The 72,089-nt window shown below is 42.0% G+C and overlaps 1 protein-coding gene across 1 annotated transcript; it reads right to left on the reverse strand.

Annotated features, from left to right (window-relative positions):
- Positions 1-28,024: 28,024 nt before the first annotated feature.
- LOC119505462 (phosphoserine aminotransferase) lies at positions 28,025-50,457 on the reverse strand. Its single transcript, XM_037798255.1, has 9 exons — positions 50,308-50,457; positions 46,064-46,124; positions 45,067-45,136; positions 42,427-42,632; positions 41,484-41,656; positions 39,708-39,877; positions 32,383-32,511; positions 29,171-29,308; positions 28,025-28,483 (listed from the first exon to the last, which is right to left on the reverse strand). The coding sequence occupies exons 1-9, from the start codon at positions 50,365-50,367 to the stop codon at positions 28,378-28,380; spliced, it is 1,113 nt and encodes a 370-aa protein (XP_037654183.1). The 5' UTR covers positions 50,368-50,457; the 3' UTR covers positions 28,025-28,377.
- Between the last annotated feature and the right edge of the window lie 21,632 nt (positions 50,458-72,089).

A 72,089-nucleotide genomic window follows, 5' to 3' on the forward strand; every position in this document is an offset into this window, starting at 1 on the left:
TCTCCTCTCCCCACCTTATGACAACCAAAAATGTCTCCAGACATTGCCAAACACCCCTGCAGGACAAAATAGCCCGTCAGGAAACACTACTCTGTAAGAGAAATTGAAAAAAAAATAAACTTCCTTAAGACACTTATTTCCATCTGTTAGAAAGTTGTCATAATAATAGGTGGAAATGTTCTAATTCTATGATGTGAATTGGGCTACCTTAGAGGAGGCCTCCTTGTACACTGCACAACCCACCCAACTGCACATGACAGTCCTTTTCCCCCTTCTCTCCCCTTCAAGCCTGACAGGAGAATGAGGCTAATCTTCCCTAATGCTGACCATTCCTTTTTACTTCCCAAACTTCTAAGATGCTATAAGGATCCCGTGAGCTGACACCACCATCAAAATTCAATCTTTCTGACCTAAACTTGGGGTTGGGTTTGGAGTTGGCCTTTCTTCACCCTGAGCTGAAGATTAAGAAACTGAAATCCACGCTGATCCCTCTGATTTTCTAATCCAGCTGTTTAATGTGTGACAGGCATGAGGACTAATAACTTTCTCCTTCATGGCTGAAGCAATAGATAAAACCAGCTTTATAGCTGTGTTCCCTGTCCCTAAAGCAAGCATTATTAGGAAGTAAAGCAGTGTCAGGGTGCGTGTTAATGGGCTATTAATGCCTGCCCTGGCTTCCCGGCATGATCCGAAGCCAAAGGCCAAGCGTTTCCACCGCCTGGGAAGTGCACTAATAGCCAATTACAGCCCATCCTGAATTGACTCCTTTCTCTTGGTCAGGATTTTTCCAATTTATAAAAAATCATGAAGTTTCCAAGTAAGCATAGGTTTGTTTTTAAAGCATGTTCCTTCTCTCTTTTTGCAATAAAAACCAAATCCACCCATGGAGAATAAGGGGGTGAAATCAAAGGAAAAGGCTGGAATGACAGGGACTGAAACACTGACCCTCACAGCAGTCCTCTGACCCTGTTTGCCAGAGGCAAGAGGCCCCTACGTGTGGCATTAATTTCTCCACCCATTTCTTTCCTCTTGTGTTGCCTTGTACATGCTGTAGAAGGTAAGGAGGCTGACATTTTGCATGAGAGTTCATTTTTTTTTCACTTCCTTTTTTTTGTTGTTGTTGATGAGTTAAGGGTTTGTGACTTTATTTTTTTTTTTAATCTTCATTTTATTGAGATATAGTCACATACCACGCAGTCATACAAATCGTACATTCGATTGTTCACAGTACCATTACACAGCTGTACATTCATCACCCAAATCAATCCCTGACACCTTCATTAGCACACACACAAAAATAACAAGAATAACAAAGTGAAAAAGAGGAATTGAAGTAAAAAAGAACACTGGGTACCTTTGTCTGTTTGTTTCCTTCCCCTATTTTTCTACTCATCCATCCATAAACTAGACAAAGTGGAGTGTGGTCCCTATGGCTTTCCCAATCCCATTGTCACCCCTCATAAGCTACATTTTTATACAATCGTCCCCGAGATTCATGGGTTCTGGGCCGTAGTCCAACAGTCTCAGGTATCCACCACCAGCTACCCCAATTCCTTAGAACCTAAAAAGGGTTGTCTAAATTGTGCGTAAGAGTGCCCACCACAGTGACCTCTCGGCTCCTTTTGGAATCTCTCTGCCACTGAAGCTTATTTCATTTCTTTTGGTCAAGAAGATGTTCTCCGTCCCACGATGCCAGGTCTACATTCCTCCCCGGGAGTCATAGTCCACGTTGCCAGGGAGATTCACTCCCCTGGGTGACTGATCCCACGTAGGGGGGAGGGCAGTGATTTCACCTTTCAAGTTGGCTTAGCTAGAGAGAGAGGGCCACATCTGAGCAACAAAGAGGCATTCGGGAGGAGGCTCTTAGGCACAATTACAGGGAGGCCTAGCCTCTCCTTTGCAGCAACCGTCTTCCCAAAGGTAAAACCTATGGTAGAGGGCTCAACCCTTCAAACCACCAGTCCCCTATGTCTGTGGTCATGTTAGCAACCATGGAGGTGGGGTAGGCCAATACCCCTGCGTTCTTCACAGGCTCCTCAAGGGGGCACTACATATTTTTTTTCCTTGTTTTTTTTTTTTTTTTTTTAACTTTTTTTTCTTTTTTAAATCAACTGTATGGAAAAAAAAAATTTAAAAAAAAAAAAACCTTCAATAAAAGAACATTTCAAAGAGACCATAACAAGGGAGTAAGAAAAAGACAACTAACCTAAGATAACTGCTTTACTTCCAACCTGTTCCTACTTTACCCCAAGAAAGTGGCATAATATAGCAACATTTCTGTGAACTTCCTCCTACTATATCCATCAGAAATTAACAGACCATAGTCATTCCTGGGCATCCCCAGAACGTTAAATCGCTTATCTGTTCTTCTTGGATTATTGTTCCCCCTTCCTTAATTGCTCTCTACTGCTAGTTCCCCTACATTCTACATTATAAACCATTTGTTTTACATTTTTCAAAGTTCACATTAGTGGTAGCATATAATATTTCTCTTTTTGTGCCTGACTTATTTCACTCAGCATTATGTCTTCAAGGTTCATCCATGTTCTCATATGTTTCACGACATCGTTCCTTCTTACTGCCGTGTAGTATTCCATCATGTGTATATACCACATTTTATTTATCCACTCATCTGCTGAAGGACATTTGGGTTGTTTCCATCTCTTGGCAATTGTAAATAATGCTGCTATGAACATTGGCGTGCAGATATCTGTTCGTGTCACTGCTTTCCGATCTTCCGGGTATATACAGAGAAGTGGAATCACTGGATCGAAGGGTAACTCTGTATCTAGTTTTCTAAGGAACTGCCAGACTGACTTCCAGAGTGGCTGAACCATTGTACAGTCCACCAACAATGAATAAGAGTTCCAATTTCTCCACATCCCCTCCAGCATTTGTAGTTTCCTGTTTGTTTAATGGCAGCCACTCTAATCGGTGTTAGATGGAATCTCATTGTGGTCTTAATTTGCATCTCTCTAATAGCTAGTGAAGCTGAACATTTTTTCATGTGTTTCTTGGCCATCTGTATTTCCTCTTCAGAGAACTGTCTTTTCATATCTTTTGCCCATTTTATAATTGGGCTGTCTGTACTATTGTCATTGAGTTGTAGGATTTCTTTATATATGCAAGATATCAGTCTTTTGTCAGATGCATGGTTTCCAAAAATTTTTGCCCATTGCGTTGGCTGCCTCTTTACCTTTTTGAGAAATTCCTTTGAGGTGCAGAAACTTCTAAGCTTGAGGAGTTCCCATTTATCTATTTTTTCTTTTGTTGCTTGTGCTTTGGGTGTAAAGTCTAGGAAGTGGCCGCCTAATACAAGGTCTTGAAGATGTTTTCCTACATTATCTTCTAGGAGTTTTATGGTACTTTCTTTTATATTGAGATCTTTGGTCCATTTTGAGTTAATTTTTATGTAGGGTGTGAGGAAGGGTCCTCTTTCATTCTTTTGGATATGGATATCCAACTCTCCCAGCCCCATTTGTTGAAAAGACCATTATGACTCAGTTCAGTGACTTTGGGGGCCTTATCAAAGATCAGTCGGCCATAGATCTGAGGGTCTATCTCTGAATTCTCAGTTCGATTCCATTGATCTATATGTCTATCTTTGTGCCAGTACCACAGCTGTTTTGACAACTGTGGCTTTATAATAAGCTTCAAAGTCAGGGAGTGTAAGTCCTCCCACTTCGTTTTTCTTTTTTAGAGTGTCTTTAGCAATTCGAGGCATCTTCCCTTTCCAAATAAATTTGATAACTAGCTTTTCCAAGTCTGCAAAGTAGGTTGTTGGAAATTTTATTGGGATTGCATTGAATCTGTAGATGAGTTTGGGTAGAATTGACATCTTTATGACATCTAGCCTTCCTATCCATGAACATGGAATATTTTTCCATCTTTTAAGTTCCCCTTCTATTTCTTTTAGTAGAGTTATGTAGTTTTCTTTGTATAGGTCTTTTACATCTTTGGTTAAGTTTATTCCTAGGTACTTGATTTTTTTAGTTGCTATTGAAAACGGTATCTTTTTCTTGAGTGTCTCTTCAGTTTGTTCATTTCTAGCATACAGAAACATTACTGACTTATGTGCATTAATCTTGTATCCCGCTACTTTGCTAAATTTGTTGATTAGCTCTAGTAGCTGTATCGTCGATTTCTCAGGGTTTTCCAGATATAAGATCATATCATCTGCAAACAATGACAGTTTTACTTCTTCTTTTCCAATTTGGATGCCTTTTATTTCTTTGTCTTCCCGGATTGCCCTGGCTAGCACTTCCAGCACAATGTTGAATAACAGTGGTGACAGCGGGCATCCTTGTCTTGTTCCTGATCTTAGAGGGAAGGCTTTCAGTCTCTCACCATTGAGTAGTATGCTGGCTGTGGGTTTTTCATATATACTCTTTATCATATTGAGGAAGTTTCCTTCAATTCCTACCTTTTGAAGTGTTTTTATCAAAAACATCCATGTTGGATTTTGTCAAATGCTTTTTCAGCATCTATTGAGATGATCAATTGATTTTCCCCTTTTGAATTTTTAATGTATTGTAATACATTGATTGATTTTCTTATGTTGAACCATCCTTGCATGCCTGGAATGAACCCCACTTGGTCATGGTGTATGATTTTTTTAATGTCTCTTTGGATTCGATTTGCAAGTATTTTGCTGATGATTTTTGCATCTATATTCATTAGGGAGATTGGCTGGTAGTTTTCCTTTTTTTGTAGCATCTTTGCCTGGTTTTGGTATTAGATTGATGTTAGCTTCATAAAATGAGTTAGGTAGTGTTCCATTTTCTTCCATGTTTTGAAAGAATTTGAGTAAGATTGGTGTCAGTTCTTTCTGGAAAGTTTGGTAGAATTCCCCTGTGAAGCCATCTGGCCCTGGGCATTTATTTGTGGGAAGATTTTTGATGACTGATTGGATCTCTTTGCTTGTGATGGGTTGATTGAGGTCTTCTATTTCTTCTCTGGTCAGTCTAGGTTGTTCATATGTTTTCAGGAAATTGTCCATTTCCTCTCCATTATCTAGTTTGTTGCCATAGAGTTGTTCATAGTATCCTCTTATAATTTTTTTAATTTCTTCAGGATCTGCAGTTATGTCAACTTTTTCATTCATTATTTTGTTTATATGGGTCTTTTCTCTTTTTGATTTTGTCAGTCTAGCTAGGGGCTTGTCAATCTTGCTGATCTTCTCAAAGAACCAACTTTTGGTGATATTTATCCTCTCTATTGTTTTTTTGTTCTCTATGTCATTTATTTCTGCTTTAATCCTTGTTATTTCTTATCTTCTACTTGGTTTAGGATTGGTTTGCTGTTCATTTTCTAGCTTCTTCAGTTGATCCATGAGTTCTTTGATTTTGGCTCTTTGTTCCTTTTTAATATATGCGTTTAGTGCTATAAATTTCCCCCTCAGCACTGCTTTTGCTGCATCCCATAGGTTTTGGTACGTTGTGTTCTTATTTGCATTCGTCTCTATATATTTAGCAATTTCTCTTGCTATTTCTTCTTTAACCCACTGATTGTTTAGGAGTGTGTTGCTTAACCTCCAGGTATTTGTGAATTTTCTAAGTCTCTGATGGTTATTGACTTCTAATTGTATTCCATTGTGGTCAGAGAATGTCCTTTGAATAATTTCAATCTTTTTAAATTTATTGAGGCTTGTTTTATGTCCCAGCATATGATCTATTCTGGAGAAAGTTCCGTGAGCACTAGAAAAGTATGTGTATCCTGGTGATTTGGGATGTAATGTTCTGTATATGTCTGTTAAATCTAATTCATTTATCAGATTGTTTAGGTTTTCGATTTCCTTATTGGTCTTCTGTCTGGTTGATCTATCTATAGGAGAGAGTGATGTGTTGAAGTCTCCCACAATTATTGTGGAAACATCAATTGCTTCCTTTAGTTTTGCCAGTGTTTCTCTCATGTATTTTGTGGCACCTTGATTGGGTGCATAGACATTTATGATTGTTATTTCTTCTTGTTGAATTGCCCCTTTTATTAATATGTAGTGGCCTTCTTTGTCTCTCAAAACATCCCTGCATTTAAAGACTATTTTATCTGAGATTAAGATTGCTACACCTGCTTTCTTTCGGCTGTAGCTTGCATGAAATATTTTTTTCCATCCTTTCACTTTCAGTTTCTTTGTGTCCCTGTGTCTAAGATGAGTCTCTTGTATGCAACATATTGATGGTTCATTTTTTTTGATCCATTCTGCGAATCTATATCTTTTAATTGGTGAGTTTAATCCATTTACATTCAACGTTAAAACCGTGAAGGCATTTCTTGAATCAGCCATCTTATCATTTGGTTTATGTTTGTCATATTTTTCCCCTCTCTCTATTAATATCCTTTATTGTACCCATACCGAATCTCTTTAGTACTGAACCTTTCTCCAAGTCTCTCTGTCCTTTTTTGTTTCTCTGTCTGTAGGGCTGCCTTTAGTATCTCCAGTAGGGCAGGTCTCTTGTTACCAAATTCTCTCAGCATTTGTTTGTCTGTGAAAATTTTAAGCTCTCCCTCAAATTTGAAGGAGAGCTTTGCTGGATAAAGTATTCTTGGTTGGAAATTTTTCTCACTCAGAATTTTAAATATATCATGCCACTGCCCTCTTGCCTCCATGGTGGCTGCTGAGCAGTCACTAGTCTTATGCTGTTTCCTTTGTATGTGGTGAATTGCTTTTCTCTTGCTGCTTTCAGAACTTGCTCCTTCTCTTCCGTGTTTGACACTGTGATCAGAATATGTCTCAGAGTGGGTTTATTTGGATTTATTCTATTTGGAGTTCGCTGAGCATTTATGATTTGTGTATTTATGTTGTTTAGAAGATTTGGGAAGTTTTCCCCAACAATTTCTTTGAATACTCTTCCTAGACCTTTACCCTTTTCTTCCCCTTCTGGAACACCAGTGAGTCTTATATTCGGACGTTTTATATTATCTTTCATATCCCTGAGGTCCGTTTCGATTTTTTCAATTTTTTTCCCCATTCTTTCTTTTATGCTTTCATTTTCCATTCTGTCGTCTTCCAGGTCACTGATTCATTGTTCAACTTCCTCTAGTCTTGTACTATGAGTGTCCAGAATCTTTTTAATTTGGTCAACAGTTTCTTTAATTTCCATAAGATCATCTATTTTTGTATTTGGTCTTGCAATGTCTTCTTTATGCTCTTCTAGGGTCTTCTTGATATCCTTTGTATCCTGTTCTATGGTCTCACTGTTCATCTTTAGTTCTTTGAGTAGCTGCTCTAGGTGCTGTGTCTCTTCTCATCTTTTGATTTGGGTGCTTGGGCTTGGGTTATTCATATCGTCTGGTTTTTTCATATGATTTATAATTTTCTGTTGTTTTTGGCCTCCTGGCATTTGCTGAACTTGATAGGGTTCTTTTAGGATTTGTAGACCAATTGAAGTCCTTATCTCTAATTTATCAGATCTACAGCTTCGTGGAGTACACTTTCTCTAACTAACCAGCAGGTGGCATCCACGAGCCACCTGTTCTCCACAAGCCAGTTCTCCCCTGCTTTGCCTTTGTGGTGAGTGGGGGAGTGAGTCTTGTGGGGTCCAATTGGTGTACCAAGCTTGCGTGTGTAGTTCGTGTTGCCCGCCTTATATAGGGGGCGTGTTTCTGGGCAGTCAGTGGGGGGGGTGGCTCTAACAATCAGATCTCCCTGGTGATCCTGGAGTTTTAAAGCTGCTGCAATAGTCTAATGCTTCAGTTCAGTCCTGCCACAGTCTGTCTCTGCCAGTGACCCACAAGTCCTTGGTATTGACGTATGGCTCCTGAGACTTGCAAGTGTGTCCCTCTTCCAGGCCATGCACCCCCTGGTCCTCTTTTGAGGGATGACTGTGCTATGTCAGAGGTGAGTGCCATCCCCCCAGGGTGGTTCTGGGCTGCTGGGCTGTGTAGGGAGGCTCCCAGTCTGCTGAAATGATGGCTGAATGGGGCTTTGTTAATTCACACTGCTGCACCTTCCCAACTCTGTGACAATCAGCTGAGGTTGCAGGGAAGGCTAATGTCCACGCCCAGTTTTGTGGTGTGTGCCTGTAATTTGGAGCACTTTCATCACACTGGGTTGTCTGGGGCAGCTCTGGGCTATGGGGCTGGCGATGGGCAGGAGTGTGTCCTGTCCACCAGGATGATGGCTGTGAGCGGACACCCCCCTTTTCTTGGGAAGTTGTGGTGTTTAGTGAATTTTCTCAGCCACTGGATTATTGCCTTTTGTCTCAGAGCTCTCTTACTTCTTTTCTTGTCTTGACCTGCCCAAATTGCAAGTCTTTGAAGCTTTCTGTATTGGGCTTGTTAGAGTAATTGTTTTAGAAAAAGGAAAAAGGATTAAAAAAAAAAAAAAAAAGGGCCCTCCTCACAGATCTAATGGGTTATTGAAATGCTAAGAGACAAAGCAAATAAGGCCATTAAGGAAAGGTTCACAGGGCAGAGAGATCAGCTTTTCTTCGGGGTTTGCATATGAGCCTCAGGGCCTGAGCTCTGCCCTTCCCCTTTCTATGTTCACCAGAACTCCAAAAATCCTCCACTTTTATTTTGGAGTTTTTCGTGCTGTTTTTTTCTATGCCTGTCTCCTCTCTGCTGGGCTGGCTGCTCTCAGATTCTCTGGTGTCTGGTCTCAGTCTATCTATGGTTGGAGTTTGGATCAGTAGAATGAGTTTCCGATAAGGGCTGCCACTGCAGTTCTCCCTTCTCCTTCCCGGCGCTGACAGCCCCTCCTCTCACGGGACTGAGCCTGGCAGGGAGGGGTGTGGGTCCCCTGGCCACAAAAACTTACAGATTTCGCTGATCTCAGCAGTTCCACATTTTCATGAGTGCGGTATGAAGTATGCCCAAAGACAGATTGCTCTGTCGTGTCCAGTCCACGCAGTTCCTGGCTTTCTACCTACTTTCCTGGAGGAGTAACTAAAACATACAGCTCACCAGTCCGCCATCTTGCCCCCGAGATTTCATTTTAGAGTGTATTTACTCCAGTCTAGACCTTAACTTTTTTTTTAATTAAATTCAGTTTTATTCAAATATATTCACATACCATACAATCATCCAAATTGTACAATCAGTTGTTCATGGTACCATCATTTGGTTGTGCATTCATCACCCCAAACTATTTTTTGAACATCTTCCTTGTACCAGAAAAAGTGAAAATAAGAATAAAAAATAAAAGTAAAGAACACCCAAATCATACCCCCCAACCCTATTTTTCATTTAGCTTTTTGTCCCCATTTTTCTACTTATCCATCCACACACTGCATAAAGGGAGTGTGATCCACCAGATTTTCACAGTCATACTGTCCCCTCTTGTAAGCTACATTGTTATACAATCGTCTTCAAGAGTCTAGGTTACTGGGTTGGAGTTTGATAGTTTCAGATCAGGTGTTTACTTCTAGCTATTCCAATACACTAAAACTTAAAAAGTGTTATCTATATAGTGCATAAGAATGTCCACCAGAGTGACCTCTCGACTCCATTTGAAATTGCTCAGCCACTGAAGCTTTATCTCGTTTCATTTTGCATCCCCCTTTTGGTCAAGATGTTCTCAATCCCATGATGTCAGGTCCAGATTCATCCCCAGGAGTCATATCCTGCGCTGCCATGGAGATTTACTAGACCTTAACTTCTAACAATGCCTTTCTTCCAACAATAAAAGCTAAGGTAACACATGCTGAGTACTTGTTATGTTCTGGCCCTGTTAGGAGCGTGCATCTGTTATCTTAATTAATCCCATCTTGGCCTCTGAAGTAAGGGCTATTATCCCTATGCTGCTGATGGAGGAACAGGCACAGAGGGGTTAAACAATTTGCCCAAGATGACACAGCTGGGAGACGGGAGAGTCAGTTTTTAAACCCTGATCGTGTGCCTCTAATTCCAGCAGTCTGGGCTGAGGTGTCTCTTGTGCTCACCTCCATTTGATGGGTCAGCTCCACTGGGAGCCTTGCCCCAGAACTACTCAGAACCTGTATTTTGAGAAGCGCTGAGCTACAGTCCAAATAGCCCATCCCTTGGGTCATGCTCTTTCCTGCAATTAATTAAAATGAAGCAAAGATTCCTTCAACACCTGTTCTCCCTCAGTCACTTTGATATCACACTATCTCATTTAACCTCACCAGAGCCTGAAAATGATACCGAGGTTCAGAGTGGTCAAGCACCCAAGGTCCCACAAAAGAACATGACCATATGTAAACTCATAGACATAAAATCTAGAATATAGGTTACCAGGAGATAGAATGAGGCTAGAGATTGGAGAGCAGTTACTTAACATGTGCAGAATGTTCAACCAGGACAAACTTAAAAGTTTGGAAATAGATAGAGGTGATGGTAGCACATTATTGTGAGTATAAATAACAGTGCTGAATTGTGGGTGAATGTGGTGGAAAGGGGAAGTCTAAAGTCACGTACGTCACCAGAAGGAAAACTGGAGGTTAAAATGTGGGAATGTATAACAGTGAATCTTGCGGGGAATATGACTGTGATTAACTGCACAAATATAAAAAAAATATTTAAAAGTTCTTTCATGAACTAGAACAAATGTATGATACTATTACAAGGAGTTAATAAGAGAGGGGTATATGGGGAAAATGTGCCCATTGCAAACAATGGACTACAATTAACAGTAATATCTTAATATTCTTTCACCAACAGTAACAAAGGTACTACACCAATGCTAGGCATCAATAATTGGGGGGGAAAAAGGGTATAGGATGTTTTGGGTTTTATTTTTTTAATTTCTTTTTTTGAAGTAATGAAAATGCTCTAAAATTGATAATGGTGATGAACACACAACTATGTGATGATACTGTGAGCCACTGATTACATACTTTGGATGGATTGTGTGGTATGACTATATCTCAATAAAATCACATTTAAAAAAAAACAAACAAAAAATAAAACATGGCCAAGGCTGCAACTGAGCCCAGAGCCCCTATGGGAAGGCTTTGGCATGCTGTCACGCCCCATTACTCCACACAGGTCAGGGCCTCCAAGCAGTGTCCACGTGTCTCTCCAGATACCCACGGGGGTCACAACATCAAAGGTAAGAGGTGATTTCTTATTGTGAAGTCTCTGAATTTGGAGATTTAAAGAAAAAAAAAAATCTGTTTTTCTGGGCTGGTTAACCGTAGTACTGCATGGAGTAGAAGGAGTGAACAGAAGATATCTCAAGGTCCCTTCTCGACTTAGGATTTAATGCCTGATGATTGAGAACCTCTTGGTGCATTTGCTGAGTACTATATCAGGATGGAGTTGTTCCATGTGCCCTAAAAGCTTATGATCGAAAAAGGCCAGACAAACGGGTGAGACATAAAAAATGCCAGAACAATGCAACAGCCTTAATCAGACTTCCTTGCTTTTCTTTGCTTATAAGTCACCGGCTTTAAATTTAATATAGTGTAATGTCTTTATTTTTCTTGAAGTTTTCTTAAAAGATCATACAAAGATTTTCTTCCATGGTAAGACTTTTATATTGTATTTTTCTTAAAATGGAGCATGGTACATTTACCTTTCATCAGACAATTGCTTATAACTTGTCTTGCTTTATTAAGAACACTGTTCGCAGCTTCTATGCCCCTAGTAATAAAAATGTATTTTCAGGCCCATTCAAAGCAATGAAAATCTGAGTTTTCAGAATGCAAGGTAATGAAAAGTCTCTAGATTGGTGTCTTTTACTATTTTTAATCTGTTAACAGACCCCGAGTGTCTCAGATGAAAGGTACTCTAGCATGAATTGCTATGGTTAATAGCATTCCATATAGGTAAATCTTGATTATTCCAATTTCTCACAATTTGGACACTTACTGCCTCTATAACATCCCTTGGGGGTGCAAAAAAAGAAAGAGACCAGTACAAATTTATTTCTCAAAATGTACACAGTAATATAATTGCACAGCCATAGGGGAAACCTTTATAAATAATGTATGAGGAACAATACAATGTCAGTAATAGACTTGCCCATTTGGAAAGACCACACTCATTGCAAAAACTGATCGAGAGTTACTGGGACCTCAAACCAGATACAGAGTTTTAGAGAAATATGTGGCATTTGATACATGAAAGTTCCCAATGACCTTTTTGACTAGGGTGGCAACTGTCTCCCGAAATTGTAAAAGTAGCTTCAAATGAGTCTCCTTGTCCATGCCAATTGCCCTGTGACTTTGCACCTCCTCTCACCAAGAGGTGGATCTATTTCCCCAGTCCTTGAATCTTGGCTGACTTGGTGATTTGCTTTGGTCAACGAACACTTACTTTGGCAGGAATGATGTGCCAGTTCTGAGCCTAGTCCTTGACACACTGTAGCTCATACACATACATACACACACACATATACACACATGGAGCCCTGCCTCTGACAAGTGTACCAGCCCCGGCTAGCCTGCTGGGGATCATGTGGCCCAGTCATCCCCATCATCCCTGCAGACACCCAGCCCCAGCCAATCCACCAGTTGACAGGTTGATGATGTGGGGCTGAATTCTGAAGAGCTAAGGGGACAGGTGCAACAAAAGATAAAGGAAGTAGGGTCATGAGGATACAATTGAACACCATTATATGAATATTTACATTTATATAAATTCAATTAATTTTTTTTCTGAGTAAAAAAGAGAAAAAACAGTAAGTCATGCCAGTGATTTTTACCTATCATTCCACTCACTGAGCTGACAGCCCAAAGTAAGAGGGAAAAGGATAGTCTAAATCTACCATTTTCTCAGGAGGTCTCCATCAGGGATGACTCTCATAGGGGAAGCATCTCATCTTTTACATTTTTTCAAGCAACTTTATCCCTACGTGCAAGCTGGCCCCTTCATCTGATTCTCAGCCAAAGAAACAGTGCTCTGCCCCAGTGCTAGAAGAAGAACTAGTTAGTTCCAGCTTAGTGAGTGAAAGAATGTAGGTCTCCAGTCACATGGTACCTGCCTGCTTTGGTTTGCTAAAGCTGCAGGAATGCAATACACCAGAAATGGGTTGGCTTTTACAATAGGGATTTATTGGTTTACAAATTTACAGTTCTAAGGCCATGAAAATGTCCAAATTCAGGCATCAACTGCACAATACCTTCTCTGGGACATCTCTGTCACATTCGAAGGCACATGGCTGGCATCTGCTGGTCCTTCTCTCCTGGGTTTCTTTGCCTGCAGCTTCCGGCTTCAGTGGCTTCCTCTTTCAGCTTCGGTGGGTGTGTCCTTGTCTCCCAGCTTCTCTGGAGCTTCTCTGTGCTCTCTGGCCTTTTTCTGTGTGTCCTTTCATAAAGGACTCCAGTAAAAGGATTAAGACCCACCTTGAATGAGGTGGGTCAAATCTCAACTGAAATAACCTAATAGGCCCCACCCACAACAGGTCTGCACCCACAGGAATGGATTAAAAGAATATGGCCTTTTCTGGGGTACATAATAGCTTCAAACTACCACACTGACTAAGGGATTATTCAAGAAAATTAACCTTGTTAATTTGTGCCTTAAGTACTGTTTCAAGAACCCAATCTTCACATAGCATATGAACCAGATGTACTGAGAGATATGAGGGAGACAAGCTAATGAATCAAGGGCAACTGATCCAGAGAGTCTATGAGGAAAGCTAGAGAAAGGGAATGTCCAGTAGTGAAAACATGTTCCTCCTTCCATGTAAGCTCAGTCTTCCTTTCACTCAGGATGCCATCTTCTCTCCGTACATCTTCACACTCTCCTTCTCTATGGGAGGAAAATGCCCTCCCCTTAGTCTTGATGTCCCTTGATCTACCTCTCTCATTTCCCTTCCTGATCAGATTTCTTGACCTGCCTGCAATTCCTCACCTCCCATTGATCCCCCACTCCTCTAATGAAAATGCTCTCCCCAAAACTTGTTGACAAATCTGAAGAAATACTTCTCAATCATTATCTTATGTGACCTCTGACAATGTTGAATTTTACCTGAACCCTGTGATTCTGGAAAACGCAAAGGTTAGGAACCCACCCCCATCCCACCCCTTGTTTTTGGAAAACAGCTTACTGCAAAAACCACCTTTCCCCACGTGACTTAGATGAGATTCAAAGATGCCCCCTTGTTTACCTAAGGCAAGGACACACAGGGACCATCCAAATTCCCAATCTTTACCTCATCAATGATTAGCTGAACTGCTGCCCTACTGATCAATGGGAACAAATTGCTCATTAACCAAACTTGGGTTAAGTTCTCTCCTTCCTCCAGGTCTCTCAACTTTAGCCTGCCCTCAGCCTGAGCCAGCATCCAGCCCCTCCCTATGAGCCCTTCCTGGAGAATAAGCTGGCTTCAGAGTAAAACATTTTCTAACCTAATCTATGATCATGCCACCCTTTCATCCCACTGCCCCACACATGATTCTTTACTCTTTTCTATTAAAGAAAAGCCCCTTTTATCTAATCCTTGAGAAGCTTGCAGACTTTATGGTCAGAATGTTCTCTCCACTGCAACAGTCCCCCTGCCCCATTGCAGCAGCCCTCTCCCTTGCAATAATCCTTTCGAATAAAGTCTCTCCTTACCAAGTCTGGATTTGTTTTTTACTTGACACCTCTGAGCAGAGTTCATTTCATGGAAACACTGCCTCTAGTGGGAACAGATCTCTTTCCCTGGAGGATCTCATCTGCGACTCCCCAAGCTTCAATTATTATCCAAATCGGTCTCCATCCAAGATCACTCTCTGCAGCTTTAAACCTACATACACACACACACACACACACACACACACACACACACACACACATATATACATACATACATATATGGTTTCCATTTCAATATCTCATAGGGCACCTCAATGCCATTTCAATGTATTAGTCAATGCTCAGTCAGAAAAACAGCCCATGACATGTGGTTCAATAAAGGGAATTTAATAAGGTGATGAAAAAGCTAACAGGCCAAATGGCATGGACAGTCCACGAGCAGCAAAAGCTGGAAGCCACAGCCACCCCATGGCAGGAGGGGCAAAGAAGGAGGGGGTTTCACCTCAGCCAGAGCCCAGCTGCGAGGCAGGAGCTGGAACCACAGAGGAAGTGGCTGTCTGGTGAGGGCAGGGACTCCAGAGGCAAGGCAGCCCCTCCCCTGCTGCAGCCAGCTACCCAAGCAGAGAGCAACACCCTGGCTTCTCCCTTCCTCCTGCCCTCTGAACTCTTGCTGAGGCTTTCCATGGGCTGACCCTCCCTGGAAGATAATCAGCAGGGAAACCTGGGAATGGGGTTGCAGGGTCAGCCCCCTGAGACACAGCACTGAGCAGTGGCAAGGCCAGGGTTGGCTTGTAAGCAAACGCAAGTGGCCAGCATGACGCCCACTTCTTCCTGTGTCTCCTGCCTCACCGAGTGGAGCCATCATCCACTGTTACCTAAATCATACCCTTCCCTTTCCCTCATCTCCCACATCTAATCATCCACCCTCTATATGGCTCTTGAAGACATCATTTCCACCTCTTCCTCACCACCATCATCATTGCTCACCATTATTACTCCAATAGGCTTCGTTCTCCCATCTCCAGGCTCCTCACTTCTAATCCAGCAACTAGGCTACACCAGAAGGATCTTCCTCAAATGCACGTCTTCCATCACTCTGCTGCTTAAAACGTGACAGCGGTTCCCACTGTGTGTAGGATCAAGTCCAGGGCCTGTGGCATGACTTAGGCACCTCCTCACTGCCTGCCTCCCCTCACCTCTCCGGCCTCCCCTTCTCACCACATACCTCTTCACCCTCTCTACCCCAACCATACCAAACTTCATTGCCTTGAATTCCCTACACTGGCTTTTGAGTCTGAGCCTTCACATATGCTCTTCACCCTTGTTTCACGGAACACACTCCTATCCTCCTCCCTCGTCGGTCTTACTCAGTCCATCTAGGAAATTGCCAGTCCTCCCTGTATGTCTTACCCTTTTCACCAGACACTTCCCCCAATGGAAGAGTTGTCGGATGAACCAATGAAACAGAAATGAAGAACACCTGCTAGTTAAATTTGATGTTCAGATAAACAATGAATACTTTTCTAGCATAAGTATGTCCCATTGCAAATTGAACTGAGTATCCTGTATTTATCAGAAAGCCCTACCTGGTGGGCACTTGTCCCATCTTACAAGTAACTGTTTACATTTGTTTCCCCACTAAGCTTTGAATCCCTTGAAGATCAAGATCTTGTCTATACTGTTCCCTATTTTGCTAAATGAAAAGTAAATGTGTGGATGGATGGATGGATGAGTGACTTGATGGGAGGCTTTACTTGAAATTCTGTAGTACTTTAACAGGAGCAAAATTTTGAAGGCTAAAAGAAAGATAAAGATAATTACTCATCCAAGCTAGAGGGGGTTAGTTCTGGAGTAGGCTTTCAGGCTATAAGGGAGGAATTTAGTGGAAGAAACTATAGACTAAAAGGAAATGACAAGAGGGTGTAACTGGAAATGATTGCTTTAAGCCTACACATAGCTAATGGACTAAAGTTAGCTGCATTTGTGGACTCGCTCACTGGCTCATGGTTTTATTGAAAAGTTCTTCACACAGTTGTAAAGTTCGTTTGTGCTCCTGCTGCAGAGGTTTAAATGGAGGAAAAGCTCAGCAGGGTGGTGCCAGGGATGGTAAAATGTCTTACCCTTTTTTACCTTGCGATGGTTTTTTAATAGAAAGTTTAGATCTTGCTATTTGCAGACCGAGAACCCAAGAGCAGGTTAACAATATGGGGGAAGACAAGATGGAAGAAAGGCTTTTTGGAGCATGCCCAGCTTAAAGACATTACCACAACTGACTCCAGACAATTGTCACTGCACTGGTACACAAGCCCAAATCATCCACGATTTTTTAACATGGTCGTTAATTTAGTAGTAATAAAAAATACTGGATGGTTCAAGCAAAACATAAATATGAGTTCATTATCCCATGTTAGACTTCCTAAATGCTACACTATAACCAACATGCATCCCCATGTTGGACTCTCTCCACTCTGTAAATCTTCCCAAGCAGATATTGATTCAAATTCCAGAAGCTTCTAGTAGAGAACCAAAGACCAAGAGAAGACACTTTGGTGGATCCAGGGAAGCATTTGCTAATTTGCTCTGGGGCAAAATCTTATCAATATCCATCAGGCATGAAGGTAGATCATTTTTCCATGGCTATCAATAATTCATCTAAATGTTTAGTTAACATCTATTGAGTTTCACGTACGCAAGGAAGAGGCCAAGAAGAATGCAGTGTAGTCAGGGCTAAACCCACGAGGTACACACACCAGCAGGTGCTACCATACTAGTCATCAAATATATATCTACTTTAATATTAATTGGTTAATAGTAATTATCTGAGCTCCAACAATGCTGGCCTCAGACCTCAGCAGGAAAAACAGTGCCCCAGTGTTATATCTACCAAAAAATTTTTGTGTGTTGCCTTGGCATCCATCTTACTTTGGCCAAGCCACTTTCCTTAACACTTGTTAATGCTGTGTGCCCATCCCACCCCCCATGAGGAAGGCTGTGGCCACCTGGGGTCCACTGGTACTTGTCCATCGCCCCCTGTGGCTGCTTGTAGGAACTGCAGCCTCTGCGGGGCCCCATACTGTTGTTCAATATTTCCAGCTCTCTAAGTAATAATAAATGTCCTCCAAAGATGCCCCAAATGCTCTTGTCTCTCCCTAATCTCTTTTCTTAATTAACTCCTGCTCTACCCTTCAAATCCCAGCTCAAATGCCACCTCCCAACTCCCAATCTGGAATGTGTCTGTCCCCATGACACAGTCTCACAACTGTGTTCCTTTATTTCATGTATTTTATTCATTTGTTTAGTCTGCCTCCCTGATAGGCTGTAAGTTCCATGAGAGCAGAGTTGGTGGTTGTACCTCTGCTCTACGTTGCCCAGTATCCTCTGTCCTGGCAACAGAAACAGAAGTTATTTGACAAATAGTGTAGGTGGGACCCCACATCCAGCTCCAAGGGTGGGCTCTGATTTACTCAAACCAATCAGCATATCCCTCCCCTGGGCCAGAGCAACTGGTTCAGGGACAAGGACCTGACCTAAGCCAGCCCAACCAGTGGGCCTCGGGACTCTGGTTGGGAATATTAGACCTGATTTAACGTTGTATGAAGAGGGATGTCAAGAACTGCCACTGCCCTTGTGCTTGTCATGAAGACATGAAGGAAGGCAAAGCCGCCGGGGTCCTAGAAAGGTGGACCCAAATGCTTTATGGAATCAGAAGCCTCTGGAACAAACCATACGCCAGGCTGGCCCTGCATTTGGGTCCACCCGTCTATCAGCCAATAAGTCCCTTTTTGCTTTATCCAGTTTGGATCCAGTTTTCTATCTCTTTTGACCAACAAAATCCTAACTGATAGAATATCTTGATTGTTTGGCTTGAACCTTTCTCATAGAAGGTGCTGAATAAATATCTGTTGAATAATGTTCTGGGTAAAAGAACATGCTGCTGTGCATCAAAGAACATGATCAAGAAAGTAAAAAGACAACTGTAGAATGGGAGAAAATATTTGGAAACTGGTAAGGGTTAATATCCAGAATATATAAAGAACTCCTACAACTCAACAATAAAAAAGGCAAACAACCCAATTTTCTAAAAAGGGCAAAGGACTTGGATACACATTTCTCCAAAGAAGATACACAAATAGCCAAAAAGCACATGAAAAGATGTTCACCTTCACTAGCTATTAGGGAAATGCAAATCAAAACCACAATGAGATATCATCTCACACCTTCTCGAGCGGCCAATACCAAAAAAACAGAAAACTACAAGTGTTGGTGAGGATATGGCAAATAAGAACATGTATTCACTGCTGGTGGGTATGAAGAATGGTGCAGCCACTGTGGAAAACAGTTGGGTGGTTCCTCAGGAAGGTAAGTACAGAACTGCCACGGGATCCAGCAATCCCACTACTATGTATATACTCAGAACTTAAAGCAGGAACGTGAACAGACATTTGCATGCTGATGTTTATAGCGACATTATTCACAATTGCCAAAAGACGGAAAAAACCTAAGTATCCATCAACAGATGAATCGATAAACAAAATATGTACATACATACAATGGAATATTAATCAGCTGTAGGATGCATGTGATAACACAGATGAAATCTGAGGACATGTTGAGTTAAATAAGCCAGACACAAAAGGACAAATATTGTATGGTCTCACTAATATGAACTAATTCTAATGAGCAAACTCGTGGAGTTAAAATCTAGAGTATAGGTTACCAGGAGATAGAATGAGGGTAGAGAAAGGGAAGCTGATGCTTAACTTAATCCGTACAGAGTTTTTAATAGAGTGCAGTTAACAGCACTGTTTATAGGTGTGATTATGGTTGAAAGGGGAAGTTTAGAGTCATGTATGTTACTAGAAGGAAAGCTAGACAATACAACATGGGACTGTATAACATAGTGAACCCTGTTATGGATAATGACTGTGGTTAAGTGCACAAATACAAGAATTTTCTTACATGAACTACAACAAATGTATCCCCACTATTACAAGGTGTTAATAATAGAGTGGTATATGGGGAAAATACAATTAATGCAAACTACAGACTACAGTTAGTAATATGATAATAGTCTTTCATAAATTGTCACAAAGGGACTATACACCAATGCTAAGTGTCAATAATGGGGAAGGAAGAATAAGGTGCATGGGCTTTTCTGGAGCAATGAGAATGTTCTCAAAATTGATTGTGGTGATGAATGCACCTTTGCGATAATATTGAGACCCACGGATTGTACACTTTGGATGGAGTATGCTGTGTGAATAAAACTATTTTTGTTTTTGTTTTGTTTTATTTTTTAAAAAAGATGCTCAACATCATTAGCCATTTGGGAAATGCAAATCAAAACCACAATAAGATAAAACGTCGCACCCAGTAGAATGGCTCTTATTTAAAAAACAGAAAACAACAAGTGCTGGTGAGGATGAGGATGTACAGAAGTAGGAACCCTCATATATGGTTCTTGGAAATGTAAAATGGTGCAGTCACCGTGGAAAACAGTTCAGCGGTTCCTCAGAAAGTTTAAATGTAGAACCATCGTACGACCCAGAAATCCCACTTCTAGGTATATACCCCAAAGAATAAAAAAGCAGGTCTCAAACAAATACTTGTACACCAATGTTCATAGCAGCATTATTCACAATTGCCAAAAGGTGGAAGCAACACAAATATCCATCAGTAGAAGAATGGATAAACAAAATGTGATCTATACATACAGTGCAATATTATGCAGCCATAAAAAAGAATGATGTTCTGATACATGTGACATCCATGAACCTTGAAGATACCGCGTTGAGTGACAGAAACCAGACAAAAAAGGATGAAATTTATACAATTTCGCTTATATGAAATAACTAAAATATACAAATTCATAAAGACAGAAAGTAGAGGTCAGGTTACCACAGGTGGGGCAGCTGGGGGAAGGGTAATGGGGAGTTGATCAATAATGGGTACAGAGTTGCTGTTTGTGATGATGGAAAAGTTCTGGTAATAGAAGCTGGTAATGGTAGCACAACATTGTGAATGTGTTTAACACCTCTGAACTGTGTATTCGAATGTGATCAAAATGAGAAACTTTATGTTATATATACGTTACCACAATATAATTTTTAAAAAAAAAAACTTTTTATTTTTTTTTAAGTGCTTCCAGGAGAATTAGAGATGGCCATCAACCACAGCCTTTATTTGAACACATTGCCTTAGAAAATGGGTAATACTGCCCTAGATTTAACTGCATCAGAAATTCAGAAGTATTTCTCCCAGCATACTTTGTAGCAGAATCTTTGCTACCTGAGGTTATTAACCTGCTTAGCTGTCATTTCCCACTAACTCCTGAAGATTTCTGCTTTAGCCCCTGGACTGTCAACCTAAAGAAACTGTGGTTTTAAATGCGGGAAGCGAGCAGGAAGGAACGTGTAGGCCCTAGCTGACTTTCACTCCGCTGGATAAGATAATCTTTCTTCCCCCAGAATGACCTGAAATTTCTTACAATTCAACCTCAGTTTCATTTCTCAGGTATTTAAGATGCCTTTGGCTTTTTACCAAGCTAGATCTCAGCTACAATTTTATTTTTCTCTTGAGGGCTACTCTGCTAAGCTAGAGTAAAGAGAGGCAACTTCAACTTTAGGCTATAATGTGACATTTTTCAAAGTATTATCAGGCTGTGGTTCCTGACCTGGCTATAGGATTAAAGATCTGTGTTACCACAGGGCTACACTTCTAAAAGTACTGAAAGATAAACAAATGTGACTGGACAGGAAAGGAAGATTACACAGGTTGGTCCCTACACTTTGCTCAGGAAGTTCCTTTCCTCCTCTCCCAGTTCACCAAAAAAGCACACTTGCCTAAATTATCCACATTATCAGAACATGTTTTTACTCTCAGCGCTCCTGAAATATATATCCTCTAATGTTGGTTTCTGACTTCCTGGTGCACATTTTTGAACATCTTTACTTATAGTTTAGGGCTGGGGGTGGTGGTAAAATATGGGTAGAAAATAGGCAATAAATCACTTCACTTCAATTATGTTACTTCTCAGTTACAACAATCCCTCACATGAAAAACTGTCCCATGGGAAAAATGCCTCCGCAGTCTCCTTAGGAATCACTGTGATGAGATTCCCTGAGAAAGTACTAGTCTAACAATGGCTATGTCTGAAGGAAGGAACTGGAGGTAGCAGAAGAAACAGCTTTCACTGTATTCCTGTTCATGTTATTTGAATTTATTCATATGCAAACATGTTTAATTTTAACGTTCAAATAAAATAAACTAATCTTTCAAAGTAAAAAAAAAAAAAGCACTAAGTGTAAGTTGTAATTTATGGAAGTTCAACTGGAGATGACCAAAGTAGAGGGCCTGGGAAATCAAACAGAATAGGGGTCAGCTAAGAATAACTATGATGGATGACTAAGAAGGGAAGAGTTTACCAGGAAGATGAGAGGGGTGGGCAAATTTTAGGTATTGAGTTCAGCATATTTGAGGACACGGCGTATCATAAAGTAGGAGAGGGTAGAGGGATTCTGAGGTAACGGTAGAGAGGTAGGTGATGACCTGATTTAATAATAACCCTTATGGCATGTCACCATTAAGTTGTAGGTTGTAGACTAGAAATATTTCTTTAAAAATACAAAGTTGGAGGAATCTAGACCCAGCATCGTGGGATTGAGAACATCTTCTAGACCAAAAGGGGGATGTGAAAGGAAATGAAATAAGCTTCAGTGGCAGAGAGATTCCAAAAGGAGCCGAAAGGTCACTCTGGTGGGCACTCTTACGCACAATATAGACAACCCTTTTCAGGTTCTAATGAATTAGAATAGCTGGCAGTAAATACCTGAAACTATCAAACTACAACCCAGAACCCATGAATCTTAAAGATGATTGTATAAAAATGTAGCTTATGAGGGGTGACAATGTGATTGGGAAAGCCATATGGACCACACTCCCCTTTGTCCAGTGTATGGATGGATGAGTAGAAAAATGGGGGCAAAAAAAGAAAAAAAAAAAAGGCACCCAGTGTTCTTTTTTACTTTAATTGTTCTTTTTCACTTTAATTTTTATTCTTATTATTTTTGTGTATGTGGTAATGAAAATGTTCAAAAATTAATTTTGGTGATGAACACACAAGTATGTGATGGTACTGTGAACAATTGAATGTATGCTTTGTATGACTGCATAATGTCTGAATGTATCTCAATAAAAATGAATTTAAAAAAATATGAAGTACTTTTCTATTCCTATTGTTTCAAAAACATTTTAAAAGTTGGAAAACATGGTCAATTCTGAGAACTGATTGTTTTGATGCCTATTGAATGGTCTTCTGTTGGTTGGTTGTTGAATTCTGTTGAACTTAGAGCTTATACTTCCCAATGGGAATTTTTCTTTTTACCATTTCTTGTGCCATACAGGTCAGGTGTTGATATCACAGTCATGTTTGCTTTGGAATAGTTTATGATAATTATCTGTTACATAAATATTTGAAAGAAATCACCTGGGCCCGTAGTTCATCTACTTTTGTAATTAAAAATTGTCTTTTAAATTAAAAAAAAGAAATCACTTCACCTCCATCAAATATTTCCACCTGTATTATCCTCTTTATGGCACCTATATGCAACTCAAAATTTTGATGAATAATAGGATATTTACACAATCTCAAAAATATCTCCCCACAAATAACTTATCAACTGCAAAAGGATTAATAATATCTTTTCTGTAAAGAAACTTCATGGATACCACCCTAGCTCAGACACTAGCGACAACACCACCACTGAGACAAATGGATATCACGGGCCTCCTGACAGGATGCCCTGGGGACGCAAGTATCATTTCTGTGACATCCCTGCAAAAACATATAACCTGAATTGATAATAAGCAAACAGCAGACAAACACATACTAAGGGACATGCTATACAACAGTTGGTCCATACTCTCACAAACTGCCAATAAATGAATAACAAAGGGACTGAAGAACTGTTTTATAGTTAAACTAAAGAGACCCAACAGCTAAAACAATGCATAATTGTGGACTGGATCCTCCTCCAGGGAAAAACATCTATGAAAGATGTTACGGAATAATTGGCAAAATTTTCTGAATATGGACTGTTGATTAGTTAAACGAATTGTATTAATGTTAAATTTCTGATTTAGATCATTGTACTGTGGTTATGTCTGAGAATGTCCTTGTTCTTAGGAAACAAACTACAATTTAATGGTAAAGGGGTACAATATGTCCAACTTACCCCTAAATGTTTCAGGAAAAAAAGTGTATATATAAGGAGAGAGTGAATGGCAAAGCAAATGAAGCTAAATGTCAGAAATTCGTGAATCTGGGTAAAGTATATACAGAATTCTTTGCAACTTTTCAGTAAGTTTGAAATATACCCCCAAATTACACAAATATATAAAATAAACACACAATTCAAAATAAATTCATAATCCAGTGCATCACCCTAAAATCTAGTCTATTCCTCAGCTATTCTATGGCAGAAGTTACAGAAATAAACACTAATGTATCAACAGAAACAATCAGTGGATTCATTAATTTAGGCCCCTGTCAGCATTTCTATTAACTTAAACTATTTTTTCATCTGAATAAAACTCTTTAGACTCCCTTAAGTGTCCTGCCTATAACTTACATGTTTAAACTCTCAAAGTACAAATTCCATACTTTCCCCTAGACGAGACCATCATTCTTCTCGTGTGCTAATGAGTAGGCAAGGCTAATTTCTATAATCTAACTATAGAACTTTCTGTGTGTATAAATTTTTTTCTAATATATACAGTTCCCTATCCTCTTAAAAATCCAATTTACATCTCTGGGATTTCAAATACCACAAGCTCTTGTTTTTGTCACATCAAATGAACTATTTTATTCCTTAGCTTCTTTAAAAAAAATTCAATAAATCTTTGCTCACTGCTAGCTTTACTATCTTTCTCCCAATATTTCTTTGATCAAGCTTTTCTAACCGCTCTGGAATAATCCACAGGTAATTAGAATTTCTTACCTTCTTTAGCCTAAAAGGAGCCAATTTATCACAAACTGTCATGGATTCTGATTTTAAATTACCAAGAGCCCAATTACTAACAGAGGCAAGGAATCGTCTTTCCAATTAAAGTGACTGATTTCTTAGCAAACCCAGTAGCACTTCATTTTTTAATTATGCTCATTCCGATCAAATGTGAGCAAATTCTTCCTCATTTTACCTTCCTTCCAAAGAATAGGATACAACAAACATTAATCATAGTGTGCTCGTTTTCGTTCTGCCTTAGCAGCTACCACAAATACCACACAATGGGTTAGCTTAAACAATGGGAATTTACTGGCTTACTGTTTCACAAGCCAGGAGTCCAAATCGCAGCATTGGCCAGAAGGCTCACTTGCTCCTGGGTCAGTAGCAAGTAGTTCTTGTTAGTAGTCATCTGTGAGGTTCCCTGGTTTTCCCTACACAAGGTAACGTCCTCTTTTTTCTCTTCCGGGCTCCGTTGACTTCCGGGTTTCTTGACTTCCGGCTTCTGGCTCCATCCAGTGGCTTTCTGTCCTACGTGGGTATTTCTTCTGCTTATAACGGCCTCCAGTGATTCTGATAAAGGCCCACCCTCATTCAGTTAAGTCACACCTTAACTAAAAATAACATCTTCATGAGGTCTTATTTAGAATGGTTCATCCCCCAGATTCGCAGATTAAGACATGACTAAACTGGGGTACATAATTCAACTACCACAGTGATGCAAGACCAAACCTGGTTATGCCTTTGGCAGATTGGATGATACTTAATCTGTCAATGGATCGTGCACATTTTTGCGGGGTCCTAGCTGTTCCTTCATCTCTAAAGGGGAGAGGAGGAAATAATTGTTATATCACAGAGTTTACCTAAAAGTATGCCAAACTTTCCAGCATCCGGTATGAAGTGATGAGATGGAATTAGGTACTTAGAATTAGGATTGCATGGGGAATGAAGAGTTTTAAGGGATGGAAGGCAATTTAGCTTATGTGAAGACCAAGAACAGAATTGCCATATTGGAAACAGAGCAGTGTATGGAGGTGAATGTGTAGAACATAGTAACAAATTTTTTCTCACTTGATGCCATTAAAGTGAAGATATATGTTGTCAAGAATCTTGAAAGAGAAAATAACAATCTTTAAGTTCAGCTTGGAGGAAGGGGCCCAACTTAGTATCCCAAGGAACAGGGGACCACCCTTTTACACAGCCTCCACTAGGCCCCACACAGACATTTGTTTGTCTACTTTGCTTTCACACTGCCCAGGGAAAGATTCTGGCTCCTGCAGCCTGCTGACCTGGGGCCTGCATCCTTATCTCCTTTTCCACCTCATCCACGTGATCAGCAGATGGGCATCACCACATTCACTTGAGACAAAGTTCAAGTCCTTCACTCTGATCAACAATTTCCAGCAATCTGTGCACCAGAACCTCCCGGCTTGGCCAGACAACAGAGATTGCCCCTTGTACATTTGCAGTTGACCATTGTGTTGACTATTTTCCAAAAGCATTCACAGACGTATAGGATGATGTTGCGGGCCCTCCGAGATCCTAAATTTTCCCATGCAACCACTGAATTATATCTGGTCATTTTAGTGGGAAGTGAAATTGTACTTTATACTGATTTTTTTAAAAATAAAAAACCCATGTCTGAGAGATTCTCCAAACTCTGTTTGGAATACTCAGGAAGACCAACACATACTATGGACAAGTTTTCATTCCCTAGACAATTATTGGGGACCTCCTAAGGCTAAGGTGGGATGACAGATGCTTTCCATACTGCTCTACTGGGAAAGGTAGATAAGCAGAGAATAAATAATAGAATGAAGATGCTCTGATAGGATAAGAGGGTCACCCTCCTGAGAACAAAGAAAGAGAGTAGTGTTCCAATGGAGGAGATACAAATAAGGTTAAGAGGTTAGCAGGAGCCTTGAAAGCAGGCTGGCCTCGTTGATTGGGGGTAGGAACTCCAGGCTTCTGTCAAAGCTCGGGCAACTGCATTCTACATTTGAAGAACCTAAAACTCAGGAAAGAGAGGGAAGAGGGCAGGCCAGAGGCTCTAAAGCTATGACCTTCAGGCTTCTGCCTGGGCTTTTTTAAGTATCAGTGAGGAGCAGGAGGAGTAAATATTTCAATTGGTGGTGGTATGAGGGATGGATGGGATGCAGAGATGAGGCAGCTGGCCTCCACACCAGTCAGGAAGCTAGTGAAATGATCTGTGGGCATAGCAGAACTGGCCATGGCAATGGGAATGGAAATTCGAGAACCATGACTGTGGTGGCAACAAGGACTTGCAAACCTATGAAAGCACAGGAAGGAGGACGAACATCTGAGTACGACTATAATACGTGAACACTTTGTTGGAGACCATGATCTGGTTGCCTTTTGCCATTTAAAATTATTTGTGATTATTGTTCGTATCTTTCATTGAACCCTTAAGTTGTTTTAAACTCTTAGACATCCCTGACCTGGGTGGGGAAGTTATTTCAATCCTCTTTTGATATAACAGAGAACTAAGACTGGGAGGCTTGACTTCACCAGGGCACGACAACAAGCTGATGTAAAGCTGGGATGAGAAATCTGTACAATACTCATTACACAATCAAACGAAACATAAAGATAGCACAAAACTGTTTTATGGGCATGTTTCTGGTGTAAGTGGGACAGGGCTGATAGAACTTTATACCATGAGCTGCATTGGAAGCTGGTTTGCTGATAACGTCCATCCCAAAAGCAACTGGAAATCTACCACACTGTACTGACATTTAAAAATGGATGCACAGGACTGAAGTCTTACCCTTATTAGGTGCTATTTTTAAAGTCAAGTTTTCCCATCATAAAGTTTAGAAAAGAACCATATGGATGGGTTGTACAGTGTGTGAATATATCTCAAAAATAAAAAAAAGAACCATCTATTTAAAAAGCACACAGAAATTCAGTGATAAGTGTTTAGATGTTTTAGTATTTTAATGTTCTTCACATATTCAACATAAAATACTGGTAACGGATAAACAAGAGGGGAAAAGACTCTTCAGCAAAATCTTCTGAAAGTCAAATTATCACTCTGATCAAACATAATAAAGAGAACAGCCAAGTGAACCAAGGAAAAGGGACTTAAACAGAGAATTTTAGTTTGAAGGCATAATTAGAAAACAAACAACAAACCAACCAACTTCTCTTCTAGCTACTGAAGAGAGTTAAGAGTGAAGCAGGGAACTTCTCAATCTCATTTCTGTGAAGCAGCTTATAAATGACAGGCACAACTGTTGTGAATGTAATGTGACAATGCTCAAGGTCAAGGATTCTAAGAAATTCTAGAAGTCTACATATATCACTAAGAACCATATTATTAAAAATATAAATGCAAAGAGATATAAACTACATGGTATTAAAAACAGACCTTGGTATAGAAACATATAGTATATGTCACTTTTACCTGTTTATGATAACAGTATAAAGAAAGATCTACAAAACACTTTTGCCTGGAACTCCTGAACAGTCACCATATGGTCAATGTTTACCTTAATCAATGGCTATGAGCCCAGAAGACCCCACTGCTGCTACTTGGGAAGGATCTGGGCTCAGCACATAACAGGTCCCACCCACCCCCCCATGCTGTGCGCTTGCTTCTGCAGAACTAATAAAAATTTGCATAATATTAAGTCCACAGGCTATTTGCATATAGAGATCTAGCTAGAAGTAGCAGCAAAGACAAAATAAGCTGGAACTCATTAGAAAAGCAATAGAAGATTTTTTAAATGCTTCCAGTTTAAATAAGAGTTAAAAAGGGCATTAGGTCCACCAGCTTTGCAGAACTGTTGAAGTTTTGCTGTTGTTATTTGAATATAAAAAAAAAAAGAAATCTACAATAAGTGCATTCATCTAAGAAAAATACCGTATTGCTTAAGTTTGTGTAGCCCTTCCAAGTTACTTTGCTCCATGTACAAAGGTTAGGATGTATTCACAGTTGATGCATCTCCAAAAAGTTTTTCATGAAGGCCGCCAGTTTCTGGACATCATCGATTGTGACGGCATTATACAGAGAGACCCGGATGCCTCCTACAGACCTAGAACAACCAAAGAAAGCATATTTGCCACCATCAAGAGCAAAATCATCTCGTTCAGCATCAAGACGACTCTCCAGTCACCCGCTCCAGAGAGCCACCACACCTGAGGGTGTCGCATCCAACCTCCCACCTGAAATCCACCATGAGTGGTCAGGAGTCAGACATCTCAGTCATTAGAAAATTCTCCCATATGCAGAGAAGGCCCATCATGCTCACACTTAAATTAATTCAACAATTCATTCATGGCCAAGGAAAAAACAAGATGGGGGGAAGAAACGGTAAGATGAATAAAGTGGGTGATCCAGCTCACCTCTCCACTCCTGGTGGGAGCAAAATGGGAGCAGGGAGCCTGGGAGTTATTCTCCGGTGTGAGGACATATATTTTTCAGAGAGCATGTGAGATTAACTACTTTACCTGATACTCAGCTAAAGTAACAGTGATCCCTCCAACTGTGGAATGGAGGAGAGATGGCAAACTCTTGTCTAAGAGATTTTCAATGGTAATTTTGACAGTCTCCAGGCAAGATGTGGCTTCAAGGACACTGTCAGTCAGGGAATCCTGCTACCTCTGGGACAACTGATTTTTCCCAAGAAGTTATATAACTGCTCTTCCAAGCCAGGCAGGCTCCTAGATAGTTCATTCCACATTTGAAAAACTAACCCAGACCAGACTGGATGTGTACTCACCTATGCCCTTTCAAGGAAATCATATTGAGTTCAAGAGCTTTATCAAGAAATCTTTTTTCTAAAGCCTCGTCTCCTTTAGAGTTGCCAATGCGGAATGGAACATTCATCTTGCTTCTACTCTGGGGCTCCACTGGACATCTGAAAAACATGTTTTTTATTCCAGCTACTTTTCTGAAATGTGTGACTGTCATTAACAAATCAACCTGATGGGTTTTTTTTTTTTTCCTCTTTTAAACACTTTCCAGATGGAGGCAGATTACAAAAGTAGAATCTTCCTCCAGGATGTTTATAATTTACTTGGGGAGACCAGACATATGCATATGAAACACTAACTTACTTGTATGTTCTATACTTAATTTCTAGGAGCCAGAGTACCCTCATCTAAAAATTAGAAATAATAATTATACCACCATTTCAGACTAATGAGAAATAAATAATAAGCTGGTCCAAATAGTAGCTGTAAGACTCAAAAAATAATTAGCAGCAACTTTCAAAGTACTTATCACAGTGTACTGTCCCAAGCTGTGTGGCCTTAAGTAAGTTACTTAACCTCTCTGCTGTGCCTAGCTTTCCTTATCTGTAGAGTGAAAATAATGGAACCTACTTCACAGGGTTGGTGTAAGAATTAAATGAGTCAGTATTTATAAAGAATTTTTGCATAAATTTTTAAATGGCCACAAATTCTCTGCAGCCCCTCCCAGTAAAAGTTGGGGTCTAGTTCTCCATCTTTTGAATCTGGGCAGCCTTGTGACTTCCTTTGACTGAGAAAATGCAACAGAAATGCCACTATGCAACCTCAGAGTCCAGCATTCAGTGGGCCTTGCAGCTTCTCCTTTTGCCCTCTGCGGTAAACTGAATCACATCTCCCACCGACACATCCAAGTTCCAGATGTGAACACCAAGGGCAGAGGGAGCTAAACCCGCATCAAGGTGCCACACGGTCACCCAGAGCCCTGGGTGACATTTTCTGGGCAAGCAGCCGAGGTGGCGGGATGGAAACAAGCAACTCCCGGAAGGAGGTTTATTCTAAAGAGGAGGAAAGTCCTGGTTTAAGGCTGTTCACAAGTGGGGGTGATGCTACGGGTGTGAGGGTGATGAGGAAGAACAGGCTGTTGGCTCCTGGGAAATGCCCAGGCTAGGTGCTCAAGGGAAAAGAACCTCCAGCAAGAGATTTCAGGGGATTCCCAGCGGTCCTTCTATGCTCTCTTTTGTTTCTAATTCCCTGAATTCTTTCCAGAGGTATCACCATTCTTTCTGCCTACCTATGTCCAGAGGAATATATGCAGCCAAAAGGTAATAGAAATATCAGTCTCCCCTCCACAACAGCCCCCAGTACTTTCATTCGCATTCAGGTTCTGAGCTCTCCTAGGGAGCAAGGGAGGGTAACTCATTCTTCTGTGTATCCCCAGAACCTAGGACAAGGCTAATCAGAGTGGGTGCACAGGGGTCCCTCATTGAATGAATGGATGGGTGGGTGGAATATGAATGAATGAACAAATGATGAATCAATGGATGAGGTGAGGGATGCATGAATGAAGAGGTAGGCTAAACACATCCTCAGACCTTTCTGCAGACTTTCCTTCTAATCCCAGCATAAGCTACCCCCACTCCGGACAGCCACTCTCTGCTCCCCATACACACGGTGCCTGCTTCCCTCTATGTTCCTAAAAGCACTTCTACCCTCTTCTCTACCTAATTCTACTCATACCCAAGGCCCGGCTCATGCAATAGCCTTCCCTCTCCTCCAACCAGAACAGTATCTCCCAGCTCCAAGCATGCGTGACATTCTTTAGCCGTTGGCTCTGAACGCCTTGGGTTGTCTGCTGTTATTGCGCATGGTAAACCAGCTGCAGTAAGCACTGATGGGTACCCTGGCCTCCCCACTCTCATTCAGGGCCTAGGGTGCAAGCTTCTCCAGGACTGAGCCCCTCCACCTGCACAACTCAGAGGGCAGGCATGTACAATGTGCACCCCCTGTCCCCAGATGGTACACGGGCCCCCTGATGCTGCACATGGAGAGGAGCCCAAAAGCCAAGACATCCAGTCAAGCCCAACTCCCCGGGGCCCGTGGCTGGAGGGTTACCGCATACCAAGAACTCTCAAGAGTATGTAACAAGCATTTTAAAGGCAGAGTAGCCACAGAGTACCAATCTATCCTAGATGTACAAAGAGTACACCCCTCTACATGAGGGGCTTTGTGATGGGTTAGGAGTCTTAATTAAAACATACCAATCTAAGTTAAGATGGAGGCATCATTTTATCTGTCCCCCATGTGGCCCACTAATTGTCAAAAGGAGTACAAATTCTTCTATTACTGTCAGCCAGATTTTTTTGTCTGTTACAAAACAAAACCAAATCCCAAAGCGTCACAACCACTAAGAAGGGGGTCCTGGCTTTGATAACTGAGCATAGGTGTTTATGTATATACGTGTGTATGTGTGCAAAAATGTACATGCACGCACACAAAAACAATGTAGATGTTTGGCCTTTGTACGCCTGCACTCACCTTAATGGAAAAGGGAAAGCCAATGAAGATGTCATTTGTTAAGCTTTTGTGTGTGCCAGGCACTATGCTAGGTGCTTCCCAGCTGGCGATTTGTCGAGAGGCCTGTACATTTTTGTACCCCTCCCAGGTACTAGCCCAGAGGTCAAGACTGATTCATGAATTATTCGGTTACAAAAATAGTTAAGAATCAACCCATCCCATAGCCAATTCCCTTCAAAGATTACAGGCCTGGGATAAGAGTGTTGACCTGTCTTAAGTGAAGCAGTGAAGCTTCTTAAGAGGGTGCACAACCCAGAGGAGGGAGCTGAGAGTGGATATTTACACCCAGGGTCTCCAAGAGGAGCCCTCAAGCCAAGGTGAGAGCTTCCCGCAAGTAGACATGTTTTCTCCAAGGGGACCCACAGAGGATGCAGGAGTGCAGGAGGGAGCTGGTCCAGCTATAAGACCAAGGTTCTTTCTGAAGCCATGTCTGGTGTCAGACATCGCCATCCACTGTAAGACAGGTCCCAGTGGGGTGGCCGGGGTGGGGATGCAGGGATGAAGAGTGCCCCCTCGTGCTCCCGGAGCCCTAGGACCCCCAACGCTTACCAGCACCTCACTGTCTCAGAGGACAGGGAAGGCATCCCTTTCTCAAAGATATGCAGCAACGATACCACGTTTTACAATTCACAAGAGGCAAAATGTGAGATAAGATCCATCCACTTACACGTAGAATCCTTGAGAATGGTCAATAATATCATAGATCATCTTCGATTTGATGCAGCTGAGCTTCTCCATGGCCACCGCACCGCCATTGTTCTTAATCCACTCCAGGACCAAGCCCATGACGTAGATGCTAAAATAAAGATTTCCCAAAGAAAAAGTCCATTTAGTTCGGCTTTGGAAAAGGGGAAACACATTCAATCAAATTTCTGTTTGTTCCATCCTGAAATAGACCCTCCATCCCCACACCCCTACCCAGAGCTAATTCTTCACCTCCTGCCTTTTGCTTTTACTTCTCTTGTGGCTTTTATCATTTGCTCCTTTGTTTTATTCATCTACATGCACAGGCTTTGGGCGCTGTACTCTTGGAAGGCTAGAAGCCCACATCATTCACCTTTTCTACCCCACAGCCCTGACACAGGACCTCCCACCTGGCTGGGGGGCAGAGTGGAGAAGAGAATGGGCTGGTGTCAGTCCTGAATCTCAGTGCTGTTTACTAACATATTATCCAGGTGAAGTCATGAACCTAAGCCTCAGCTTCCCATCCGAGAACAGGGAAACCTACCTACCTACCTACCTACCTACCTACTGTGGATATCTGGTACTCTGTCTGCTCTTTTGCAGCTCTACCTCCCACCCAACGGGCAGACACCGCTGAACGTACCAACCCCTCTCCCTTGCTGCCCTGGGCTCAGAATTGGGCATGGGATCCATGTCTGGCCAATCAGACCCTTCCCTGCGATTTTCTGAATTGAAAGTAAGGAGGGAAGGGCAAAATTGTGTGCTGGTGAAACTGTAAGGGCATCATTGTTTCTAGGGAACATCTGAAGGTGGCACATCTGAAAAAAATAAGCCACCAATGCAGAGAGAAGCAGAGATCAGAAATGCTGGCACCTCTGTCCTTCCTTCAGCTTGGGATGATCCCTTTCTAAGCCAAATATTTCAAATTTCTGTTACCTACAAGACCTCTGGGGCTCTGTGGGGATTCCAAGAGCTGAGTTGGGTGACATGCCGAGCCCAGGGCCTGGCAATGGAAGAGGGGACACGTGAATAGTAATTACTAGAACCTTTACTATTAGTGTGCTCCATACTAGGCTGAAAACAACCAACGCTGGAGAGCAGCAGACGATGTTTCCCCAGGGATCTTCTGAAGGCTCCTCTCTTAAGAAAGGTGCTGAGCTCTCCAGGGAAAGAGACACAGCCATCCATGAGCTGGGAGTTTGGAGGTCAGCTGCCAGCCACACTCTCTATGGAATGTCCCTTCTGGGGATTGGGGCAAATTAAGTTTCTGGGAGTCAAAGCTCAGCAAAGATCTGGGTTAGGAACACCCAAGCCCAGCTGCCTGCTTATTACAATCCTGACGGGTGATGAGGGGAGACAGCTGGAGCTGGTCACAGGAAGCCCTCGGTAACTGCTGTCTGCCTCACTCACTGTCTCAACTGGGTGGACCAAGGACCAGGGGTTTCCACTTCCAGAATGTAGCAGAGGCCAGGATGCCCAAAGGGGCACTGGACAGAGAGCAGCCAAAACCATGGCAAACATCCCTCCTGGAGCTCCCTCAGCCCAGCTTCTCAGTCCCAGGAGGAAAGCACAACAGCAGTTAGTGGCAGAAGGGGAAGAGTGGAAGGGGCAGAAAACAGTGCCCGAGTAACAGACCACCTCAGCGGTAGCTCTCTGGATGAAGACCAAGAATCCAGGGGGACAAAGAAGGGAGAATGAGAGAAGGGAATGACTGCTTACTGAAGCATAAGTACTGTGAGCCAAGCACACGGCTAGCTACTCTCCCTTTCATTCATGATGATAGTTCTGAGGTCAGAGCCACCCTTAACCCATTTTACAGATGAGGAAACTGAGGCTCAGAGAGTTTAACTTGCCTGAAGTTACCCAGCACATGGCTGATGAAACCAGGATTCCCCCAGACTGACTGACTCCAAAGCCCAAGTTCTTTCCACTAGCAACAAGGCCCTCTGGTGTGGCAGAGGCTGCAGGGTCCTCAACCATTGCCTCACCTACCCAGTGGGGTAGCAGTGCTGTGCCCCCGGTGTTAGACACAGCTGCTAAGGGAGCATCACAGCACACACGCAGACGTGTGTGAGATATCATGCTGTTCCAACCCTCTGCTCTGTAGACCCTCTAGGACGCCCATCTAACCCCAAACTGCTCCTTCCCATCTGCACCCTGCTCACTCCTCCACAGACCAAAGAAACACAGCCCTGCCACAGGATCAGAGCCAAGCATAACCAAGCCCACAATCCTTTTGCCTGCAGCTGTTGCCCCTGGGTTTCAAAGCTGCTATTTCTCTATAAACAAAGTGAAAGCTGGAGCAGGGCCAGGACAACCCCCGAGCACCCCACCCAACCTCTCTGCTGCCTGTGCTCTCCCATGTTCCCAATGGTATCTGAGCAGGCAGTCAGCAGAAAGACCACCCACTTTTTCACACCCTGCCCAGGACCAGCCCTCTTAGTCCAGGTATGGGCACTATGAAACCTCAACAAGAGGCAGACAGCTAGGAAGGAAGCTGTGCCGGTTTCAATGTAGTGTGTCCCCCAAACGCCATTATCTTTGATGTAGTCTTGTGGGGCAGACGTTTTGGTGCTGATTAGATTTGCTTGGACTGTGCCCCACCCAGCTGTGGGTGATGACTCTGATGAGATATTCCCATGGAGGCATGGCCCCACCCATTCAGGGTGGGCCTTGATCAGTGGAGCCATATAAATGAGCTGACTCAAAGAGAAGGAACTCAGTGCAGCTGTGAGTGACGTTTTGAAGAGGAGCAAGCTTGCTAGAGAGGAACGTCCTGGGAGAAAGCCATTTTGAAACCAGAACTTTGGAGCAGATGCCAGCCATGTGCCTTCCCAGCTAGCAGAGGTTTTCTGGACGCCATTGGCCTTCCTCCAGTGAAGGCAGCTGACTGCTGATATGTTACCTTGGACACTTTATGGCCTTAAGACTGTGTGTAGCCAAATAAACCCCCTTTTTATAAAAGCCAATCCATCTCTGGTGTTTCGCATTCCGCAGCATTAGCAAACTAGAACAGAAGCCCACTGCCCTGGAGAACAAAGACATCCCTGGAGGGGGAGATCTTGCCCTCTCCACCACCACCACCCCCAGCCCTCTACTCAGCAGAACCATGTCTCATCCAAGTACACTGGTTTCCAAATTCACTATTAGCTGACACTTCTATCCCCCTAAAATTCAGAATCTTGAAAATACCAGGGCCCTAAAATGCTTTTGCAGCTTTGCAACTTGGTCTGAATTCTCCCCAGCACCAGTTTAAGAATTTTAACTGATTCATGCAAGCCCTTGCTTCTAAAATGCCATAAGCAAACACATAGCACAAGTTTACCTGCCTAAGCTCAGCTATTAAATGATTATGTAAATCACAGTCCATCCATTCTATGGAATATCATGCAGCTATTTAAAAAAAAAAAAAAAGGTAAGCATTTGAGCTGACTAAGAAGAATGTCCACTGGTATACTGTTGGGTAGAAAAGAGCAAGTTCCAGTATGTTTGTATGGTAAAGTTCAAGTCCCTTTGCATAATTAAATATACGGCTTTGTATATTTGCAGATGGCCGGCTAAAGGTCTGTTAGGACACACAGCAAGCAGTTAACAGTGGTTACCCTGACAACTTGACACATTTAAGACATCTTTGGTACAAGCATGTGTTACTTTATAACCTTTCTTAAACCTACAAAAATATTCGGTTGACTAGCACTTCGAAAAGCAGAGTCCCCAAGAAAGCTCTCCCTGGCTATTCTGAAATTCTGCCTCTGCAGGCAAGTTTCTGGAGCTGATGACGTTGTGGCACAATTTTACCAAGAACTGGGGAAAGTAACCAAGCCAACCACTTTTCCAAGAGAGCTGCCCAAGCCAGTTGACTTCCTACACCTCTACAGACCCCAGGCAGTGAAGCCCCCTGTGCACAGGTTCCCGTTCTAATGAGAAAGCTGGCCTGGGCTAATGGCTTTCTGTGTTATATTTTTAATAGTTATTCTGTTACTTGACCTCAGGCTGTAGTTTAAACCTATTTGTGGGTTCAGTTCAAGCTAAGTAACAAGTGTTTTGTGGGGTTGGAAGGAAAATTCAGGCATCTTTTTCTTTCCCTACTGATTAGTGTGCTCTGCTGCAGAGTTAAACCTAAGGACAATGTGGTCTTTATTCCACTCCAGTTGATTGCTCAGGGCGACAGAACAACTATTTGAAGGCAGGTTTATCCCACACAGTCAAAACAAACTTCCCAGGGCTACTGCGCTTAGGCTTTGATGAAAAAAAAAAAAACAAAAACAACAACAAAAACACTACTTCTTTTCAAACTTGAGAGCTTTTCAGGGACTTCTACTTTGTGATCAAGTTCTCTGGTGTACTGGGTGCCTTATCAGCCTAAATTCAATGACTGGAGGGGGCGTCTTGCACAAATCTCCATGTCTCCTTTAGGAAATCACTCTCTCTGAGTGAGCTACAATTCTCTAACCTTGAAGCTTTAAGTACTGCAAATGACCTCTTAAGTATTTCAAGTAATACATTCATGGTAATTTCTCAATTATAGAGAACTTTCTTCCTTTTCTTTCCGGGTTAAAGACAGAAGCAACTGCCCGGGGGCATCCTGAGGGCAGAATACATTTGATCCAGTTCCCTTCATCTCCTACATGTACATGATTCTAATGAAATAATATTAAATATCTTAATCAGAATGGAAAAGAAACTTCACCTGATCCAACTGGTGGTCAAGGTCAAGTCGAAGATGGAGGCGAAGGCTGCACAGGGGCTAGCTGGGGATTGACCCTATAAAAAGTCCCTCTTCTTTGATTTCTCTGTGCCTTGAGGTGTGATTCCAGACACGTTAGGCTCATATTAGACAGACTGACCCACTTTCTCACTGTTTCCACTGAAAATTTTTCCCGCTAATATTAATAAACAGATTAACATATTCATTTCATTTTTAAAATTCTGCTTAGAAGTACCTCTTGGAGAAGGTGCCCACATGCTAACTGCTCACCCTGCTCCTCCTCTGTGATCAGAACTTGTTCTCCTTGGGGCCGCATTTCACAGACAATGCTCTCTGCCTCCTGTGGCTTTCTCACCCCCCCCTGCCTCTCCCTGGAAGACTCACCTGCCTGCCAGGCGAGCCCCAGCCCCACCTTCCAACAGGTGAGCACAGCCACCTGTCTCCTACCACCTGCAGCCTCACTTCCCAAAGCCCCATTTCCCAGGAAACCTGCATTTGAGAGTCTTCACTGCCTTCACTGTTTAATATGACCAGTTCTTGTTTCCCAGCTAGACAGCAATTACTGGTGTTTCTCCAGTGCCCAGAGTCCTAGAGGTAAGACGGGTGAATGAGGACTAGGATTTGGGCCCCCGAATCTCTAGCATGCATTTTAGAAACATCTTCAACCGGGCCTGAAGCACAGTGGGGTTTACGGGCATGCAAGAGAGTTAAAGCACACAGTTTCAAGGAAAGTGGGGGACACAAAATGACAAGGGGCTCTGTATCATGAGAGCTGTGAGGGAAATTTCTGTCTGAATTCCCAGTTTGGAAACAGAAGCCTTTCTTTCCTATGGTAAATTATGTGGGAGAGATTTTCTAGAGGCAGCATGGGGAAAAAGAGCTCTCAAGTCCTGACCCCAATAGAATCACTGCATAAGCCCCTGGACTCTCTTTTGCCCATCATGGAAAATTCCTGTTGTGTGGAAGAGATGGATTCCAGTAGCAATCTACTGTCCTAAGACAGAATCCTTCACAAACAAACAAATCCATGCTGGTCATTTTGCTTGTGAACAGCAGTGAGGTATACAAAGCATACATACCCAGGCTCTGGTGCCAGGTGGCCTCAGTTCAAATCCCAGCTATGCCATTTACTAAAAATATGACCTGTTTCTTCATTTGCAAAATGGGAGTAATAAAAATACCTACCTCTTAGGGGTGCTGGGAGGATTAAAGGGGTCATACCTATAAAGTACCACTGTTTAATTATTAGCTCATAGCTGCCCTTCACAAGATAAGTCATCAACTCTGCCTCTTCCCTTGTGCTCTCCCCTGCTGAGGCTTTGAACTAACAACGATAATAACAGAGCAACTAAAATTTATATATCACCAAGTGCCGGACACTAACTGCATTAAATATATCAACTCAATTAATTCTCAAAACAACCCAATGAAGGGGGTACTATTATAATTCCTGGAGGACACAGATGCACAGAGAGGTTAAGCAACATGCCCAAGGTCACACAGCTAGTAAATATTAGACTCTCTCGGGCAATTGGGAAACCCTAGGTGTCATGAAGATCTTCACAAAATACCTGAGTCAAAGGGTTAAAGACCGTGGGACAGGACATGCGTACTTTTCCTGAAAGTGCTGCAATGTAGCCTCCCATTCAGCTATTGGGAAGCCAGGCTAACAAGGACCACTGTAAATTGTGTTAAAGAGCAGAAAAGTGTTCCAAGCCTGCATGTTCACTGTCCAGTAGCCAGCTTCATGCAGGCCTAACAGGGGCAAAAAAGAGAACAAGGAATGCTCAGCTTTTAAACATTCTTCTCCAAAGCAGAACCGGTCATTCAAGAGGCAGGCCACAGGACTTCATCTTCAGAGGGCTTTTGGGTTAATGGTAATACACCAGGGCCTGGACTACCAAGAGCAAACAGAAACACCAACTTAAAAAAGAAAAAAAAAACGCAATGTGATAATGCACAGAAGGTAAAGAAGAGGCAGAAGAACTGGGCAGAGAATCCCGATAAGGTATTTGGGGCTATTGGGTCACCAGTTCATGGAAATATGTTCTACTTCAAAAAAGTTACCTCTGCTTGGACAGTGTGGTACACTGAATTATATACTCCAATAAGCAGCATGTTGTTAATCTCAATCTGCATTTCTGTGGTTGTGAAACTATTTGTGTAAGTAGGACTTTTTGAAGATGTTATTGTTAGTTAAAGCGTGACCTAACTGAATCAGGGTGGGTCTTAATTCAAGTTACTGGAGGCCTTATAAAGAGAAAGCAGAAGCCAGGCATTAGAGGAGCCTGCACAGGGAGAAAATGGCAGTCAGTGGAAATCAAAAGAGCAGACAAGAAGCGAGAGGTCACCATGTGTTGAAGGCAGAGATACAAGCCAAGGAACCCCAAGGATTACGGCAAGCCAACACCAGAACACTCCAGCCTTTGTGGACAAAGCAAGGTCTTGTCGATGCCTGATTTTGGACTTCTGTCCCCCCAAACCGTCGACTCATAAACACTTGTTGTTTAAGCCATCAACGGTGCAGTGTTTGTCACAGCAGCTCTGGCAAACTGAGACAGACGGGAAGCTGTGGGACCCCCACCTCCTGGGCTGGTCACCTGAAGGATGGAGGCGTGTTGTACAAGGACTTGTTGCTGACTTGCACTTTGTACTCCAAGATGGAGGGGCACTCTTGGAGAGCAAAGCCCAGCAGGTCATCGCGGACGACTACCACCGTGACCCCCGCGGCACCAACGTTCTTCTGAGCACCAGCAAAAAGGACACCAAACTGAAAAAAAGACAAAGGCACTGTTTGGGGAGCATTTGATCACTGTACACAAACTTACGCAAACTTCCCAATGACTTTCTGAAGCACAATTTCTGCAAGGAAGTGACTCTATTTGTGTTTATGATGCATTCCATTCCCTAAAGGAATCTCGATCTGGAATAGCAAATCAATATGCTGTGTTCAGAAGCTGAAGAGGCTTTGTCTGCCTGGCCCCACTCACCAGGAAGGTGCTAAGCCAAGCCCATAATTTTAAAGACATTATCCATTTTCATATCACTCTGTATACCTCCTCTCTACATTCAAACTTGTCTTTAAAATGGATGCTCTACCGGTCCTGGGTAACCAAAAGAGGAGCTCCACATTAGCAGCCCCTTATAAAGAAATACTTTTTAATGTATTAGCATTCGTATAAATGGACCATCAGAAGATGTTGAGAAGGAGATGACTTTGAAAAAGGAGGGACGGGACAAGCTGCCTGAGGGAGAAGAAATTTTAGAAAACAAGGGATGTTTAAAGATGCTTTAGGAAATGTTGTTCTGCACAATATCTCCCCATGAAATCTGTAGTAAAATCAAGTGACACCCCAAGTGAGGGGAGGGCAAACAGCCTGCCCCACCAGGGAGTATTTTATAGTTGAGGGTTGCTTAGAATTGCGGGGGCATGGTGATGATAACAAGCAGAGGCTGCCTTGTAGTTGGTTTAATAGTTGTTTCTGGTTTACTTCTTTACAGATATTGCACCCCCTTATTGCATACCCGTGGGTATACTGCTCCCACAGCCCCACCCTAGTGTACCACTCATAAAATATGCATCGTGCCGATGCTTCTGAAGTTGAAGGGGTACCAGGCACAGTGGGGCTCCTTCACGAAGGTCCCCTGAGCTTGGATAAAATGTGTCTTTCCTTGAGGACAGAAAGCCACTCCCAATGTGTTGGCCAAAAAGTTTCTCTAAGGGCCTGCGGCAGACTGAATCATGCCCCCCAACAAAGTCATCCTTCAAGTCCTAACCCCGCATCCTATGGGTGTGAACTCGTTTGCAAATAGGATCTTCAAAGATCCTATGGAGATGATGGAAAACTGAATCAGCCTGGGCCTTAATCCAAAACAACTTGAGTCCTTATAAGCAAAGGAAATTCAGACTGGGAGGAGTACGTATGAGACAGGAGACAGATGACCATGTAATGGAGGCAGTCACCACCAGAACACCACAGACTTCAGAGAAAGCCTGGCCTGATGATACCTTGATTTTGGACTTCTAGCCTCTAAAAGGGTGAGACAATAAATTCCTGTTGCTTATGCCAATCAGTCTGTGGTACTTATTAAAGCAGATCTGGCAAACTAAAACAGGACCACTTTCTAAGGCTGGTAAAATCACCAAGGACCTGAGAGCGACCCTGGGAGGCCATCACGTCCTTGGGCTGGGGATGCCGATCTTTAAAAATTCCTACAAGCAATAAGAAACAAGCAACCACACGCCTGCTCATCAAGAAGTGCCGCAGCTTTGGGACTCTGCTAGCCCAAGACTCTCATGGTCTTTCCTATCTTAATATTTCCCCAAAGAAATTGAGATACTGGATTCCCCCAACCCAGCCTCTTTTATACTCTACCTTGGAAACATCCACTGGCTTGGACAGGAAGTTTGAAGACATGTCACAAACTAACACTGCTCCTTTGACATCAGGTACAAAATCAAACTCCACTCCGTGCACAGTCTCATTTGCACAGTAATACACGTAGGAGGCGTCTGGGTTGAGGTTCCAGGTGCTTGGATCTGGAATTTCTATCAGAAGACAGGTATGAGACATTCCATTTTTACTCCTCTCTTCCCTTACATAAGATGGGAGTCACCCGATGGATATACCTCCCCTAGCAGTTAAAGAAAAATTGCTTCCAAAGCATTTCAAAAGTAAAACCCCTTATAATCTTGCATTATAATCACCACCAACATCCTAAAGGGAAGATCTATCTCACTCTTTTGACCATTATATTTGGGGCAAAGAAAAAATCTTCAATGTGGTGTGGTGGATATATGTTTTTTTCTTGTCACCCAGCATCCATCCATTCTTCTTCCTTTGGGAGCCCCAGCCATCCCTCACTCTCAGCCCTTGTGGTTCCAGTGGAGCCAATTCTACCCCGGGCCCAGACATAGACACAATGACTGATTCAGAATCGGGTACATGAGATATCAGACTGTCACTGGGAACGTTTGGACAAATGCATTGAAACTGGTAGCGGCTGCTGCCAAACAAGAAGCACATCTTCCCTGACTGCGGCACCACCATGAAGGCCACGGGGAGAAACACCAGAACCTGGAGACATTGTTGGGGCCCTTGATCGAGCCATACCTAAAGCTTTTCAGCTAGAGAGCATATAAATCCTCTTATTAACTAGTATAGCCAATTGCCCTATCTAAATGTGTCAAAGAAACTGACAAGGAGAGGAAAGAATTAAAAGCAACTGCAGATTGCTCTGGGTAGGGGCCACCTGACAACCGAGGAGGGACCTGACCACCCAGTGTTTTCACCTACCAGCTCAGGTCCCACGACTTACTCGTATAACTCCCAAGTTTGGGATAGACAGTATTCACAGTTCCAAACTTCTTGGCTTCTTCTGCAGCCTTAGCCGACCAAGCTCCTGTCACCACGTAGTCTGCACACCTTGCTGCTTTCAGGCCAATCAGGTTTAAGGGGACAGCACTGAACTGGCCACACCCACCTCCTTGCACAAAAATCACCTTGTAGTTGTCTGGAATGGCTCTGCGCAGAAACAGAAGTGACAGTTACTACACAGACTCAAACGGCCAAGAACTGAGAATGAGTGATTCTCTACTGGCCCTTACCCTCAGGCAAGAAATATGATAAAATCCCATTATTACTAACTTTGCCTTCCCCAGTCCAGTCACGTATCTATTCAGTCCTTTCAGCACTGTGGTGGATGCCTATGAGCCCAAGGATACTGTCTGGAATGAATTCATTCCTCCTTTTCCTAAAACATCTTGACCATCCACCACTCAGTCCCTACGGTTCAACCACTGCAAAGCCCAGCTCCGGGGAGGAACACACATGACCCAAGGTAGCCAATGGGATTTGGTTCTGCGACCTTGGACAGAACTTATGAGAAAGAGCTCTTTTGATTCATGGGAAGAAGAAACTTACAGGAAGGAATCCTACGACCACTGGTAACCACCTTGGTCACCAAGTAGGAAAATCATGCCCCAGAGTGAAGTTAACACATAAGAAAGCAGAGCATGGAGGAAAAGATCTTCCTGATATCATCTGAGCTCCTAAACCACTCCTAAATTGTTCTCTTATGTCAGGTAATAATGCCCTTTTTTTGCTTAAGCTAGCATGAGTTGGGCTTCCATCACTTGCAACCTAAGTCCTCACAAGTATCTATGTGCTGTGGCACCATGCTATGCATGAAGTGGACCATGGGGACATTTAGGCCTCAATACATAACCACACACCTGATATACACCAAAATTAAGAGTGAAATTCTTTGACTCTAGCAAGAGAACATTAAGATGATCATTAGAATGACCACAGGCAGTAACATAAGGCCAGTTCCAGGAGGACTATGTCATGGAAACTGGTCCTAAGACCGTGAGTACAGTCGGAGCTCGGGAAAAGCACAGGGAAGGCAGATGGCCAAGGGAACAGAGCTCCAGCACAGAGGATTAAGTGAAATAATAAAAGGCAGGGCAACCCGATAGGGTCTTAGGGAGCAGATGGCATGCATATATCTTTTTCTGAACCGTGCTTGGCCTACAGTCAGCGTGCAGTAGCATAATGAAGCACGCAGGCAGGTCTTAGGAAGTTAGAGCACAGGATTCCAAAAGTTGAGAGGACTCCTCTACCGCCCAAGCCAGGGTTCCAGGTTTATAACATTCAGCTGCAGGGCAGTGAACACAGCCAGGAACTGGGTGCGAGGAAACCAGCCAGAGATCTAGTTCCAGGGGCATAAGGGAGGGGTTTGGTCTGAGAAAGAAAGCACAGATGTGTAAATGGAACTGTGACCCCAGTCAGAACAACTGGGGGCTCAGCTATGTGGGCCAAATGTGGTACCTCCTGGGTTAGGATTCCCCAAAAGCCCTCTCCACAAAAGTCGGGCCTATTCTCTGAATGCAACATAGGACCAAGCAGGTAGACATGGGAAGCAAATGATTATCAGTTCTGAAAATTCCCAGTGCAGTGGCCTTCTGCTCTTCACAAAAATACCACCCAGCAAGCATGTCAACTGAATCATTTTAACATAGCAACTTAAAAGCAAAGTTATGTAATAATCGGTACAATTGCAATTTTTGTAATCAAATAATGTAAGGATGGAGCCTAGAATGTTAATTATACTTATCTCTAACTTGGTGGGGCTATAGAAAGATTCCAATTTTCTTGGTGAAAAGAAGAGCCAGGATATGGAGAAAAAGACCTTCCTAACATCATCTGAGCCCCTGAGTCGCTTCTGCACTTTTCTGTGAGTTTATACAATCTCCTTTTGGCTTTGTTTTTTCTAAACTTTCAACAAAGAAATGTGCATTGTTTTTGTGAGCTGGAAAAAAAAAGCGTTCTGTTTTCAAGGCCAACATATTCATAAGTATATGTGAATATATATTTACATACCATATAAAACCTTTCCTTTACACAGCATTCTATTTAAGAATAAGGTTTTCTATGGGTAGGAAAGGCAGTGCAGATAACCTAGGAGGGGTCACTCAAGTAGTGAGTCCCCGAGTTCAGAATTCTTAAAATTATCAAACAGCCTGTTAAACATGAAGTTTCCACAGAGCCTCTGATTCAAGAGGTCTGGGCAGGGCCCAGCACTTGAAATTTTAATACCCCACCCTGGGGATTCTGACACAGGTAGTAGGTAACATACTTTTAAGAATCACTGTACTAAAATATAGCTAATTATGCTGAGAATGATCGTTTTGTCATTTAAGTTCCTTTTAAGCCAGACTAACTTCCACAGTCCTGAAATCTTTAGAAATTCCACACAAAATAAAAACAAAACAAACACACAGATGCAGGATGGGCAACAAGTAAAAAGCATTGTGTACTAACACTGAATTTGGGAGACTCTTAAAAATATTTCTTTTAATTATGAAATATTCTAAACAGAGGCATAAAGAAAATACTGGAACAGACACAGGGTATAAGGAGTATCAAACAAGAGTAATACAAGTTTTAAACTTACAACAATTCACGCACAAGATTCTCTGTGGTGTTAATAATCTTAGCAAAATCTGATGACCTGTGGCTCATTTCTGTGGAGGGAAAGATAAGGAACAACAAAAGAAGTTTCAGTTTAAAACCAAAATTATCATAGTAACTTTAGAAATAACTACAAAATTTGCAAGTAAAATACAGGGAAATTGCAGTTATTCTGTATTCAAATTTTGTTTGAACCCCAAGACTGACTCAGGTTAGGGGAAGATCCAAATTAATTTTCAAATTGCAAATATCTTATAGTCACAGCAGAATAAATCCCAAGTGGCATCACTGAATGATCCATTTACTAACTATCATTAGCTCTCCATGACTCTTCATAGGAATCTGCATGCAAGGGTTGCCCTTTAACAGTATGGCATTCCATGCTGAAATCTCATGTCACAGAAACCTAAGTATATGTCCCAAACCCACAGCATACATACAGTAACTTATGGTCTCTTACTACTATGCAGCCTTTTTTTAAAAAAATTAAACAAAAGAAAGTAAGTTTGAGAAACTCAAAAGGTCTCTCTACTCCAATAATACAGGGGAGAGAAACCTAACAATGAAATTATTAATGTGCATTGTCTTTGCAAAAAGCTTGTGCATTCTTAAAACTTTGATAAGTTAGTATTTAAGTATAATAAAAACTATACATTGAACTATGAAGCAATATTACAAATGTTTAGGGCACTATCATGCAAATGCATAGTATCTTCTGATTTCAGATCTTGGGATTAGCAAAACCCAATTATGAAACTGTGATGCATAAACTCTCACCAGCTGGGAGAGGAAACTGTGCTGGCCTTTAAATGCTGGTTTCAAAATTGCTTCTATAGAACACGCAATTGAAATGATTGAAGTTTAAAAGTGCAACTACAAAGGCCTATAGGAAGACCCTGTAGTAATTCTAGGCTGAATAAGAAATTAAATTAGTTCCCTCTGAAATGCAAACATTCACAGAATCCGAAAGTAAATCTTACCAAGAACACTAATCCCAACTTCTTTGTAGTCTAATAATTCCTTCTGTATCTCTAACAATACCTAGAAAGAAAAGATAAAATATTTCAACATGTTACATTTACAGCTCTCTGTACATACAATAACTGGGGAAGGTCTGGGAGAGGACCCTCACAAGGTCTGTGAAGTGGGGGACTTCTGTCTTCACCACTACCCAGACCCAATCCCTTTCTTCCCACAGTTCCCACGAGCCCCACTGATGCAATGTCCACACAAGTTGAGTGAGAAATTATGCCACGTGAATGAGGCTAAGACAGTTTGTTCTCAAGACATAAATTTAATCAGATATAAAAATTCTCTTGGGTTAAAAAGAAACAAGATTACAGAATTTTTCTGATGACAACTCTTCGACTGTCAAGATGAGAACTTTTGAAAAAACCTGCTTCCCTGAAAATGTGCCCTCTATAAATCTCCAAGTCATTCACCACTCTCTTACAGCTGAAGTACACAATGCATAAAGTTGTGGGTTCAGAGAACAATTTTAAAACAGTCAATTAGGCCCAAGCCACCTTTACAGAGAATTCAATTTTCATATCTCCCTGGTCTAAGGTGCTGGACCTGAACGGGGGTGGGGGTAGACAGGAAGAAGGGAGCACCTGTTGTGAGGTGAGGTCAGCCCCAGGGGTACTAATGTCCCCTTCTGTCCATTTGCAGATGAGGAATCTCAGGGGAGGCCCAGAGAGCCTGAGGGCTTTGCCCAGGGCTGGGCTCTAATTGGGACCTGGCCATTAATCAGCTGTGTGCACCAGGTCAGCACCTTGACCCGAGGTGGCGTGATTCCTAGGTGCGTTCTACCCCACAAGGACAACAGGACAGGCTGGACTCTGCTGACTAGCCAATCCCACAGTGCCAGGCCATGGGGGATAAACTGCAGCTTTTTGTTTCCCTTGCAAAACAAAGCTCACCTTTTCAAGGTTAAGTAAAACTCAAATAAATAACAACTTGAAAATAAAGACATACCTCTTAAAAACAAACAAAAAAAAAAGAGAAGGAAGTCCTTACCGGTTAAGGATGTATGCTGAAATATTAATACGTTGCATGACATGATATCTGGAATTGGCTTTAAAATCCTCGGGGGTGGGTGAGGAAGGGGGATGGTGTGTACAGGGGGAGGGTGCTGAAACAAGACTGGCAAAATGTGGACAGCTGTTCAATCTTGGAGATAGGTCCATGAAGGTTCATTATATTATTTTATCTCTACTTCTGTGTATGCGAGAATTTCCAAAAAAAATAAAAAGAGGGAAAGAAAAGTTCTGAATGTGAACACAAAACCAGTGAGACCCTTCCAAAGTCACGTGGTCTTTGAATGTTAGGGACTATTTTGCATATGAGTGCCGATACAAATTTAAATTTAAGTAGATCCATGGCATGTCACCCTGTGACTGTTGATTCTGGAGGAGGGAATACCTTTCCTGTAGAAATAGTTTCAGTTCTGGACTGAAAATCTGGGGTTGAAACTTGATTTTGTCCTTCTTTGTATAAATCAGTAAAACTTGCAGCCAGTGTGCCAAATTTCCTTATTGACCTCAGCAGATGAACTGAGCTGATAGTGTTAATTCAGACTCAAGGAATTATCTGAATCTCAGTTTGTGTAGATTTGCAATCTACATGCACTATTAACGAAATCAGACAGCTCTTACAGTTTTACCATGGGTACACAGGCTACCCGTTCCCCGTTCCCCATATATATCCATTAGTTCCTGAACTTTGTAAGCTGGCATTGAAACGTTATGTTTTGTTTGCACCAATTTTTAAAACTTTTACAGTGCAATAAGTGTTATTTTTCTGAAGCAAACTAAAGGTAAATTTCTCATGGTTCTTGCTTTCTGCTATAGCAGCATTTAAGGGAGAACAGAAACTTTCATACTTTTACAATAGATGAAAAACAAACCTGATTGCAAATCTTTTCTTTTTTTTAAATCTTAAACCATGTACCTAGTTTTTGGGTCAAATTGTGTAGCAGAGGTTAAATTTAAATTGCATTCTATTAACTGGTATGAGTGTATTTTTATAGGCATAGTTATGTTGAAATAAACTTTAAAAAAAAAATTAGGTGCAGTTAAGTCCTCTGTAGAACTATCCCACCATCAGCATCTACAAGGTTTCCTTAAAAGATATAGACTAAGGAGGATGTCATTAAAACAAACCCTGAGCTAGATGGAGCACATCTGGAAAAGCTATATTTTAACAATACTAGAATTAGAGGAAAAAAAAGATTCCCCTGACAATGGGTTCAAAATGGGTCAATGTTCCACAAACTGCTGAATGTTATTCACACTGATGGATCAAACGAACTTTAGCGATGCTTTCCTTTAGTAAATGGAAATATTCTTCTGTGACAGGAATCAACTTTGAACTTGTTTTATAATTGCATTAGTCTTATATACAGTATTCCTTGAAAAAGGCATCTATAAAAGTTTATAACTAAGTAAATCATTAAAAGGTTTCAAAAGCCCAACACAAATGCCCCTCTAAAGCAGCACTGTTTTTTTCCAAACTCCGATTGCCATCATTTTGTGGAATGCAACTAATTTTTTTTGATGAAACAAAACAGACTAGAATGGAGTGGAATACAAAATAGTGTACATTACAGGTAATACAGCTAAATACTATTTCATAAAGCTTTGGCTTTAATTATAAATTTATGTACCTACTGGGTCACTTTGTAAAATATGTTTTTCATTGTGGGTTGCAGTTGAAAAAGTTCAAAAAGATTCTCTAATCCTTATAATCAACTAAATAAAAAAGACACACAAAAAGTAACATCTGCTACCTAGGTTCGAGAGTGTATCTAAGGACAAAAATTCTGTTAGGAAAATAAATAAATAAATAATGGTCCTTCTGATGACAACTGCCATTAAAATAAGCAGGTAACAAATTCTTACGCAGGAAATAGTCGGAAGATTCCAAAAACGTGATAGGGTGGGGGAGGGTGGAGAGGCAGGAAACATCTTCACGGCTCTAAAGGGGATTTTCTCACTTAAAATGAACTGTAATAAGTGAGAAAAAAATAAGCCCTGTTCTCTCAGCTATTGAGAAAGCTGCCCCTAGAAAAGCAACATGTTCCTCTCCCTCTAAAACTATAAGATTCTCTGTACTTACCACAACACAGAGGAGGCTCTGTCCCAGGGAGATGTCTACTCTGTTCAACAATAGATTATTGTAAAGTACTTGGCTATGACCCGTGTTGCTACAACATATTATCAGATGTATCCCGGTTAGAAAAATAAAAATAAAACAGCAAAAGAGGCAGTTTGTCAATGAATCCGAAGTACAGTATAGTCTTTGCCGCCGTCTCAGCTTGGGATGGGGGTGGGCAGGCGGGACTCAAAGTGTTGGTGGGCGGAGGGATGAGACGAAATCAGGCTAGAAGGCTTGGAAGGCAGAAAGAAGTTACAGAACTTGCAAGGTCCGACTGTGGCCCGGGGGCAATCCAATTATTCCATCTGCTCCAGAACAAAGTGAACGGAACTGGGCGAGCAACCCAATGCCTATCAGGATTTCAATTCTCGAACTTTAGGGGGACAAGCAGGTTAAAATATATATAAAAAAAAATCTAAGCGTGAGGCAGATGAAGAAAAGGCTTTGGGGAACGGGTTCTGTGGGGGGCGGACGGAAGGACCGAAAGGCTGGACTGAAAACTTTAAAATTAAAATTTGTGAAAAGCAATGTTTCCAGGTGAGAGCTACAGAAGGCGGACCTCTACGAGCCCCTACACAGTTAATGCGATATGTAAAATCCGTCATCCATTCATTCTTCATTCTTTCATATTATCTGCCCATGTATGCATCCACTCAACGCTGTCTGGAGTCGGAGCTCTGCCTGAAGTGTGACACGAACGCAAAGATAAAAGCTTACTCCGTTCCACCGCACCCCGGCCGGGGTCCAGAAAGCACCCGGGGCAGTAGATGCGCAGCGCAGCGCGCGAACAACATGCCCCGGCGAGCTCAGTCGTGCACGCTTCGCAGGGCAGTCAGTGCCAGGGGCAGCTGCACAGGCATGCGCCGCCCAGCTTATTTCGCTTAGTGCGTTATTCCAGAATGCCGCCTGTGAGAGATCCCGGACCCGGCGTGCACGCGGTGCAAAGCGTTCGCGGGGAGTTGCAGCCGGGGAGGGAGGGGACTTCCAGAGCCCCGCGCCAGGATGCAAATCCACCGCCGCGCGTGCTCACCCGGACCGCACTCCGAAGCGCGCTTGCGGGACTTACCGAGTGCGGCAGCTTGGCCGGTCCGGGCCCGAAGTTAACCACCTGCCTCGGGGCGTCCATGATGCGGCGGCGGTGTCTGCGAGTTAGCTGCAGAAGACGGAAAGCTTGGACCTAGCGCGTCTCCCAGCGGCGGCGACGCGTGTGCACGGCTCTACTCCAACCCGCTGCCTCCTTCCAACGCCGAGCCAGCTCCCTCATTGGCCCGCTCCGTCGCAGGCCGGACGCTGATTGGCTCCCATGACTGGACTCGCGTCCCCATTGGTCACGCGGTCACGAGCCGAACTCGTTCGCGCGGTCGCGAGCCGAGTCAATAGCGCAGTTGCTCCTCCTCGCGTTTACTTTTTCAACCTCCTTTTCGATCGATGCAAGGCGCGCAAGTGATTGCACCATCCAGCCCTCCTGGCTGCGCGCCCGCGGGAGGATAGTGGGCGGTGGGGAAAGGCGGCGGCTGCCAACGTGCTTTCCTGCCTCTGAGCCCTCGATCAGCCCGGTTCCAGTCCTCCAATCCTGACCTCAGCCTCTTCTCCTTGGCCGAATGGGGAGATGCCGAGAAAATTAATTGTTTCGCATTCACCCACTTCTCCTTCAGCTCCCGGGCTGGACTGGGCCCTAATGCATTTGTTCCAGAAACAGCAGTCATTAATTCGCCAAACTTTTCTAAGCACCCCGTTGGGCGCCAGATGCTCTAATGGAAAAGCGGGGCTCCCAAGAGGATGGAACTGAAGATGGGGCCGGAGGATGGGGGAGGGGGGCAAGGTTCTTTGCACTTAGGCCACGAGTTCCTAAAGGATGGGGGTGGCCGAGAATGCTGGAGGGAGGAGCACAGGCCTGGAAGTTCTGGCTGCCGGGGTTCCAATCCTGTCTCTCGGTGCCCCAGGCAAGTTCTTTGGAGTCTGTAATTCTCCATTACTTCCTTTGTTCCACTGGCAGGCTTGGACCACGGCAACACCTCTCAGGTTGCGCCTGCGCTGACAAGCTGTGAGTTTAGAAAAAAAGGAGGCGTTAACAGAAACCTGATACCCGTCGGGAGGAGGACCCGGGCCAGACCCCGAAAGGCTAGGCCTCTCAAACGTTTCCACAGAATTGTCCCTCTCAAAAGAACTGCAGTGGAGACCACATGGGGTCCTGAAACGGGCAGGCCCCCTTTCCTGCAAGACAGAACTTCCTTTGGAGTCTGGAATTTCATAAAAAAAATAATGTGGATTTTGCATTCTACTCCGTAATTTATCCTCATTTCTTTTAATATAAAAATAGTATCCCCAAGTCTTTGAGTTAAAATGGTGCCCCAGGACCGTGAATAGAGAGAGTAAAGCCCTATTCTAAGGGCTTTCTGTAACACCAACCACAGGGTCAGTTACTCCAGTTTGTAAAGATGTGTGACTTGTCAGAGTTTGTGCTTTTGTTTGCTTTTTGTGGGGAATATTTGGGCAGGGTGGCGCAGGGAGCAGAGGTACTGCTTTGGGTCTGGGAGTCGGAGGACAAAGTTTCTAGAAAAAGCTGAACTGAACAAGGTTACTGCCTTCTTCAGCATCTTAATTTAAGAAAATTGCAGATTGAGTAGATGGTATGAATCGCAATCTACAAACTCAGGTGTACAATATTTGTCACCCATTATTTTGTATAATACCTTAATTTTAGACCCCTCACAGCTGATCAACTGGGTTAGTGAGGGAGTTAACCTTTAACCTTCCTAACCCAGAGATTTATACAGTCCCGTGGTGTGGGGTGTGTGGAGGCAGTTGCTACATGGTACGTTGTGGGACCACAGACTCGGGCTCAACAGAAACCTTCGGCAAATGACCACTTTATTATTTACATGGCACAAAGGTCCAAAAGAGCAGGGGCAGAGATCCCATCGTGGCCGGTCTCTTGGGAGGCCAGTTGCTTGGTTCAGGGACAGTGGATGGCAGCTCTGCATGTCCCCACTCCTATGGGTGAGGAGAGACTGATCTGTGCTGCCTGAGAGCCGGGTATTTATGCATCCCAGGGAGAGGGGACACTGCCACTGAGAGTTCTCGACTGCAGGAACTGGAAACTGCTTGTTCCCGGTTCCCAGGTTCAAAGTATGGTTGGCTTTTTCAGTAGACCTAACTTCTCCCCTGGGGAAGCAGAATGGAAACAGACTGAAACATCTGCACACAATAGAAGGGGCGTGGGGGTCAGGTAGGCAAGGGTAGGGAGATGGCCACTGAGCCAGTTCCTGTGACTTCCCCAGCAGGGTGGTTGGGGGAGCGCACAACCATTTGGTCCTCAATTCCCAGAAATATGACTGAGTTGTCCACTGTCCAGGTTTAATTAGCTTTTCACTCCTAATTTGCCCCAAGAGGGCATAGAAATTTTGGGTGGAGTGGGGGTGGCTATCGTCCCATCTGCTAAGACATGCCACACAGCTCTTGGGATCCTGCAGCTTCCCCAGTAGTACTACAGGGAAGTAGGGCACATGTGCTCTCTGTCCCGGGGCCACTGACCTTTGTCTCTCTTCCTCCCAGAGCAGGGGAATCTCTTTCATTCCAGGAAAAATCCATCTCCTTTCAGGTTTCTTCCTCACACTTTCTTTGTCCACAGTCACCTTAAGCCAGGGCTGCTGGAGACTGCTGGAATTGGCAGGCACGTGCCCATTTGTGGCAGAGTTGCCTGACTGTCCATCACACATACGGTCAAGTTTTCCTGAGGAAGGCTGCCCAGCCAGGCTCTGCATTTCCCAGCAACCCTTGTACCAGAGCAGGCCATGTGACTGGTTCCCACTAATGGAATGTGAACAGAGGTGGTGTGTGTCACTTTCAGGCCAAGGTGGTTGAGAAACAGGTGTGCCTTTCTACTTAACTTTTCCCACTCCACCAGCTGAAAATGAAAGCCTCCAAGGCCCTCATGGGTGGTGGAGATGCAAGATGGACGGAGCCCTGGATCTCTGAATCACCTGCACAGGACTGTTCCCATCTAACTGAGATATCCTCTTCCTTTGTGTTATGCCACTGAAATTTGAGGCTTTCTTTGTTACAGTGGCTGGCGTTGCCTAATTAATAGACTCTTCTAAGTGCAACAGCTGCTGCTCAGATTCCAGCTGGTCATTGCCAGGTGGCAAACTGGGTTACTGGGTTAACCTCCCATTTTTTGAAAGAAAAGCCAAAACCCAGATTTTTATGTGGTCTCCCAATTTTTAAACATCTACAAATTTCAATTTCAAAAAACAGTGTACAGATCAATATGGTTAGGGCCAAAGCCAGCTTAGCTGTGGGCCTGATGCAATCTGCTGCTCACCAGTTCCCCTAAGGACTGTTTTATAGTGTTCTGCCACATCTTTCCCCTGATACTACAAGGAAAGCTGCTTGAATAAGGGAACAAGAAAGAGTAAATACGGGGAAATATAATTTAATATCTCAAAATGTTATTCCATAGACAGATAGATAGATAGATAATTGTATAGATAGAATGGTGTGGCAAATGTGCCAAATGTTAAAAGTTCATGGATCTGGGTGTCTGGGTGGGAGTTATGTTGGACTTCTCTGTATGGGTTTTGTATTACTGTTGTGACTGTCCTGAAAGTTTGAAATTATCTCAAAATGAAAAGTTAAAATATATATATATTATTCTGTAACCCTTGCTTGTTCTGAAGAGCAGAGATCAAAAGACAACCCCTCACCTCTTTAGTGGATTCTCATTTTGCAGGTAAAAAAGGGCTTCTTTCTGGAATATACATTTTGTAAAGAGGCAGACTTTCAGTTTTTACCAGCATTATTTATTGAACCCTAACTATATGAAAGTTGCTGGGCTCTGCTGCTATTTCCAGTCAGATCCAGCCATCCTGTTTGGAGGTGAATGGGAAGAAAGGGAAGGCAAAATAGGCAAGGAAAAAAAAACCATTTGGAATGAGATGATATTCTTTCGGCTGTCCTTTTTGTAACTAGAGCTGAAAATCCTTTTCCCTTATCAATACTCACAGAGAAAATGAAGATTGGGTAGAGAGAAGAATCATAATATTTATAGCAAAAAGAAACAAAAGTCAAATCCTATTACTTTCTTCCTTCTGAGCCAAAGACAGGAAAAGATACCCATCCAGTTCACTTTGCTACCTCAATTTATTTCCCCACCCTACTTGGCTTCATTTTTAAGTGATCAGTACAGAGCAAGCTTTGCCCAAGTGAATTCTATAAAGTGGTGGTTGTAGAGAAGTACTTCAATGGACCAGCTGGCAAAATTACACAGGGGTCTGCACACTGCTTCTATCTTTTCACATCCTACACAGATTCTGATATGGACAAAGCAACAGGATTTTTTCCTTAACAGGAAAATGTACTTCTTTTATTATTTTTTTATTTTTATTTTATTTTATTTTATTTTTAGAGAGAGGAAAAAAAGCTCCTGGCACAAGCTGGCCCAAGTCCTCTGTGTACATTTTTTTTTGGATCACCAGCTGAATCACCAGGGTTACAAGTGCAAGGGTGAAAATGGATGGGTGAAAATGGACCCCAGAGTACTTGCTTGAATACCTGTGCAAAGTCAGCATGTGCCTATTACAGAAAACCATCAGGCCTCAGCTTTCCAATGACTATTGGGTGTTAATAATAATCTGTTGGCTGCTTTGTTTTCCTTTTCCTTATCAAAAATACCCTCCAGCCCACCCTCCAGTTACCCTCTTACACCTCCCCCATGTTATTTCTTTCATAACTTACGAGTATCTGAAATACTAATTGTAATGATTATTTTTTTCATTCACGCATTCATTCACTCATTCATTGGTTTATTATTACAAATAAACATGATGACCAATTTTATGTGTCAACTTGACTAGGCTATGGTGTCTGGTTGTTTGGTCAAATACTAGTCTAGATGTTGCTGTGAAGATATTTTGTAGATGTGATTAGCAACTAGTCAGTTGACTTTGAATAAAGGAGATTACCCTCGATAATGTGGATGGGTCTCTTTTGCTGGGTGGGCTCTTAAGTTGAAGGACTTAAGAGTGAGCTTTCATGGAGATGAAGAATTTTGCCACAAGTCTACAACCTCAGCTCCTGCAATTTTCTAGCCTGTAGTCCTCCCCTATGGATTTAGGACTTGCCAGCCCCTATAATCTGTGAGTCAATTCCTTAAAATAAAAATATATTCATTCACAAATGACCACCTCTAGGATTTGGGTGGAAGCCGGCAGAACAGGGAAGTGGGATGAAAAGAATTTAAAAAGTGACACCTTTATATTGATTCTCTGTGTGCTAGCATCCCTGTAATGTGTATCGCCTAAATGGAACTGTTAGGCAAAATAGAATGACTCAGTGTCCCCAGGCTAGCCTCCTAAGTCCCAAATCTCTAAATGTGAATAAACTTCCTTAGTCAATTAAGCCGGCTAATGAACTGTATGTAATATCTAGATATACTGATCATATGGAATTCAGGGGAGAAAAGAAACTACATCCATCTAGGGTAACTCAGATGGAAGAAAATGACCAAGTGTGTTCAAGAAAAATAAAGCCAGAAGCATCCACTCTCTTTCAAACAACACAGTGTGATTTTCACATATCAAAATATGAAGTATTTCAATGTGTCCTACTTATATTTGGGGTGTTTGTTATTGAACCATCAAATTAAAATCACAGATCTCCTTCAGTTCCAGCTTGGGAAACTGGCTCAAGCTGAGAATGAGGCAGCGCCAGGTCAGAACCTTCCACTGGTGGCTTCACAGGCAGTTCTCCTGTACTCTGCTGCTAACACTTCCCCATCCTGCAGAAGGAAACCCTGGAACCCGGGTAAATTCAAGGATTTGTCTAGAATCACCCAAAGTCTGGTAATCTAACCCAGGCAAGGACACCAAACCACTGCATTTCTATTCCAGAGACTACAACCCTTCATCGTATACACCCTGCTCCTATTTCTAAAAAATGATTTAAAGGTGTCAGTGAAGTAATTCTCAGGGAAATACGAGCTGAACCTGTTCAATCAGACTGAGATCTAAATGGTGAAGGGAGTGAACAGAGGAAGCAGTTGCACAAAACTGACATGCCCTGCCTTGTCCTGACGCCTGGGGATGCTGCCACTCCCTCGGTGAAATGCTGCATCTTCTCTCAATAGGAGGCGAAGGCTTCAGAGAGTGTTCCCGTGACTTTTAACCGGGAAGGCCCACCTGCTCTGCCAGCCCCAGATCTGATCCATGCTAGCTTAAGCAGCCTTGGCTAAGGTGTTCCATTTTTTTGTTTTTTTCTGTAGGTGTGTAGTCCCTTTTCATCCCAAGCTATATCTCACCGCTTTTCATCTATTTATCACCAAGTTAGCTGTTGGGATTGTCCTGGTCTTCTATCCGTCTGCATTTGCCTAGTGTCACAGGGAAATTTTGAGCCATCCTAGGGGAGAAGCTCAGAGAAGAAACTTTCTGACTCAACTCGCAACATAAATTTTGAGACATTTATATAGAAGACCTGGTGGTCTGGTGAGTCTCTCTTCTCCTTCCCTGCTTTTTCAACTTGGCTTGTTGATACACTGCTTTGGTCCCTGGAGATAAATCTGATACTTTACCTTTGTTTTCCTAGGAAGAAAATGTTAATAGCATTTGTTGTTCCATATCGGTTTTCTCCCTTTTTAAGTTTTTCTGATTACAAGTGGAACACAAGATCACTTTAAAATTATAAAAATCACATTACAAATTTCTACACATTTCAGGGTGTAGAAATTCAGTGTAGACATAGAATGTGTACAACCCTCAACATAATTTTAATTTGGGTACTGGGTATATTTTTTGAATTGTTAATACATTCACATGGCTCAAAAATCAAACATATCACAGCCTATCAAGAGACAGAAATTAGAGAAAAGGCTTTTTTCTTCATCCCTATTAAATGCAACACCATTACAAATACAAATACCATCTGTCTGAGAGCAAGACTTAGTAATTCAAACAGCCTCGGGGCTCTGAGTTGGTGAAGTCCACTCCTTAGCCCAGTGGCCAAGGAAGGGTTTTCCTGAGAAGCTCAGCAGGGCTCAGAAAGCACAACTGTTCCAAAAAATCCTCTAACATACAAACTAAAGGTTCATGGTGTCAACTAATCACAGTCTTCTTTTGGATACATGCACATGCACACACACATTTCAAAGGAACAAGCAAACATATATTTTTGGAGGGACTTAGGACAAAGAACGTTTGGTCACAGCATAATTATTTTAAACAAAATTTTTTTTAAGAGACAACATATTATTCTCCTTCCTCACAAGACAGACAAAGTTATTTCCCAAAAGGAACACGAAAAACCCTGGTGAATTTTGCGTAAGAACAATATTCACAGTGTCTTTAAAGGATCTTACATGGTTATGTTGGAGGAACTCAGATTGATGCAGGGAATTTTTCCAAGGGTCTTCTGTAATAATGACTCCAACTACTCTTCAAACAGCAGAATTCAACTGCTGGCAACATATCACTTCTATCTTTGGCCTCTTCTATCTTGTGGCAAAATGCCAGCCAGTGACAACCTTCAACCTTGGTGCTAGGACAGGCCGGGACCAATTTGAGATTCTTTCTTTTGCCTTCTTGATGCCCTACACTGACAATACATGTATGCCTTTTCTTTATCAAATATTTGAATGCTCATTTTAACCGAGGAGCAGTAGGGTATGCTATTTTCCCCTTGCCTTAGTTCCTGCAACCATCTCAGGAAGGACCAAAAGTTAAACCCTATTAAAGAAGTGAGCAAGACTTGAGCAACTAACTTGAAGGCAAGTGTGATGGTTTGGAGGCTTTCTGGATCCCAGAAAATTATGTTCTTAAAATTAATCCATTCCTGTGGCTGTAGACCCACTGTAAGTAGGTGTGGGAACCCTGGGCTCCTGCCCCCTCTTCTCCATAGTGAAAGTGAGTTATTTCACAGGGTCACCTACTTGACCGGGACAGATGTTAAAGGTCATCAGACCTCCCCAGAGGGGGAAAGCATATACAAACGGTATCCTAAACAAAGCATTAAAAACCCCCTCCCCTGATCACGGTTGATAACAAGTCTCCACACCTCCTGTCACAAGAACTTGCCCAAACTCTTTTCTCTCACCCTTTGTCCTAACCCTTATAAATCATCCCCTGGCACTCCCCATTCTTTGCAGGGTGCTAACTTCCATCTTTTCCATCCTATCAGTAAGTCCTATTAAACTCATGTCTCATTCTGTGCCTGGCGTGGTCTTCAGTCTTGGGGCTGAGCTGGGTTGGAACCATTGGCACCAGCCGTAGTGGGCATGAGTCCTGGGAAGGGAGAGTCCATGGGGAGAATTCCTATTATTCTCTTCAGCAATAAGTGCTCCCTGTTTAATAAGACAGCCTTAATCTTAAAGCTTGCCCTTATGAAACTTATTTCTGTAATAGCAAAACTAAGCCTACTTATAATCAATGCCTGAGTTACCCCCAGAAAACTTCATTTGTTGCTCAAATGTGCCCTCTCCCTCTCCCTCCCTCCCTCTCTCTCTCCCTCTCTCTCTTCCTCTCTCTCCCTCTCTCTCAGCCAAACTCTACAAATAAACAAACTACCTTTCTCCCTACGTGGAACTTGACTTCCAGGGATGGAAGTCTCCCTAGCAATGTGAAACATAACTTCCTTGCATCATAGGATGCCAAGCCCCAACCAATAGTGATTTTGGTATCGGTGGAGTGGGGTGCTGCTTTGCAAATACTAAAAATGCTGGAACAGCTTTATAAATGGATAAGCAGAAGATTCTGGAAGAATTGTGAGGTGCCTGATAGGAAAGGCCTAGATTGCTTTGAAGAGACTGTTGATAGAAATATGGATGCTACTTGATCAGAAATGATGAATATGTCATTGCCATCTGGAAGAAAGGCGATCCTTGTTTTAAAGTGGCAGAGAATTGGGAAAATTGAGTCCTGGTATTGGATGGAAGGCAAAATTTGAAAATGAGTAGCATGGATATTTAGCTGAGGAGCTTTCCAAACTAAATATGGAAAATACAGCCTGGCTCCTCCTTGCAGTGTCTAGTAAAATGTGAGAGGAAAGGGATGAGCTGAGAACTGAACTCCTGGGTTCAAAGAAACTAGAAATCGATGGTTTGGAAAATTATGGGCTTCCAGAAAATGAGTCCCCAGAGAATAGTGCTCCATGTGAGGGTTTAACTGAAAATGGATCCAGTCAGCCACTTCAGTGAAAGTCAGGACTGGAAATAACGTTTTCCAGAAACGATATGTGAGAAGTCCTATTGTGTGATGGTTGGGACCATTGTGTACTGCATGGGAAACCAACAGGTTTTTTTTTTGAGACCTCTATGAATGGATCTACTGCCAGTCTTGACTAAAAGAGACAGACTGAAGGAAAAATGACTTCAAAGGCAGAACCATGGACGCTGAGATCTGGAGTGAAGACATCTTCTCAGGCAAAGAGAGTGGACCCGCCCATGTACGTGGAAAGGGTAAGTTTGCCCTGGAGCTTGCAGAGGGCAGGCATTATGCCCCAGTATTCAGGAATAGTGCTGCCCTCCCCACCCCTAGGCTTCAGAGAGGGTGGAACACATTCCCTGGGGGTAGGGGAGAGTCTGGCTGCTGCCCCATTGTTCTGAGGAGGAGAGCTTGTGCCCCAGAAATTGCAGAGAGTTGGCAGCCACCTCGATGTTTGAGGAGGGTGGGGCCTAGAGTCCGGCTGCCACCCCTAAGGGTGGAGCCAAGAATGTGGCCATAACCCCAGTGCTTGGAGAGGCTGGAGCCCTCATCCCAGTATTTGGAGAGAACAGGGCTGCTGCTGTGCAAGCCCTTGGAAAAGGTGGAGCTGCCACTCTGTCAAGTCCCAAGGACAAGGCATCGTAATATAGGTGACTCTTAGACATTGAAATCTAGTGAAGTTTGCCCTGCAGGGTATCAGAACTGTTTGGGACCTGTGACCTCTGTTTTCCTTCCAATGTCTCCCTATGTCAATGGAAATGTTTATTCCATGACTGCCCCTCCTTTGTATATTGGTAGACGATAACTTGTTCTAAGTTTCACAGATCCACAACCAGAGGGGAATTGTGCCCCAGGACAGACCACACCTGTAACTGATTTTGATGTGGCTTTTTCTTAATATTGTTACTGACATGATTTAAGGTTTTTGAGATATTGCAATTGAATGAATGTATTTTGCATATGGAAAGAATATATCTTTTTGAGTTCCAGAGGTTAGAGTGTTATGGTTTAGAGGGTTTATGGACCCTAGAAAATTAGGTTCTTAAAATTAATCCATTCCTGTAGGTGTGGACCTATTATGAGGAGGATCTTTTGGTGAGTAGGGTCTTAAGATGTGACAGACCTCATTCAGGGTAGGTCTTAATCCTCTTACTGGAGTCCTTTATAAGGGGGTGAAACACAGAGAGAAAGCCACAGAAACAGAGAGGAAGCCACTGAAGCCAGAATCTGGAAGCAATGAAACCCAGAAGAGAAGGGAGAGACCAGCAGATGCCACCATGTGCCTTGCCACATGACAAAGGAGTCCAAGATTGCTGGTATTTGGTCTTCATCAAACTGTCACACTTCCCAAGCCTGTAACCATAGCCACTGACTGTCCCATCTTTGCCACTAGAGAAGAAGGGGCTCTCTTTGCTTGCTTCTAGTTTGAAAATCATCTTGGCAGGACTCCAGTGTCTTCAGGACACACACATCCTGCACCCATGGGTACAATAGCAATAGGATTGGTGGCACCCACTATAACCACAATACTGAAGTGAGGTGGGAAGAGTTCAAACCCCCAAAGGGGATGCTTTTGGCAGAAAAAAGCCAGAGGGCTGGGAAGGCAAAGACTATATATCTACCTCCCCTCCCCTCTCCTTTAGACAGTTCTGCCCAGTGACCTTATCTTAACTTTCATCAACAATCAGATCTCTGGGGTGTTTTGCTGACATACGCTGTCTCCTAGACATATTAGTTCATCATCTGTGGAGGTAGACTACTTAAGATGAGGCACTAGCCCAGCAGAAATCCAAGTTTCAACAGAAAATCAATGATTAACATTTTATCCTGAACCAAAGTACTAGTTGTAAAGAAAGAAAGTTCATTTAAACATCACTAAATCCTTATTGCTGCCAATTGCACTTGATCTTATGTTCTAGTTTGCTAATGCTGCCAGAATGCGAAACACCAGAGATGGATTGGCTTTTATAAAAAGGGTTTTATTTGGTTACACAGTTACAGTCTTAAGGCCATAAAGTGTCCAAGGTAACACATCAACAATAGGGTAACTTCACTGGAGGATGGTCAATGGTGTCCAGAAAACCTCTGTTAGCTGGGAAGGCATGTGGCTGGCGTCTGCTCCAAAGTTCTGGTTTCAAAATGGCTTTCTCCCAGGATGTTCCTCTCTAGGCTGCAGTTCCTCCAAAATGTCACTCTTAGTTGCACTTGGGGTATTTGTCCTCTCTTAGCTTCTCTGGAACAAGAGTCTGCTTTCAACAGCCGTCTTCAAACTGTCTCTCATCTGCAGCTCCCGTGCTTTCTTCAAAATGTCCCTCTTGGCTGTAGCTCCTCTTCAAAACATCACTCACAGCTGCACTGAGTTCCTTCTGTTATGTCAGCTCATTTATATGGATCCACTGATCAACTTAGACCCACCCTGAATGGGTGGAGCAACACCTCCATGGAAATTATCCAATCAGAGTCATCACCCACAGCTGGGTGGGGCACATTCCAAAGACACACTCAAAGAATTACAATCTAATCAACACTGATAACATCTGCCCACACAAGATTATATCAAAGATAATGGCATTTGGGGGATACAATATATTCAATCTGGCACACCTTAAATGGCTAAACTCAGAAGACTTGCATGCATTATTGGGAAATATTTATCGTGCAAGAACATTTTATCTATCCTAGAACTTGAGCAAAATTCCATCTTTCCTGTAATTCCCATCTTGTCATCTCAAATTGAACTTCTGGGATTAGTTTTTATCTTCTGAGTTTTGAAAAATTAAAAAAGAATAAATATTTCACCACTTCCTTTTGATGTGTTAAGAAAATGACAGAATTGATGATTCTGCAAAAATCTCAGAAATCTCAATTCAGTTCCATTTATGAATTCCTTTGCTGCAGATTATTTTTCAGCTACAGGATTGCAGAGCTTTCCAATGTTTCAACTAGTCTTCAAATTATGTGAAGGGGAGCAGTAGTGGACATTCTCTGCTTCTCCCTCCACCTGGGTGAAGGCTCATATATTCTGAGCTGAATCTTCCTGTTGGCCACAATTGATTGCTTCGGGAGTAATCTCCTGATCCAAGTGGCAAGGGAAAAGCTTCCCCAGGATTTTTTAACTGGAACTAAGGAAGGAAGTCAGTCTCTCCTATGACAAAAAAATGTGGAGGTGGGACTCAAGTTAATTGCCATTTTTCTTCACATGTGAAGGAAGAGTCAATCAACTGTGGACTAGACCTTTGATTAAATTATCTCCATGGAGATATGGACCCAGCCCATTCAAGGTGGGTCTTAATTAAATCACTGGAGTCTATAAGAGATGGACGTTTTGGAGAGCAGCTGAAAGAGACATTTTGGAGAAGACCGTTGAAAGCTGATGCTTGGAGATGCAGACGGAAGGATGTTTGGAGACACTAAACTAAGAGATGCTAGCCCAGAGTTTTGCTGTGGAGAAACTGAGAGGACCCCCCAGATGGTTAGATGTACAGGAGCTGAAGAGGCTAAGAGAGACAAGCCCAGAGACATTTTGGAGAATGCCATTTGAAACATGGTATTCTCAACCTGGGAACAGCAGACGCCAGCCACACGTCTTCCCAGCTGACAGAGGTGTCCTGGACACCATAGGCCATTCTTCAGTGAAGTTTTCTTCTTGTTGATGTCTTAGTTTGGACACTTTTATGGCCTTAGGACTGTAACTTTGTAACCAGATAAACCCCCCTTATAAAAGCCAATCCATTTCCGCTATTTGGCATAATGGCAGCATTAGCAAACCAGAACAGGATCCTTCAGGGCGCCCTTTTATAGCCACCTTCACTACCTTCCTGTCCCCCGTTTAACCCTCGCAGCCACTAATCTGTTCTCCATTTTTATAATTTTGCCATTTCAAGAACATTATATAAATGGAATCATACGATATTTAACCTTTTGGGATTCACTTTTTTTCACTCAGCATAATTTATCTCTGGAGATATCACTAGTCTGTTCCTTTTTGTTGCTCAGTTGTGTTGAGGTTTTAGGCTACTAATTAATCTTACTCCTCTCCCCTCCTATGTTCTGAACCCAGTTGAAATCTATTCACAGAAGTCCAGTAGGCTCCAGTAGGGATCAAAATATCAGCTTCAGTACTAATCCAGGTGGATGGAAAGTATGCCTGGAACCTAAGTCCAGGAGTGTGGAATTCACTTGCCAGGCAACAGGAGGCCTCCTCAGCCCTGGTGAATTTATTATAGACTAAAAAGCAAACCAAAGGACAGGCAGAGTGCTGTCTGGTGACAGGCAGGATCCAAAAAAGAGCCAGAGGGAGGAGCCAGCCCATGTAATGACCCCTTTACCAATTTCCCCATCCTGAATAAGTCCCTCCTTCCTCCTAGAAGAAAGAAGGGATCTGAAAAGAATGAAAGCTTAGTTCCCCAAACCTCCAAGAAAGCAAACACTACTCTTTCAAGGGCATAGGCTGAAACAGAAAGGGAGGGGAAAAAGTCTCCCACCCCCATCTCAACATTTGGTTCACTTAACATATCGGGCTCAGCACACACAAAAGCAGCTGCTCTTCCTGAGAAAGGATGCCGAGCACATCCCAGTCCTGCTCAACAACCCTTGTGAGGCTGTCCCCTGACATAATCACGATTCCTTTGTAAATCCTCTTAAAAGGCTGTGATTGGCCTCAAACGGCTCTGAAATGGGTCTGAATAGAACACTGATTAAATGTACTCAAGGCCACACCGTGCCCTGGTCTGAAAACTCACTCCCCAATTCATTTTCCATTTTATATTTTTCCAGGTAGAACATTCAATGGAGGTCACTGGAGATTATGCAATGAACTCAAATGAAAGCATAAAATGACTCCAAATAATACAATGCCAGCAATATTTAAATGCCCTGATTTGAACTATATGTAATGCCTCACATTACTAATTCTCAGCAAGGAGTTAAATCCTAAAAAAAGCAAATGTCCCTCCTCTTGAAGGTTGAAGTCTAAAGAAATTTAACCCCCCAAATTATGTTCTTCCCAATATCTTTCAGAAGGGAAGTCCGCAGGGTCAGTCAAGGGGGGTTTCATTTAGCTATCTTGGTAGAGTCTGGTTCCTGCCACTGCTGCAGTCTGTGACAGACAACTCTTGGCTTTGGGCTCTCCAGGATGTCTATCCTTGGCCAGTGATCTGGAGTCCATGACTTGTGAAATTAAACTTAGCTGGGGAGAATCTACCCTCCTGAGGTTGGTCCTGCTGCCCTGGCCCCTCCCCAAAGCTGGCTGAGGCCTGTGTTGCTGCAGGGGTTTCTCTCCTAGATGATGCTTTTCCTCAAAACTATTAAAAGTTAACACGTCTCAAAGAAGCACAGCTGCCTGTTTTGAGGTAAACCTCCCAGCTCTAGCAAACACCTTGCCTTTTATACACGGGACTCTGAGGTCCCTAAAGAAATGAAGCTGCTTTTAAATTCTCTAAGTCTCACCTGACTCAGGCCTACTAGTGCTGAAGTCATTGGCAAGGCCTGTGACTATTGAGCTTGTAGGGCCAGTAAGCTACCACAGATAGTGAAGGCCAAGGACCAGAAAGGTCAATGTTTTCCAACATAAGGCCAAAGGCATTAGACTTTCCTTCAAGAAAGAACGAGTAAGATGGAGAAGCAGTCAGGTGGAAGGAATCTTTTTACTGTAGAGAAGAATCATGGGTTTCGAGTTGACCATCCATAGAGATATCCTAAATGATTATAATCTCTTTGTAAAATATGAAGATTTGCCTCAGGTTAGTGGAAAGTTTGACCCTGGTCCTCTTTGCAAAAGCAATCACTTGAAAAAGATGACAAAATCATGGGCAGTTGAGGGCATTAGGCCTGAAGTTCTATTTTAACATAAAGTAAAAGGTTTAAAATGTTAAACCCAAGTGTTAGGTTGGAGTCATTCAGGAATCCACACAACGCAGCAAGTCAAAGTTTAAGTATAAAGTTTAAGATTTATTGGAGGAATAAAGCAGGTGGGAGCCAGCGAAAAGAAAAGAAAATGGCTCCAGCTCTCTATCTGAGAGCAGCATTTTTTAACGAAAAAAGGAACCCACATTGGGAAGGGTTCCTGCTGTGGTGTTCTGTCCCTCAGTTGGGTGTCCATCAAGTTTTGGGCTGATTGGTTGCTAGAGTTCTGAGACAATATTCTTTTTAGGAAAGCAGCTGCATTATCTAACTAGGGAGAGCAGGCCTTCTTGGTTGTTCATCTTATGGACATATCTGACCTTACCTTACCCGCCTTTGAGGTGCCACTGTGGCTGGAACAGCCTTAAACAGCCTTCATTCTTTAGTTTATGGGGCACCTGTTTTCTGTGAGATAAGCTGTGGGACCCCTGGGTCAGAAACTCCTTCTACATGTTAGTTGCTTCTTCTGGGGTCTAACACCAAGTAAAAGATTTAGGGCAAATCTACCCTATCAATGAGAGAAAACACCAAACTGTATCTTGTCAATTGTATTCAAAATCTAAGCCTTAAAAACTATTTCACTCTGTTTAAGATGAGTGATTTCAGCAAAAAGTTTTTTAATTAAAAAATTTTAATATTAAAAATTTTTAAACACAAAAAATGAATGGAAAACTATACTAAATTTCTTTGAGACCTGAGCCAATTTTAAACTTTCATATAAAGTGATATGTAAAGTGATATAAGCCAAGCTGTCCATAAAGAAGAGAAAAACAAGAAAGACATGTTCATAGCCTCATATTTGCTATTCTTTTAGCCAACCACCTCTGGATAGAAACAGTGAGCAGTTGACAAGACTGTGAACAGAAACTTGTACCAGGGTATGATTTACTCTGCAGCCTTTCTGATGCTTAGCTCCATTTCTTTGCTATAGTCAGGGACAATAAATATTTATGGAATAAATATTTGTGCAGGAGGGAATGTAAAAGGCCACACCACCCTGTGTAGGGAGAAAACGGGTTTGGAAGTAAATAACTCCTTCCTCTACCTCAAGCTAATTGAAGACCCCTGAACAAGTTGATCAACATCCCTTGGGCCTCATTTCTTCTTTAAAATAAACAGAACACTTTTTACCCCATATAGCTTGGAAGACTTGAAATAATGTATGAAAGGGTCTCTTATCTGGTATGCAAGGGACTTGATTCTTAAGGAAGGCTTAGGTCAAATGTGACTTTGGTATAAAGAAATTAAAGCTCACTTTAGTGAACTGATTATGGTGTTTTCAAACTCGACCCACATTTTATCATTTAAGAGACTGAACTGGGATTGTCTAGTTTTAAGAGTTAGTGGAGTTGGGATTTTTGTTTGTTTGGTTGGTTATTTATTTGTTTTCAAGAGATAGGAGCCTCCTCCACATTTCAAGGACTTTGAGGATTATCTTTTTAAGACATTGAACAACCCAACTAATCCTTAGTGGCCACTGAAGAACAAAGTTAATGACTGTGTTTAATCTATAGATGTCCCTCTCTACTTCTAAACTGCCTGTTTTTGTTTTGTTTTGGTTTTGAATCCACTGTGGTTTAACATTTACCTTTCGACCCCTGTAGGACACCATGTGCCTGTGTGCCCAGCGGAGCTTGCAGCGAGGCCTGAAACCACAGGGGTGAAGATAAATCAAGGCTTTTTTTTTTTTTTTTTTAAATCTTTGTCCAAGTTACATCTTAAAATTCTCAAGTAGTTGTGTCAGTTTGAAAAGTTGGGCTTTCACTGTATCAAAAGGGTTTTTAAAGGAGGGAAGGAGGAAATTGAATGTAAACCTCCTTACTTTAAGGGTTACATTGAGGGTTAAAGAATTCAAGAACACTAGGCTTTGGAGGAGTTGCATAAACGAGAAAGTCTTGCATTCTACGACCCTTAGTAGTTTTGTCAGGGATAGACAAAGCAACTGTCTGAAACACTTTGGTCAGTGTTTTCAAACAGGGGGACAGGACCCATTAGTGGATTATAAAACCTAACCAGTGGATTGCAAACAGGATTTTCTTTAAAGGAATTAAATAAAACATATTAATTGAGATAAGGAGCTTATCCTGGGTGGATATGATCTAATAAGGTAATCTATTAAGAGGGATCAAACTTTCCTTCAAGAAGGAGGTTTGAAGAACCTGTTAGAGTGAGTCACTAGAAGTATTGTAAGAACTATTTTATAAGACTTTTCATTCAGTATGTGTACCCACGGGTTAAGTGTGTGCCAGGACAGTTACATTTACCTTGCATAAAATATAATTTTTACTGTGGGTACTGATTTTTTTAAAAAGTTGGAATATACTGCCTAGACTACACCAACACGTCAGGGAAACAAAGCTCTGAGACGAAGCTACATAGTAAAGCCCATTTTTATTCACGTAGATAAGGAAACAAGGAGAGACCTATTTTGAAAAAAAAACAAACAAATAAAAAGGACTGGGAGATAAGGGATAACACATTATACATTTGCGTTTTCTATAGTAAAAACTTTGGCAAATTACCTTAAGTCATACATGAAAGCATGCTTATTAGAAAAATTAAACCCTCTTCCCCGGACTGCCCCACCCCCCTTTGATCAGACACCCCCTACCCTGCATCTAGAGGGCTGAGGGGATGGTGCAGGAGTGGGGCTGGGGCACAGTGGCAGGAAGACAGTGGCTTGTCCACAGACACAAAGAGCCACCTGCACCTGCCCTGAGTGCCCACTTCCCAGATGCAATGCCCTGGGGCTGAGAGGCTCCTTGGCTGTTGGTCCCCTGTCTGCCTAATCCCTTCACTCTTCCCTGCCACCTGTAAGAGGAGGAAACCAGACCATTTGCTGAAACCCACCCAACCAGCCAGTGAGGGAGTCAGGCTGAGGTATTTGGCACCTCATCCTGTGCCCTTTCGACCATTCCACTGCTGCCTCTGACAGAAATGGAAAAGCCAAACATCAGGTTTATATGGAAGGGTTAGGGGCTCTGGATAGCCAAAGCCATCTTGAAAAAGAAGTTGGAGGACTCATACTTCCTGATCTTAAAACTTACCACGAAGCCATTATAATCAAAAGAGCATGGCACTAGCACAAGAACAGACATTAGGGGCCAATGGAATCAAATTGAGAGTTCAGAAATCAACCCTCACATTCATGGCCAACTGATTTTTGACAAGGGGGAAGACCACTCAACTGGAAAAGGATAGTCTCTTCAATAAATAGTGCTGGGAAAACTGGGTCTCCATTTGCAAAAGAAAGGGGAGGGCCTACACCACACCTTATTAAAAAATCACCTAAAAATGGATTAAAGACCTAAATATAAGAGACAGAACTATCAAACACCAAGAAAAAATACAGGGAAGCATCTTCAGGACCTTGTGTTAGGCAATGGTTTCTTGGACTTTACACCCAGAGTACAAACAACAAAAGAAAAAAAATAGATAAATGGGACCTTATCAAAATCAAAAACTTTTGTTCGTCAAGGACTTTATCATGAAAGTAAAATGACCACCTAGACAATGGGAGAAAATATTTGGAAACCACTTATCTGATAAGGATTTAATATCCAAAATATATAAAGAAATCCTTCAATTTAACAACAAAAAAAAAACAACCCAATTAAAAAATGAGCAAAAACTTGAATAGACGTATCTCCAAAGAAGATATACAAATGGCCAAAAAGCAAATGAAAAGATTCTCAACATCAGTAGACATCAGGGCAATGCACATCAAAACCACAGTGAGATACAATTTCACACTCACTAGAATGGCTACTATTAACAAACAGAAAACTACGAGTGTTGGAGAGGGTGTGGGGAAATAGGAAGACTCATTCATTGACGGTGGCAATGTAAAATGGTGCAGCTGCTGTGGAAGACAGTTTGGCAGTTCCTCAGAAAATTAAGTACAGAATTACCATACGACCAGGCAATTCTCTACTAGATATATACCCGAAATAACTGAAAGCAGGGACTCAAACAAATATGTACACACCAATGTTCATAGTGACATTTTTCACAATTGCCAAAAGGTGGAAGCAACCCAAACATCCATCATCTGATGAATGGTTAAACAAAATGTGGCATATACATACAATGGAATATTATTCAGTCATAAAAAGGAATGAAATTCTGATACACGCAAAAACATGGATGAACCTTGAAGATGCCATGCTGAGTGAAGTAAGCCAGACACAAAAGGATAATTATTGTATGATGTCACTGATATGAAATAATAAGAATAAGAAAACTCAGAGTCAGAATCTAGAATATAGGTTACCAAAGGACGGGGTGGGGATAGGGAATAGGGAGTTAAGTCTTAAAATGTAGTTCTATTTGGAACAACGGAAATGTTTTGGTAATGGATGGCGGTGATGGTAGCACAACATTGTGAATGTAATTAACATTACTGTAATATTTATCTGAATATGGTTAAAAGGGGAACTGTTAAGTTATATGAATGTTAGTAGAATAAAAGTTAAAAAAAAAAATCCATGGAACTACGCAACACAAACAGTGAACCCTGAGTTAAACTATGGACTATAGTTAAAAGTACAATTATAAAAATGTGCTTTCATCAATTTTAACAAATATATGACACCAATGCAAGGTTTAAGTAATAAGGTGGTATTTGAGAATCCTACATTTTATGCATGATTGTCTGTAAACCCACAACTTCTCTAATTAAAAAAGAGATTTAAAAAAAATTCAAACAACATAGAAGTAAATGGAGTAAAATGTGAAAAGCCTTTTCCCATTCCTCTTTTCCAAGCCCACTGTCATCTGCAGAGCTAACCACTGTCAATAGCTTAATGTGTATTATTATCACAAACTATCTTCTAGGTATACAGACACATAGACACAGGTATATACTGCACACATGTAAACAGGTTTTTAACTACTTGAACAGTAGTTGTAGGATAAGTATTACTGTGCAACTTATTTTCATATCATTATGTTTTGGAACTATTTTCATGTCTACACCATAAAGCTATTGTTTTTTATTGTTGCAGCATATTACACGGTAGGAATTGTCATGTGCCAATTCAACAATTTCCTCATTTATGTTCAATCATATTGTTAATAATTTTCATTATTTAAAAAAGTGCCTCAATACACACTCTTGTGAATATGATGCTTCGGACACTTGCATGAATACCTCTTTAGGCCACATGCCTAGAATTAGAGTCACTAGATCAAACGCTAGAAACATTTTAATCATTGATACATACTGTCAAACTGTCCATCACCAAAGCTGTAACAACTAATACTTTTTTCAACAATGACTGAGCACACTTACCTCCTCACATTATCCCCAGCACTAGCTATTACCAACCCTTTAATATTTGCCATTTCAGTGGATTAAAAAGTAGCATCTCATTTATTTTTCCTGATTGCTTATGAAGTTGACTATCTTTACTTGTTTAGTGTCTATATTTCTTTACAAAAATATTGTATATCCTTTGTCCATTTTTTTCTATTGCTCTTCATAATAGGGAATATTAAACCTTTTTTTCTATTACTCATTTTTCCCAACCAATCTTTTTTCTTTTATTTATGATGTCTGATTTTGTGTATAGAAGTTTTACATTCTTTTTAAATAAAGTCAAACCTACCTCCCCCCACCAATGGCTATTGACTTTTGTGTTTTGTTCAGAAAACTTTCCCCATGTCATATATATATTTTTAATTCCAATATTTCCAACTTTTGATAGTTCATGTTTAAGCTATCAGGATTTTACTTCTTGTCCACAGTGTGAAATAAGAGTGTATTTTCCAAGTAGTCAAGAATCTCAGCAACATTTATTGAGTAGGTCAATCCTTCCCTCCTTATTTGTAATGCCATCATTTTCAAATATTAAATTCTTATATATCCATTGTTCCCTTCTTGAATTCTCTGTTCTGTGCCTTTGACCTACCTCCATGGATTGCTCTGATATTTAATAAAAATTGTTTTATGTGTTATCTTCTTCAGATGAACTTTATAATCAGGTTATTACATCCATTTAAAAAATCTGGCTGTGATTGTGTAAAGTTGCTTTGTAGTTATAAATTAATTCAGTAGAAATATTTATAATGTTACATCTTCTCTTAAAGGAATATGTCATGCTTCTCCATTTTGGGGGTCTTCTTTTACGCCCATTAGTAGTTTAATTATTCTATTCATGTAGTCCTTATACTTCTCGTTAACCTTTTTTCTAGATAATTCTTATCACTACTGTGAATGGGCATCTTTTTCCCCTATACATTTTCTGATTAATTATTGTTGGTGTATACAAAAGCATTGGATTTTGGTGCATTGGGGTGTACCCTGCTTCCTTACTAAGATTTCTTAATTTTAACAGCATATCAATAGATCATCATGGGTTTCTTTTTGTCCAAAAACAAAAACAAAATCAAAACCCTTTACAGTCTTGTCTTGCTTTCCATCATGTATATTTTTTAGTACTATTTCTTGTCTTCTTTCTGAATTAATAAGAATGCTTCAAACTTTTCACAAAGTTGATATGCTGTAGATTTCTCATAGGAACATTTAATCAAGCTAAGGAAGTAAAGCTGTAGCATGCCTCAGAACTTCATCACTTTTGTGGCTGAATTATATTCCCTAAGCAATTATTTTTGAAGAGCATATTTTAATTCTCAAGGAATTAGTACAACCTAAAGGTGTCTATTTTGATTCCGTAATATAACGTTTGCAAGAATTTTACTATCCTCTCTATCCATAGAAACTATTTATAGGTAGTATACTTTGCCTGCTTTTTGA

Source organism: Choloepus didactylus, chromosome 10, assembly GCF_015220235.1.
Source record: "Choloepus didactylus isolate mChoDid1 chromosome 10, mChoDid1.pri, whole genome shotgun sequence".
In the NCBI taxonomy this organism is placed as follows: domain Eukaryota; kingdom Metazoa; phylum Chordata; class Mammalia; order Pilosa; family Megalonychidae; genus Choloepus; species Choloepus didactylus.

What these genes read in the sequence shown, in the direction of transcription:
- LOC119505462 (XM_037798255.1), bottom strand. Translation starts at nt 50,367, where the DNA reads ATGGACGCCCCGAGGCAGGTGGTTAACTTCGGGCCCGGACCGGCCAAG. An exon ending in AATCTTGTGCGTGAATTGTT is followed by an intron (nt 42,633 to 45,066) that starts GTAAGTTTAAAA and finishes GTTTCTGCGCAG; the next exon opens with AGCCATTCCAGACAACTACA. An exon ending in CATTCTCAAGGATTCTACGT is followed by an intron (nt 29,309 to 32,382) that starts GTAAGTGGATGG and finishes CATGTTTTTCAG; the next exon opens with ATGTCCAGTGGAGCCCCAGA.